General features: G+C 38.2%; 2 protein-coding genes across 10 annotated transcripts; one reads left to right on the forward strand and one right to left on the reverse strand.

The window, feature by feature from the left end:
- The first annotated feature begins 28,377 nt into the window (after nt 1-28,377).
- On the forward strand, nt 28,378-39,669 carry LOC6535247 (glutamine--fructose-6-phosphate aminotransferase [isomerizing] 2). 8 transcript variants are annotated; one of them, XM_002095867.4, is made up of 9 exons: nt 28,378-28,513; nt 33,019-33,063; nt 35,104-35,301; nt 35,349-35,804; nt 36,063-36,089; nt 36,284-36,307; nt 37,540-37,697; nt 38,213-39,052; nt 39,112-39,669. In XM_002095867.4, the coding sequence occupies exons 2-9, from the start codon at nt 33,057-33,059 to the stop codon at nt 39,484-39,486; spliced, it is 2,085 nt and encodes a 694-aa protein (XP_002095903.1). In that variant the 5' UTR covers nt 28,378-28,513; nt 33,019-33,056; the 3' UTR covers nt 39,487-39,669. The 8 variants fall into 8 exon arrangements, with proteins under 8 accessions (XP_002095903.1, XP_015046986.1, XP_039231445.1 ...); XM_015191500.3 differs by having other exon boundaries at nt 37,576-37,697; XM_039375511.2 differs by lacking the exon at nt 36,284-36,307.
- Nucleotides 39,670-46,356: 6,687 nt separating this feature from the next.
- On the reverse strand, nt 46,357-47,660 carry LOC6535248. 2 transcript variants are annotated; one of them, XM_015191507.3, is made up of 3 exons: nt 47,341-47,660; nt 47,058-47,281; nt 46,780-46,990 (listed from the first exon to the last, which is right to left on the reverse strand). In XM_015191507.3, the coding sequence occupies exons 1-3, from the start codon at nt 47,438-47,440 to the stop codon at nt 46,916-46,918; spliced, it is 399 nt and encodes a 132-aa protein (XP_015046993.1). In that variant the 5' UTR covers nt 47,441-47,660; the 3' UTR covers nt 46,780-46,915. The 2 variants fall into 2 exon arrangements, with proteins under 2 accessions (XP_002095904.2, XP_015046993.1); XM_002095868.4 differs by having other exon boundaries at nt 46,357-47,281; nt 47,341-47,657.
- Nucleotides 47,661-71,358: the final 23,698 nt, after the last annotated feature.

The raw sequence follows: 71,358 nt of genomic DNA on the forward strand, positions 1-71,358 counted from the left end.
GCCGATTTTTCGACGAAAATTCAAATTTTTCATTGAAAGTAAACCAGTTTTAATAATAAAATTTGAATAGTATATACTTCATCTTAAATGAATCAAAAGATTTTAGTTGTTTTGATGCATCTCTGAAATTTTGGCAGCCCTTCTAAGTCATATGTTTAATTGCATGCGTGCGAAACTAAAAAGCGCAGGAAAAATTTGGTTGACTTACGAGCGGGCCAAAATTTTTGTGGTTTAACCAATTTTCACAAAAATTATGGAAAAGAAGGACCAAGAGGTATGTAGAATATTTGTTTTAAAAAAATTTCGTTCATGTTTGTTTATGTGTTTTTTGTGTGCTTTTATTTGTGTTGTCCAAAAGTAGAAAAGAGCTAACCTGCTAACCCGTCTTTTGTGGAGTATAACTAATTTTGTGCCAATTTGTGCCAAAAAGTAATTATGTGTCATTATAGTGCAAAGTGTATATAAACTAATTATATCCGTTACTCGTAGAGTAAAAGGGTATACTAGATTCGTTGAAAAATATGTAACAGGCAGAAGGAAGCGATTCCGACTATATAGTGTATATATATTCTTGATCAGGATCAGTAGCCGAGTCGATCTGGCCATGTCCGTCTGTCCGTCCGTCTGTCCGTCCGTCTGTCGGTCCGTATGAACGTCGAGATCTCAGGAACTACAAAAGCTAGAAAGTTGAGATTAAAGTGTGGCGTCGCAGTTTTGGGCGGTTTGTGGGCTTTAGAGTGGGCGTGGCAACCTGAATCGACAAACTTGCGCTGCGTCTATGTCCCTGGAGTCTGTATACTTAATCTCAACTTTCTAGCTTTTGTAGTTCCTGAGATCTCGACGTTCATACGGACGGACAGACGGACGGACAGACGGACATGGCCAAATCGACTCGGCTATTGATCCTGATCAAGAATATATATACTTTATATGGTCGGAAACGCTTCCTTCTGCCTGTTACATACTTTTCAACGAATCTAGTATACCCTTTTACTCTACGAGTAACGGGTATAACAATCGTAGCGCATCTTCCGTTTCGAGTTGGATTTATGATGAACTGAAAGAATTCGACTTAAGCACATAGAAAATGGTTGAAATCAACACCAAAGTGAGAAGCTTTAACCTTTTCATTCAAAAGAATTTGGCAATTGGAATAGAAATATGGCCAGATTTAAGACAAAGCATACCAAATGGCTTTCGTTCAACATGGTTATAACAGTAAGTTCATGTATCCATGGTTTCCAATATCGGCAACGGTCCATAATGTGTTAATGCACGGCTACCAAATAATAGAAGCATCAATCTTTCCTCAGAGGCTCGCAACAAATACTATAAGAGTGACAGGAGGTTACATGCTCGAAAGAGTACACGGCAGAACAACATGGCAAACGTTTTTCACAGAGCAATGGATTCCTCAGAATCTCTTGTGTCGAGCATCTATCTAACAAAAAGATTAGGCCAGCAAAATAGACTACCGCTGCCAGCAGACGTAATCGAACTTTTGAAATTACCAAACATGCTAAATTTTGTTGACATGAACAATAATAACAATGTTCTCGATTATAATGCTAAGAATAGTAATAGTGATTCAGATTTTGACTCTGAAAATTCGTTTTCAATAGATCTTTTAAATTTAATTTTCGTCGAAAAATCGGCTCGCTGGCCCAATGTGCATCGTGTAATTGTATTTTTATACCCGTTACTCGTAGAGTAAAAGGGTATACTAGATTCGTTAAAAAGTATGTAACAGGCAGAAGGAAGCGTTTCCGACCATATCGGCTATTGATCCTGGTCAAGAATATATATACTTTATATGGTCGGAAACTCTGAGATCTCGACGTTCATACGGACGGACAGACGGACATGGCCAGATCGACTCGGCTATTGATCCTGATCAATAATATATATACTTTTAATGTATATACTATATACTGTATATAGTATATACTATATAATGTATATACTCCTTCTGCCTGTTACATACTTTTCAACAAATCTAGTATACCCTTTTACTCTACGAGTAACGGGTATAATAATCTGACGTGCCAACGTTTGCTTCTCAGTAAAATTTTGTATCTGCCGATTATACTATCGATCAGATCAACGCCTCCCATATAGCTATTACATTGCGCTAGTGCGAATGGACGATTTCTATATATTTTGATTTTTTGCTTTGTTGTATCTACGTGCAGTGTCATTGGGAACTATGCCCGCATAGTTGGATGTCAATGTAACAATTTTGTTGTCAACCCATGTTGTTACAGATATATCCACTCCACCTACGTCAGCAACATATTCTGTAGATGCACCGCGAGGATTTTTCTTTAGGCTCATGTTTTCGGTGATTTTAAAACTTGGAATTCTGTTCCTCCTTATGGTGCCCAATGCCAGAATTCTGCCGTCTGCCAAGTACTTTAAAAAAGGCAATGAGTTGAAATAGTTGTCAAAGTAAAGGCGGGAACTGCTCTAACCAATCTGACAACAATATTTAATGCTGCGCCTTAATCTGGCTCGTTACGGAGTACAACATTTTCTTTGCCATTGTCTATCTCAAACTTATAACAGAAACCGGAAATTCCACTCAGGACATAAATATTATATCCCCATCCTTCAAGGAGCTTCGAGCTTTTGTTAAGCAAATCTGCTCATCTACACATAGGAACTGCTCCTTTGGCACTTTAGAAAATCTATTATTTAGTTCATTTACAAAAGGTCGTATTTTGAAAAGCCTATCGTGGCGTGGATCGGACTGTGGCAGATTATTGTCATTGTTATTGAAGTGAATGTAGCGTTTAATTGTTTCAAATGATTTTTGAGACATAATTTGGACGACTGGTATCCCAATGTTTGCGGACGAGTATTGGGTGCTGTTTGGAAGACGTGAAATTGACATAAATAATGTTATTCCAACGAACTGAGTTTGGGTCCTTTTGTCAAATGTAAATGTTTGTTTCATTGGAAATGTGATCAAATATTTCATTTGAAAAGAGATATGAAAAAAACTGTATGGGCTGTGAAAGCTCCATCAGTTCTGAAGTTAAAGCAGTGATTGCAAGGAGGTGCAGTTGGTTCTCATTGATTGATATTCACAGCAAGTTCCTTGTCTAAAGATGTGTTTAGACATGATAAGTAGACAAACTATAAATATGTTCTATTTATAGGCTGCAATAAACATGGCAGGGGACAACATAAGTGGCAACTACAGATAAGTACGATTGCAGTGGTCTATTGCCGAAGTGTTAAGAGATATGATCACGCGGGAGTTGATTAGCGCGGTCATAGGTCACAAATATAGATTTAAGATAAATCTCAGCTGCATTGACCAACGCAGACTGCAGCGATGTAAGAATGAATAAAAGGCGATGCCCTCGCAGTAGCGAGTCAGTTAGATTCAAACACCCGAATTGAACTCATTAAGTGTACGCATTAGTTTATAGTGTGAACATTCCTTTTCATTTCGTTCTTATATTCAGAAAACCCAAAATCATTAGCATCATTTTTTGAATGATGTGAATCAATTGTGCTTTCATATTGGTCTTCATTATCGTCGTCGTCTGTGTTATTCAAATCTTCTTCATGTGAAGAGAAATCGCTTTCCTCATCAGCAGAAAAGTCGAGATCATCCTCGCTATCAACACTGTTGAAAAAGCTAGCGATTTGTGACGGGGTTAAACCTTTTCCAGACATTTTAGCTAAATAAGAAACGCAGGAGACAAGGTTATGTTGCACAACTGCATCAAATATTGAGAAGAAAAATTCTACTCATTAACGTACTTTGATGTAGATGTACAACATAACAAAACTCGCGATAAACAAGAAAAATACAATCAGAATCATAGTAACTCGATAAAACAAGAAAACTAAAGATAATTACCTCTGAAATACACACGTTTTTTTTTAATTAAGTAACCTTCACTTGAGTGAAATTTAAATTTCAAACTTTGCCGTAAAGTGAGCTTTTAACAAAATTGGATGGAAAAATGAGAACAAACTTGGTAAAACACACTGTGAAGTGTGACCAAGTCACAAAATAAAAAAAAAATGCTTGTTGTTGAGCTACATCACCGGAAGTGGTGTATTCGACGACGCACAAACAGCAAACTTACCGACATTTTTATCCAGCTTTTTTTATTTTCTTTAAGTTTAAGCATTATTTAATCAAATAAAAAAAAGTTTGTTAAAATATCATGTGTAGTTTTTTTGCAATCCATCCTTGAATAAGAGGCCCAAAATTTGAGCGCGAGGGTAGACGACCCCCTTAAGTGCTGCTAAAATCTGCACCTAAAAAAGATTCGAAGCAATCCCATTAGGGATGTCGTGATATTAAAAAAATATCGTATCGATGATATTTTTTTTATCAAAACAAAATGATGATAATATTTAAAATATCACAAAAAAATATCGATATATATGATATTTCTGATATTTTTTTTTCAAATAAAATTTTATTTCCCCTCAATAAAAATATAAAAGTTTCTTATTAACTTAATTTTCATATTTAATTTCATATTTTCATTTAATCTTAATATATCATAACTTAAATTAATGTATTTCTAACACAGATCATAATAATAATAATACGGATATAATACAGATAATAATAAATTCTCAGTGAAATTTTGAGCTTCTGAAATTTGAACATACGCACACATACATACACCTTATGACATACCTTCTTTTTCGCACATTTTACGAAAACATCTTTATGTTTATTTTTAAGGTGCGAGGACATGTTTGAAGTGTTTCCACAGGTTTTTATTATTCTTTCGATTAATTTGCGTTTTGCAGTCCCGTTTTTTATTTCTATATAATTTGATTTGATATTTATTTTATCACGTGCTCGTATGGTTGGTATCGCGTCGAAATCAAAGTGAGCAAAGAGAAAATATCAAAAAATATCCAAAAAAAATATTGCAATACCGATATTTGGGCAAATAAAATATCACGATATAAATATATCATTTTCAGAAAAAAATATCGATATATTGATATTTTGATATATTATCAACAACCCTAAATCCGATCAATCCGTTGTGCGGGCTGTCCTATTTGGAATTGCTAGAGATTTCGTTTTGTCTGAACTGGTTTCTCATGTTACGCATGTTACTCTCTCAAAAGAGGCCCTCTCTAAAATAGAGGTTGAAAGAGAGCTGCCTGCGAGCGGCAGATCCCTCGAAAATTATCATTGGATTGCGAAAGAAGTGAATGACAAATAAAACCATATAATTACTAAAGTGACAGTTACATTTGTAATTTTTGGCCTTGGAGAAAATTAATTATAGTTCAAAAGCATATTTAAAATTATGGCCTTCGCGCCCTACGATATTCGAACTCCTTCTTCAGACCTAGTTGATAACAATCAGCTGATCAAGGTTGCCATCTGATTCTCCTAAACGATTATAAAAAACTTTCAATTCCGACCCAAGCCGCGTGTGTCCCAAAAAAATTAATTTTCTTCTCCGCCGATTCACCAGAACACAAGTGCATAGAAACTTTAGAAAAATCTCACGGCATCCGCGACCTAATCACCTAATTTAGCTAACAGGCGCACACCCGCCAATCTCGAGCTAAAAGTACGGTAAATATTTCGAGACAGACAGCATCGCGAAATTATTACGGCTGGCTTCCCCGGCATTGCCTTACATACAAGCCTAAGGATAAACTTCAACTATCAGTCATGCTCCGGTAATTGTAAGATTTTTCCGATTTCGATTTGGGCCAAATCGTACGTTTTCGTTTTTAGGTGCTCTGGTTTTCGCAAAATTTTTGCTTGAGAAAATCTTGAGTTGCCACCTTTTTCACAGTTTTAATTCCGATGTTCGCAATTACTTTTATACTGCACTTTGACCATTTAAGCAATTTAATTAATTAATTAATTCTTTTATATTTTATAAGTACTTTTATCTGTCTGTCCACGAACAGTATTGCAAACTTCGGGAAAGCTTTTGACGACGTACGTCCACCCCTTACCAAATCGTAAATTGTTGTTGCCGACGGCAACATTTTGTTTGTCAAATCTGAGTTGGGGTCAGAAATATATTTTTTATAAAACAACTAAGTGGCACAATGGTTTTGTTGGGATGTGGAATTAACATCAATAGACCACTGAGTTAAATATTTTTTCCTTTAGTAAATAAGATCTGATTTGATATAAAAAAAGGCATTTGCTTTTCATTTCGGCCAGACAAAAGTGCCCGTTCTACAAATCGAAAAATTCTTACGATTTCGAAAACCGGAGCACCAATTTTACGATTTCAAATCAAAATTTTAAAAATCTTACGAATTCGATTACCGGAGCATGCCTGTATATCAGTCAAGCATACGGCAGCTTTACCTGCCATTTTCATCAGCGGTAAATAGTTTCCGTATAGTAAAAACTGTCGGTCTTTTAAAAACACCATTTTTTACAGTCGTTCCTCAATAAAAAGGCCCCGTTCGTGCCTTACAAAAGGGCGAGCGAAAACCCTTTCGACCCAGCAGATATTTTTAGCGCGGTCAATTCAAGCTTTAACATCGTCGCTTGTTGTTGTTATCCTAACTGCGCTCTTCAAGGCGGCTGAGCAGCGCGAAGGGAAAATCAACGCCCACAACTGCGCCGAGAGAGGAATCCTCGCCAGGCCAGGATCGACAGATGCTGAAAAAAAATAAAAAAAAAATATGATAAACCCCTTTGCCATTTCACTAATATTTTATTTTTATTGATTCCTATAGGAAAGTGTTGGCGCTCTGTGAATGATCTGTCCGTGGTATACGGCCCAATCCAATTGCAATCGATATAAAGCATTTAAGCTCCGTCCGTGATATTCTTTTTTTGTTTTGATGCGCTGGATTGCAACTAAGCTTGCGCCTAAATGACTGTAATAATAATTTGATTAATACTGATCGTTAAGAAAGTTCTCATATGGAATCTCGCCTTTAGTTAATTGATAATGCGCATTCTCTTCTCTGTTCGCTGTTCATTACCAAATTAGTTTTGTTGTTGTTGTGCTGCGGTTATATTTTTCTATCTTAATAAAGATATCTGATGATCATTAACTAAGATAAGAATATGCTTAGGAACGATGCGCTTAGTAATTAACCATTCATATGTAAGGAAAATAGTAACAAAGGGAATTATGAGACCCAAAGAAGTCTAGACATTATAATCAAAATTAGATTATATAGTATATTAAAATCAACATCGTAAATTAATTCATATTAACCTTAATTTTGAATTAGTAATTACTAATGAAACAACACAAACGTAATCATGCCATACATCTGAAAAGTTATTGAATAAATAATTATTTACTTCATATCTTAATCCGCACAATGGGGATTCGCGACCTGGGGATTTGAACTATTTGATCAGCTACAATATGGGGTCTTTGTCAACAATTAAAGGTCAAAGGCATTGGTAGGGTGGGTAGCGACTTCGTGTGTGTCAAACATTATCTAAGACGCCAAAAAAATAATCCTGATGTTCCACTTATTTCCCTCTCGCTTTAATTTTAGTCTTTTGGTTTTAGTGTTTGCTCTGATTTGTTTCTAGGGCAAAATTTGTATTTTCGCCATGATCGGACCTTATTGGCTTATTAGTTTCAGACAGGGACTCTATAAATATTCTTAATGTAATGTCAGGAGCAGATACAGCAATAACCCTCCATCCCGGAAGAGCTAAAAATAACAAGGGGTCCCGCTCTGCTGTACACTCTGCTAGCCTGAGAGGTTTAGTTTACTACGCTTTGACTGGTGTTAATACTTTTGTTTAGTGTAGGCAACTATTACACATTGGGCTACAAAATCAGAAGAATAAAAAAAAAGAGGATACATATTTAAAAAAAAAAATATGGAACTAAATATTATGGACATTACGGTAGTGCAATTAAAGCTTTAGCTGGAACTACTGAATTTGCCGACGAAGGGCACCAAAGTAGAGCTATTTACTAGGCTGAAAAAAGTGCCGAAATACGCGCCGGAAGATATTGAAGTAACGGGAAATATTCAGTCGGACGAGGAAGATGACGAGTTAGAAGCTGAAATGGAAAACTTGAAGGAATTGCGCGTAGAATTTGTAAAGGCGCAAATAACGCTAGATGATTTAAGTCGTCAGATTGCCGACATTGGAAATAGACAAAATTCAGAAGTTCACGGTTCTGAGAATCCAGACGGTAGAGGCGAAAACGATGGCATAGACGTGGGTAGAGGTAATGGCAGAGAGCTGCAGAGAGGAAGGCAGTGATGGCAGAGTCAGCGGCAGAGAGGATGAGATAAAATCGGCTGTTTTGTGTGGCCGGCGTTCAGCAGAGATGCTAACTGATTTCGGCTGTAAGGATTCTGTGAAACGGTGGATCGAGCAGTGTGACAATATTTCGATACTGTACAATTTGTGGGAAATAGCGGCGTATTTTGCTACCCAGCAAACTTGAAACAAACGCAGATGCTGGAAGATTTACAACTCCGATAGAGGATTTGCTGGATAGGCTAGCGTTCGGAGATATCGAGTCGAAGTCGGCATTGCGAAAAAAACTGAAGCACGCACTTGGTTGCCGAGCGAGAAATTCGCTATATATTTCGAAGAAAGGTGTGGGCTAGCGTGGGATGTCGCGAGACGAGTAAATTCATGGACTTGTGGAGGACATTCCGTTGCCAAGTCTGCGCACGCAGGAAAAACTTCAATGTTTTGAAAGTCCTGGAAGGATCCTTAGAGCTTTCGCAGAGTTAACGCTTTCACAAAAGGCGTTAATGATGACGAACTTACCTGCAGCAAAGGCGGGTGCCGGAAGCAGCGTGGCTCGTTTCCTCAATTGTAATGGAAAGAGGCACTGAATGAGAGAGTGCACCAAATCGAAAAGGACTTGTGCTACTGATGTGGCGCGGAGGATCACAGGATTGCAGAGTGCCAGTAAAATAAGAGGAAGACGGAAAATAATTATGTAAAATTGTATATAATTTTTTGAAATAAAGTTAAGGGAGGAAAATTCAGGAAGAAGCATCTATAACAAAAATATAGCTGAAATTATAGGAGGGAGTTTATATACTAGGTTAGATAATAATATTTTAGGTATAAGTTTATATGATAATAGTTTAATTACAATCTTAGGGGATATTTGTTAGGGTACAGGTTTGGGAGGGAAATGCTTAGGCACATGTTTAGGTGAAAATTTCTTAGGTAAAAATTCAGGAATGAATGGAATAGGTACAAGTTTAAAAGAAAATGGTTTAGGTACAAGTTAAAAACAAGAGAGAACGCTATAGTCGAGTTCCCCGACTATCTGATACCCGTTACTCAGCTAGTGGATGTGCGAAGAAGAAATTTCAACACTGACAGTTTTTGGCGGGTTGTGGGCGTTAGAGTGGGCGTGGCAAAAAGTTTTTTGGCAAATCGATAGAAATTTACAAGACCAATACAAAAATGAAAAAATATCAAAACATTTTTCAAAAGTGTGGGCGTGGCAGTTTTGGGCGGTTTGTGGGCGTTAGAGTGGGCGTGGCAACATGAATCGACAAACTTGCGCTGCGTCTATGTCTCTGGAGTCTGTATGCTTAATCTCAACTTTCTAGCTTTTGTAGTTCCTGAGATCTCGACGTTCATACGGACAGACGGACAGACGTACAGACGGACAGACAGACGGAGGGACAGACGGACATGGCCAGATCGACTCGGCTACTGATCCTGATCAAGAATATATATACTTTATTTATATGGTCGGAAACGCTTCCTTCTGCCTGTTACATACTTTTCAACGAATCTAGTATACCCTTTTACTCTACGAGTAACGGGTATAAAAATAGCCCCATAGCCATCGGCACTAGCATAAGTGTGAAGCTCGATAGCAAATTGTGGGTCGAAAATAGTGAGAACACTTCTTGCCGTATATGCTCATGCTCCAATTCCCACACAAATAATTTGCTTTTTGAAGTTAGGGCGTAAAGAGGTTTCACCAGTTGTGAAAACTTTGGTACAAATTGGCGAAAATACGTCAAATAAATATTCTTGATTGAGTGATTGAGCGCGGAAGTGGCAAATTAACAAGGGCTTGAACTTTTCTAGGGTTTGGTCAAATTTTTAAGTCCGAATGGCATATTCAAATATTCGAATTGGCCTCCTGAGGTAACGAACGCTGTGCGCTCAATTGAATTCGGGTGAATTGGGATCTGGTGAAACCCGCTTGCCATGTCTATACAACTGAAAAACCTGTCCCCACTCAGCCTAGAAAGCTGATCTGAAATTAACGGCAATGGATATTTCTCAGAGACTGTATTTGCATTAAGCTCCCGGTGTGTACCATTGTTTTTCGAACAAGCAACACAGGGCTTGCAAAGGGGGAGTAACTAGGTCTTGTTTGATTCTAACAGCTGTTGACTTAGATGCCGAACTTTTTCTTTTTCCTTTACACTCAACCTATACGGGCGCCTTTGAACCGTCTTATTTTGGTCGATCAAGCGAATTTCTAGCTGTCCTGTAGTCACACGGCTTTGAGGTATTACTCTTCCAATATTGATAACAATTGGTCTCTATCAGATCCATGCACGGCGGTGTCAGCCTTATCCAAATCAGGATTGCATTCAGAAAAGGTAATATAGATTTTTCGTTAATTATAGTTATATCTCGACCAATCTAATCGTCTAACACTACATGGAAAAATATTTAAAATGAACGTTCACAAATCACAACATTTGCCAGTATCTGTAAAGTGCTTTAAACAGTATTATTAGCAATACCTTTTAAAATGACTACGTTGGTTATTCTAGTTCCATTCTCTAGTCTCTGCGAGGCGGCTTCCTTGATAAGTGAGCATTCAGCTCCGGAATCGAAACAAATTTGGAAAGACTCACCAGATTACAATAAAGTTCCAACGGGCTTAAGAACGGTACAGATGTTGACTTCTTTTACAATGTTGCTTTTGTTAGATGACATACTCCCTTGACGATCAGGAAACACTGTAGATACAAAGACATTAGAATAACAAGATGCGTAGCGCCATACGATTTTTTTGATCACGATTTTTTCGTGGTGGCTCCAGGCTCTCTCGAAATTTTGTTCAAGAGCCAGAGAGCGGAGAGCTCTAGAGCCAACAGCTCTCTTGTACGCATACAGCGACAGCTGACCACTGTATTGGTGCACACGTATGCACATGCATTGTAAAAATGACAAAATATGCCCTTCATTTTAGAAGTTCATAGACTTTAAATCTATATTTTTATACCCGTTACTCGTAGAGTAAAAGGGTATACTAGATTCGTTGAAAAGTATGTAACAGGCAGAAGGAAGCGTTTCCGACCATATAAAGTATATATATTCTTGATCAGGATCAATAGCCGAGTCGATCTGGCCATGTCCGTCTGTCCATCCGTCTGTCCGTCTGTCCGTCCGTATGAACGTCGAGATCTCAGGAACTACTAAAGCTAGAAAGTTGAGATTAAGCATACAAACTCCAGGGACATAGAAGCAGCGCAAGTTTGTCGATTCATGTTGCCACGCCCACTCTAAAGCCCACAAACCGCCCAAAACTCCCACGCCCACACTTTTGAAAAATGTTTTGAAATTTTTTCATTTTTGTATTAGTCTTGTAATTTTCTATCTATTTACCAAAAATCTTTTTGCCACGCCCACTCTAACGCCCACAAACCGCCCAAAACTGCCACGCCCACACTTTTGAAAAATGTTTTGAAATTTTTTCACTTTTGTATTAGTCTTGTAATTTTCTATCGATTTACCAAAAAACTTTTTGCCACGCCCACTCTAACGCCCTCAAACCGCCCAAAGCTGATACGCCAACACTTTTAAAAAATGTTTTGATATTTTTTCATTTTTATATTGGTCTTGTGAATTTCTATCGATTTGCCAAGAAACGTTCTGCCACGCCCACTATAACGCCTACAAACCGCCGCGAGTTTAAGACTCTCCTTTTCCCTTCCACTAGCTGAGTAACGGGTATCAGATAGTCGGGGAACTCGACTATAGCGTTCTCTCTTGTTTTTTATAAATTGCCACCACTTAAAAACTCTAGTTTTGCATTGCCTTAACATAACAATTATTTAAATTCAACATAGAAATAATAATAGCACAATCTATGTACCTAATAATGCATAATAATTTTCAAATATGATTTTATATTAGAATAGTTTTCATATTTTAAATGTAATTTCTTTTTTTTTTTAATTCTTTGTTTTAAATTACAGTAGTTTTAATAATTTACTTTGTATACGTTTTTATTATTTACTATAGTTAATTAGTCAAATTACTAGTATAAAAATACCAATTTTCAGTATTTAAAATGCAAATAAGATTCACTTAAATTATTTTTTTATATTTTATTTTGATATTTTTAAAAAAGCGCGCAATTATGGGTGGTAAGAAATGCTCTACGAGTAACGGGTATAAAAATCTTCTTTCAAACCATAAGAGTTAGAGAATCGAAATTGACCAAAACATTAATCAAATTTGTTTCTAGATGAAAATTGATTTCGGCCCTAAAATCGTCTTCTAGCATAAGCACGCACACATGCACACGATCTCCTTTATTGTGTTTACTCATACAAGCAAGACAATTCTATTTTTATACCCGTTACTCGTAGAGTAAAAGGGTATACTAGATTCGTTGAAAAGTATGTAACAGGCAGAAGGAAGCGTTTCCGACCATATAGTATATATATTCTTGATCAGGATCAATAGTCGAGTCGATCTGGCCATGTCCGTCCGTCTGTCCGTCTGTCTGTCCGTATGAACGTCGAGATCTCAGGAACTACAAAAGCTAGAAAGTTGAGATTAGGCATACAGACTCCAGGGACATAGACGCAGCGCAAGTTTGTCGAATCATGCTGCCACGCCCACTCTAACGCCCACAAACCGCCCAAAACTGCGACGCCCACACTTTTGAAAAATGTTTTAATATTTTTTCATTTTTGTATTAGTCTTGTAAATTTCTATCTATTCGCAAAAAAACTTTTTGCCACGCCCACTCTAACGCCCACAAACCGCCCAAAACTGCCACGCCCACACTTTTGAAAAATGTTTTAATATTTTTTCATTTTTGTATTGGTCTTGAAAATTTCTATCGATTTGCAAAAAAACTTTTTGCCACGCCCACTCTAACGCCCACAAACCGCCCAAAGCTGCCACGCCCACACTTTTGAAAAATGTTTTGATATTTTTTCATTATTGTATTAGTCTTGTAAATTTCTATCTATTCGCCAAAAAACTTTTGGCCACGCCCACTCTAACGCCCACAAAGCGCCAAAAACTGTCCTTCGCACTTACACTAGCTGAGTAACGGGTATCAGATAGTCGGGAAACTCGACTATAGCGTTCTCTCTTGTTAGATTTTAACGCTCTCGATTTTAGGCGAGCGAAAAGAGAGCAATTTTGGTCGTCACCAAAAAAGTGGCTGCATAGTGCAAAACCAATGTATGGCCGTTACGCATCTGGTTATTATAATGTCTTTGGTCATATCGACTCGGCTATTGGTCCTGATCATAAATATATATATACTTTATATGGTCGGAAACGCTTCCTTCTGCCTGTTACATACTTTTCAACGAATCTAGTATACCCTTTTACTCTACGAGTGGTTTCTACGATTGATGTCCAAATTGAAGGACCATGCTCAAATTTGGTTGCACTCTTCGGAACGTTTGCGGACTTTGCCGGTTCATTAACTTATGTTTCAACTTGGAGAAGCTATCCACGGCACGGAGAGCAAAATAATAACGCGACGAAAGTTTCAAGAGCGCAAATGGAAACCGTCAGGAGATTTTTCTACATACTTCGAAGAAAAAACGTTGTTGGCTACACAGATTCGGATAGAAGATGAGGAACTAATCGATAACATCATTGAAGGGATTCCCGACTCCCTTCTGCGACAACACACATGCATTGTTTTAACTCGTTTGCGCAGATGTTGCAGGCATTTGCCAAGGTCTCGCTACGTAAACCGCTACTTTCTTCAGCTGGACGTGCCAAAATTTCGTTCGAGAAGGGACCTGTAGATATTGTCATAATGATAGTTCAAATGATAGATATTGTCAAAATGATTGTTTAAATTTGAAAATTTTATTGCAAATGATAGGTATTGTCAAAATTATGTTTCAAATTATAGAAATTATAGAAATTATTGTTTAAATGACAGAAATTTGGAAAATTTTGTTGCAAATGATAGACATTGGGATAATTATTGTTCAAATGATAGAAATTCTGAAAGTGTTGTTTTAAAAGATGGAAATTCCGAAAATTATGGTTTAAATGATGACGTCGCTAGTGCTGAAAATTCTGAAAATATTTGTTCAATTAATAGAAATCGTGAAAACGAAAGCAAAGAGAGTAGTCCTTATGACGAATTAGAAATACTATCAATTGAATATCCCGATCCAATAGGATACAGCCAGTTAAACATTAACGAGAAGTGTGAATTGAATTAAAAAAACAAATTAATAGACATATTTGATAAATTTTATGTGAATGCAAAACGTCCAGAAGTCCCAGCAGTAAAATGCGAAATGAAACTTAATTTTGACAACACGAAACCATTCAACTTCCCTCCAAGGCGATTATCATATACAGAAAAAAGTCAAGTTCAAAATTTAACAGACGATTACCTAAAAGACGGGATTATACGTGCAAGCGAGTCAGAATATGCATCACCAATTGTTCTAGTTAAGAATGTGCGTTGACTATCGAACTCTCAACAAAAACATGCTTAAAGACAACTACCCTACTCCGTTGATAGATGACCTTATTGAAAAACTTTCTGAAAAAGTCCTTTTTTCCAAACTAGATCTCAGAAACGGGTTCTTGCACGTGCATATACACGAGGACTCAGTCAAGTACACCGCGTTCACTACGCCAATGGGACAGTACGAATGGCTCAGAATGCCGTTCGGCTTACGTAACGCTCCTGCAGTTTTTCAAAGATTTGTGAATAGAATTTTTGCAGACTTAGTAAAAGAGGACAAGGTCCTCATTTACATGGATTATATTTTGATAGCAACAAAGGATAGTAAAAGTCATATAGAAATATTAACGGAAGTATTCAGGAGATTAGTAAATAACATGTTGGAATTAAGGATAGACAAATGTGAATTCCTTCAAAGTGAAGTAAAATATTTAGGATACGTAGTATCAGGAGAGGGTATTAAACCAGACTCAAAAGGCATGCAAGCAGTTAAAGATTTTCCGGTACCAACAAAAACGCAGGAAGTTCAGAGCTTTCTTGGATTATGCTCCTATTTTAGACGATTTGTAAAAGATTTTTCTACAAAAGCAAAGCCCCTATACAATCTTGTACGAAAAGATAGAAAATTCGATTTTGGCGCGACAGAGTTAGAGTGTTTTGAAACATTGAAAAGAAATCTACTAAAAGCCCCTAATTTAGCATTATACAGTCCCACAGACCCAACGAAATTACATTGCGACGCTAGCGCTTTAGGATTCGGTTCTATTCTTATGCAGAAAAAGAATGACAATAAGTTTCATCTGGTATTTTACTTTTCTAAACGAACGACTGATGTTGAAGCAAAATACCACAGTAGTCACAGATTGTAGTGCTTTTACCTTAGTTTAAATAAAAAAGAATTAAGTCCAAGAATAGCCAGGTGGACGCTGTTTCTACAAGAGTATGATTACATCTTAGAACATAGGGCCGGTAAGAGCATGCAGCACGTAGATGCGCTCAGTAGAAATACAAACATACTAACGATTGATTGTAACTCATTTGAGGAAAATCTAATTATTTGTCAAAGCAGAGACGAGAAGATCAAAACTATAGCTAAGCAGCTGCAACAGTCAGAACTAAAAGATTATGAAATGCGTAATGGTATAGTTTATCGAAAGAAGGATAAGGAAGTTATTTTATTTTATGTACCGAGCGAAATGGAAAGCCACGTTTTGTTTAATTATCATGATCAATTAGGACACGTTGGCATAGACAAAATGGTAGAAGTGATTTCAAAAAGATATTGGTTTCCCAAAGTTAGAGAGAAATGCACGATACATATTAGCAATTGTCTGAAGTGCACAGCTTTTTCTGAGAAGTCTGGAAAAGAAAAGGGATTCCTTCACAACATTCCCAAAGTAAATATTCCATTTGACGTAGTACACATAGACTATTATGGTCCTGTCGATAAAAGTAGGTCGAACAAACACATATTAGTGATTATAGACGAATTTACAAAGTTTGTAAGACTATATCCTGCAAAGACAACAAAATCAAAGGAAGCAATAGTAGCAATAAAGGACTATTTTAGGGCTTACAGTAGGCCAAAATGTATTATTTCGGACCGAGGGACATGTTTTACCTCTGGGGAATTTCAAGATTTCTTAAAAGAAAATGAAATAAAACTTTAGAATGGGCGTGGCAAAAAGTTTTTTTGCAAATCGATAGAAATTTACAAGACCAATGCAAAAATGAAAAAATATTAAAACATTTTTCAAAAATGTGGGCGTGGCAGTTTTGGGCGGTTTGTGGGCGTTAGAGTGGGCGTAGCAACCTGAATCGACAAACTTGCGCTGCTTCTATGTCCCTGGAGTTTGTATGCTTAATCTCAACTTTCTAGCTTTTGTAGTTCCTGAGATCTCTACGTTCATACGGACAGACAGACGGACAGACGGACGGACAGACGGACATGGTCATATCGACTCGGCTATTGGTCCTGATCAAGAATATATATACTTTATATGGTCGGAAACGCTTCCTTCTGCCTGTTACATACTTTTCAACGAATATAGTATACCCTTTTACTCTACGAGTAACGGGTATAATGATTACCTTCTACGTAGTTTCTTTAGCAGGGGATCTCTATTTAGGAATAGATTTTTGGAAGCACTTTCGGCTGCTACCCGAAACTTTCTGTGGCAACAACCAAGTTGTGGCAGCCTTAGAAGAGCCTTCGGCTCGAGAGCTTACTCAAAGCCAGAAAAAAACGCTGCTTCAGGTTGTACAACTTATCCCGTTGTATGCGATAAAAGGATTAGGAAGGACCCAATTGATCACCCACTCCATTGATGTTGCTCGAGCAAAGCCAGTAAAACAAAGACACTTCGCCGCGCTAGCCTCCCCAAATTCGGATACCCTTAAAAATAGATGGAGATTTGTTTGGACCAAGGAAGCTCAGGAAGCCTTTGAGGGGCTAAAGAAAAAAAAGTACACTGCCCCAGTCTTACACAGCCCGAATTTTGACGCACCTTTTTCCATTCATTGCGATGCAAGCAATACAGGAGTTGGTGGAGTCCTAATGCAGCAAGACTCGGAAGGAAACAAGGTTCCGATCTCCTTTACGTCTCGGAAGCTGAACAATCAAATTAAACGGTGGCTGAAAAAAAGTGTTTGGCAGCAGTGTTGGCAGTAAAAAAATTTAGGGCATATGTAGAGGGTCAAGAATTTAGCATAATCACGGACCACGCAGTCAGAACGTGGTGCCAGACGCCCTGTCAAGGACCTTTACAGACGACCTATCCGCTTTCGAAGTAGCAAGTTTAGTGGATATTGAGGCCAAAGCATTCAGGGGAATAGAGTACGAGAATTTAAAGTCAGCTGTCTCTTTAGGAACACCAAGATTGTTGGATGTCAGGATCAGCAACGGGTACTTGTATCGCCGCGCGGAACGCGCTGCAGACGAAAAGGTTGGAGATGAGTCTTGCTGGAAACTTTGGCTTCCCAAAGATTTAGTTCCCGACTTGCTAAGAAGAGCTCATGAAGATCCCATGGCAGCCCACTGCGGAGTAGCTAAAATGTTGAAAAAACTAAGAAGATATCTTTATTGGCCAAATTTAGCAGCAGATGTCAAGCAATTTGTCAACAAGTGTGAGGTGTGTAAAATTACTAAACACCCCAGTCAGATCTTAAGGCCACCCTTAGGAAATACTGGTCATTCAGACAGGATTTTTTAAAGACTTTATGTCGATTTTTTAGAACCATATCCGCGTAGCACAAAAGGGAATATAGGATTGTTCATAGTCGTTGATCATGCTTCGAAATTCCCATTTCTTAAAGCAGTAAAGAAGTTCACAACGGAGGCTATCCTTCCCTTCCTGGAAAAGGAAATCTTCCACTGTTTTGGCGTTTCGGAAACCATGATTTCCGACAATGGGGTACAATTTAAATCAGTGGCTTTCAATTCCCTTTTAGAGAAATATGGCGTGGCGCATTCTTATACTGCTATTTAGGCACCGCAACCCAACGCTTCGGAATAGGTCAACAGATCCGTTTTAGCTGCTGTTAAATCTTACATAGACCCCAACCCAAAGAACGGGCATAGTAGGCTCAGTGTTGCGCGTTGAGATCGAGTTGAGATCAGCCATAAAAACAACTCCATACAGACTGGTGTTTGGGCAACACATGATAGTAGACGGGAAGTCGTATAGAGTTATTAGAGAACTAGGACTGCTGGAAGATAGAACGGTGCAGTTTGATAAGGACGACTCGAGGGATATAATCATGCGTACTGTCCAGGAGGCGATGGACTTCCAAAGGCAAAGGAACGAGCGGTCCTACAATTTGAGAAGCCGAGAGATATCGTATAGACCTGGACAGGAAGTGTACGGACGGAAGTTCCAGCAAAGCAATTTTTGCAAAGGGTTTAGCTCAAAACTGGCTCCGGTCTTTATAAAATCAAGAGTTCGGAAGAAGCTAGGGGCGGCGTATTACGAGATCGAGGATCTCCAGGGGAAAGTTGTAGGCAAATACCATGCTAAAGACCTACGGCAATAGCAAGTATCCGCCGGAAGTATCGGCAACGCGCGCCGACTTTAATTCATTCAATTCAAACGGCACATTCTGAAACGAATGAAGTGAAGACCGAGTAAAGTGAATGGGTGATTCGAAATTCGAATGTCTTGTCTGCGTATGTGTGTGTGTGTGTGAGTTTCAATAAAAGATGCTAAATGGGTGTTTTAATATTATTGTTTATTATTACTTAACTGATAATACATTATATTCTTATCTTATAAATATATATATATTTTTTCTTTAATTTTCAATGTTATTGTGTAAACGATTTTATTATTTTTTTTTACTATTCTTTTTTAAATATTTATATTTGACAACACAATTTATATATTCGTATTAGACAAATGCTACAATATTATTAAATAAGACGCACACGCACATAATAATACACAAACACAGAAAACTTAGACTTACCTCCGCGCTGTCCGAACTCATTTTACACAATGACAACATAAAGTATTCAGAGTACTCTGAATTTCTATTGAAAATTCATTGGCTTCATTTAGTTTTCGCGCGCATTCATTGACTTCATTTCGCTCGGGTGCCCAAAACTCCGAACGCATACGAAGTGAACGCAAAGAGATCCCGACAACTGAATGGTATGTATTCTGAATACATACTAAAACGAATGAGTACTCTAAATGCAAACAAATAGAATGGTGTTATGCAGCCCTCTAAATCGTAAGGTAGCTTGTCTTCGATCTCGGCCTAAAAGTAGGCACATATTTAGACCGTTCTTAAGGTCGTGGAAATTGTTAATTAGGTCGTCATGTAGAACATTTCTCCAACTGCATTTTTGGAGTTCAGACTCGGGGTCCCGACCCGAAGCGCTAGCCACTGGGCATTAGTTGAGTTTAAGCCAGCGAGCAAGAAAGTGCGTCCGGTTTGTCCAAAAAGAAAACACAGTGATCTCTCAAAATCAAAAAAAAAAAGAGAAATTTACAATTCAACTAAAATCCGCAAATTTCGATCCAGACGCAGAATACCCAGTGAATTAGCAGTGAACAATTTATATTTCGTTAATATTAGTGCCAACCCGTAGAGGGTAAGTTTTGTGCGTGTGTTGTGGTTAGAAATTTTTTTGTTAAGAGCCTTAAATTACAGGTGGCACCTAGGAATAATTTATTTCAAAATTTAACCAGTGAGGCCACTGAGACCAGTGAGGGATGCACACATTGCCCGACCAGGAGGTATTTTTCCTGGATTTTATCAGCAGCGCCACCGTTAAGTGCAAAAATTTAATTGAATTTACCAGCTTTACTTTATCTACATTTTATACATATTCTACACCTTTTTCTTAAACCGCTTTACACCTTAACGACTGCTTGTTAAGCAGAGCGGCAACCAGCCAAGCAGATCAGTAAAGTTATTCCGATCGGAAAATAAATTCCGCCTTATGTTAGGAAATTAATTTAAGTTATTTTGTAAGAGAAATAGAATTCATATAGGGCAATTCCTTTCTTTTCTTTCCTTCTCCCTTTATTCCATTTTCCTTCCTCTTCCCACATAAGCAAAGGCCCGCCTAAACTGGCGTGAGAAAATAGAAGTAAAAAGAAGAAAGAGTACCGCAGTAGGAGAGCGGCTCAAAAGAGCAGATCAAAAAGAAATAGCTCTCTTAGAATGAAAAGGCGGTGTAAGCTGATTTCTATTTCACAGGCAACCACTTGAAGCGCTTCATCGGGGGAAATCCAGAGTGAGTAATATAAATGTTTTTATTTAAATGAGAAAGCAGCTGCCGGAAGAAAAATCAAATAATTAGCTACTACGGCGCTACTTTTTTTCGTAACCCATTGTTTATCAATTTTAAACTCGAAAAAAAAGAAATCTAAAATTGAAATTAAAATTGCTCATGTATAAAATTACCCTTGTCCTAATCTTCGTTTTCCCAAACTCTTAAAAGAATAAAAACTAGAAAAAATTAAATTAAATTATCTACCCTACCCATAATGCCCTGCCTAGCGTAAATAGTCCTTTTTTTTTAAACAAATAAAAACTTTACATTTTTACATATCTGTTGCGATAATATCTACATGAACGCCACCGTCCAAAAATTCAGTCTAAACCTGTTCCAAGCTAAATTTTGTCAAGTTTTAAGTTTATTTTATGTTAAAAATTAAAGTTTATAATGTTTAAATCCGAGTAATTCTCTCTAGGGGTGCCAAGCGTCGTCGGAAGGTGTATATCGTGTAAAATGTAGCATACTTGTAGGGATCACCGATTATGTCAATGGGTTAGTGGTGGTCAAGGTAGGGTGGGCGTCGACAGCTTAACAGCTGCTGTCGTACGAGTGTGCTATGTCCTTGTTTGTCCTTAGTCCTGTCGTCCGTTAGTCCTTTAGTAGTTTTTTTGTGGAGATCATTTCAAAAGCACGCGATATAGATAAGAGTGTAATACGAGGCGAGCAAGCAGTCGCGATGCCAAATATTCCCCCCCTTTACTCTACCGAGAATTGGTAGCCGGAACCAGCGCGTGCAACTGCAATTTACTATCTGCTCGGTTATGCTATACTCGTAGTTCGCTACACCTAACAGCAGAAGCTTGACTTGACCGACGCACAGCAGTTTGTAAAAGAGATGGTTGAGACACATACCAGCTGCAAATGTCAACGATAAAACTGGGTGAGATTGTAGGAAATATACAGTATTGATGGCGGTCAAGTTTTGAGACTTCGAATTTTTACTGACCGACTATCTGTCTTAAAACTTAAATCTGTCTCATTTGCGAAGCTGGCATTACTGGCCAGTAATCAAGGTTTTATCCGAACATGTATACAACACCTGACACATTTGCTTACTGCTTCGCTTTAAGTTTTCCTCCCACAATAGGCTAAAACTGGGATCAAACCATCCTATAATGACCATAGTAACTGGGTTATTCTTTGGCGCGTGGATTGGATAGCGGTCCTTGAAATTCAATGAAGAGTTCTTCATGTGTTTTTTAACTATTATCTAACACAGAAGTCGTAGCGACCTAAAAGTAGACCACCGAAAGCCGCAGCCAGCGTATGACCGCTGCAATGAATGGACCGGCAATTTAAACTACCAAGCACAGTGCAACCAAATTACGATTTACGAACCGAAATTTATCGTCTTAAGCAGAACAGATGGAGACACATTTGAAAAAGTTTTCCCATTCGTGATTAAAAACGTCATAGAATTCACATGCGGTAGCGAATTGGTGTATTGGCAAAAAAGTCGACCTGGGACATTACTAGTCAAAACTAAAGGCCTGTACCAACCTTTTTCCATAATTTCACAGTAAATGCATCAGAACGCAACAGGATGAACGCATCCAGGAAGAAGAAACCCTACAGAAACTGACTCCTTAAAAAGTTATCAGGGTGGAAAATTGGCTACGAGAGTGCTAAGGCTCGACTTTACATCCCTTAACCCCTTAAATGCAGTTATTGCCACCGACTAAGGCAGATCACAAAAGCGTGTAAGAGTCCAGAACTTTGCTCGAACTGCTCTTCACCTTAAAACAGCAGCACAACCACATACCAGTAGAAAAATCATGTCGTTTTCTCAAAAAAAAAAAAAATATAAAAGTCTGAGCGAGTGGATTTTAAAGAAGCCACCAAAATGTACCACACCCGCCATACCCATCAACCCACATCATACGCTAAAATATATTAAACAAGCAGCCAAATGGAGAACACTGCAATTTCGCACCAACTCCCGATTAAACGCGAATAGAATCGAAGCCTATATTCAAAAAATCAACAAAAAAGACCCATCAGAATCAACCCACGACATGAGAAGTCAACAAGAGAGAACGCTATAGTCGAGTTCCCCGACTATCTGATACCCGTTACTCAGCTAGTGGAAGTGCGAAGGAGGTCTTCAACACTGACAGTTTTTGGCGGTTTGTGAGCGTTAGAGTGGGCGTGGCAAAAAGTGTTTTGGCAAATCGATAGAAATTTACAAGTTTTATACAAAAATGAAAAAATATCAAAACATTTTTCAAAAGTGTGGGCGTGGCAGCTTTTGGCGGTTTGTGGGCGTTAGAGTGGGCGTGGCAAAAAGTTTTTTGACAAATCGATACAAATTTACAACACCAATACAAAAATGAAAAAATATTAAAACATTTTTCAAAAGTGTGGGCGTGGCAGATTTGGGCGGTTTGTGGGCGTGGCAGCATGATTCGACAAACTTGCGCTGCGTCTATGTCCCTGGAGTCTGTATGCTTAGTCTCAACTTTCTAGTTTTTGTAGTTCCTGAGATCTCGACGTTCATACGGACAGACAGACGGACAGACAGACGGACAGACGGACGGACAGACGGACAGACGGACGGACAGACGGACATGGCCAAATCGACTCGGCTATTGATCCTGATCATGAATATATATACTTTATATGGTCGGAAACGCTTCCTTCTGCCTGTTACATACTTTTCAACGAATCTAGTATACCCTTTTACTCTACGAGTAACGGGTATAACAAGAGAGAACGCTATAGTCGAGTTCCCCGACTATCTGATACCCGTTACTCAGCTAGTGGAAGGGAGGAGAGTCTTAAACACAGTTTTTGGCGGTTTGTAGGCGTTATAGTGGGCGTGGCAGAAAGCTTTTTGGCAAATCAATAGAAATTTACAAGACTAATACAAAAATGAAAATTTATCAAAACATTTTTCAAAAGTGTGGGCGTAGCAGCTTTGGGCGGTTTGTGGCAACATGAATCGACAAACTTGCTCTGTGTCTATGTCTCTGGAGTCTGTATGCTTAATCTCAACTTTCTAGCTTTTGTAGTTCCTGAGATCACAGCGTTCATACGGACAGACAGACGGACATGGTCATATCGACTCGGCTATTGGTCCTGATCAAGAATATACATATATACTTTATATGGTCGGAAACCCTTCCTTTTGCCTGTTACATACTTTTCAACGAATCTAGTATACCAAATTACTCTACGAATAACGGGTATAATAAATCTGTAATGTCTTAGCCCTTTAAAGCCAAAGATAAAACCGAAAAGACCTATATAATTAAAACCTTCCAAATCCGAAACCTAATCTTTAAACCTAAACCGTCAACACCACCTTTAAGGTAAGTTTTCTCAAAAATGTCTTACCGTAATTCAATTGGAATCTAAAAAGATATGTAAATAACTATAGCACACTCCTTATCCTTATCAAAAAATACTCCGCACATTATTTCCCCTTCACATACATTTCCCCACCAAAATTATTACTAACCAGACACTGCAAATCACATTTAATATACAACAAACACCCTGTTTTATTAGTGAAGACTACTAATACATGAGGGAAAATAACTCAAAGATTCATTGACAATACGCACCTTATTATTCAATTCTCCCACACACTTTTATACACACAATACTTACACATCGACCTCACACTCTGCTCTGCAATCTTAGTTCCCACTCATAGTGGGAAATACTAAACGACGAATAAACAAGTCGACCAACTACGAAAACAAAAACAGCTTGCCTGGAAAAAACTGAACCGAATAATTACCGTAGAAAACATTATCGACTATAGACGGAAAAACACGTTCAAATTAAACAAGAGAGAACGCTATAGTCGAGTTCCCCGACTATCTGATACCCGTTACTCAGCTAGTGGAACGGAGAAGGAGAGTCTTAAACACAGTTTTTGGCGGTTTGTGGGCGTTAGAGTGGGCGTGGCAAAACGTTTTTCTGCAAATCGATAGAAATTTACAAGACCAAAATAAAAAAATGAAAAAATATCAAAACATTTTTCAAAAGTGTGGGCGTAGCAGTTTTGGGCGGTTTGTGGGCGTAAGAGTGGGCTTGGCAACATGAATCGACAAACTTGCGCTGCGTCTATGTCTCTGGAGTCTGTATGCTTAATCTCAACTTTCTAGCTTTTGTAGTTCCTGAGATCTCGACGTTCATACGGACGGACAGACGGACATGGCCAGATCGACTCGGCTATTGATCCTGATTAAGAATATATATACTTTATATGGTCGGAAACGCTTCTCTCTGGCTGTTAGATAATTTTCAACGAATCTAGTATACGGTAACGGGTAAAATAGAATAAAAGTAGAATTTTAAATTATAAACATTTTAGTCGTAAAAAAACAGTTAATTCATTCATTATCTTATTGCTGAAACTTGGTAGCTGTACAATGTTGTCGTTACACTCAAATAATATGCTTAAATATTTTTAACATACATGTAAAAGTTATTAGATTCCAAATGATCTGCACTATCAAAGAAAATGGAGACAAAAATAAATGTATTGGTCTTTTTCGCTTTTAAAATAATATGCACAATCAAGATTGTATTCTTATGTATATTTCTCACTTATCGTAAATTTGATAAGCAGTAACATTGCACCCCACATTCCTACTTCCACGCCGACACTTAAAAACTTGTTTACTCTTTCTTGTTTTCCGTTTGGATGTCTGACGTGGTTCAAAGACCCAAAAAAAGGTATGTATAACTGAAAATATTTAAGAATTGCAGTTGTTACGCCAGTGCAGTGTTCCGTGTTCATTTATTGTAGTAATGGTTAAGTGGTAATTTGTCAGACTCATGCTGAAATGTAAAAGGCCGCTTCAAATGCAAGGCAAACCAACCTAGTTAGAGTTCTGGTACCAAACAGTATTTTCGTCGTGAGCTCTTTATATTGAATATTTTTCTTGGAATTTTACCGAATTCGTACGATATTATTAGGAGCTTTACCGCATTGTGTTTTCTGTCCATCCTTGAGGTGCTTCGGAAACCGCTTTGGCTAATTCAGTAATCTGACTACTAACTGGACCCAGGACTGGTTTCCAGACTGACCCTAGCGCTTCACTTTTCCTTTCGTATGGAAGTCAAGGTCACATAATTACGACTGAAGCGGTATCTAGCTGGAGAATTGGATAACAGCATCGCCAAACTCGAAACTGGTTTTATTTGGACCACTTACATGCAAGCTAGAAGCTAATGGAGTGGGTTAGGAAAAGAAATCATTAATTTCGTTTCATTATTTATATTATACTATTGCCTCTATAAAACCGGCAACAGAGGCAACGGCGCGTCGGTTTCGAACCGGTTTGCATTTAGCAACTTTTGATGCGGGACAGTCGGTGTACGGACTTTTTCACCTGCGTTCAGCTGGAGGAACCATTGTTTGTCTGCAGTATGTTCGCTTTATTATTTTTAACACCCAATCCGATATTCAGGATTTATGTTAAATGATTCGTAATTTCATTTTGTAAATTATACAGGATCCAGCGCAACATTTTTACCAATATACTTAGCCCATAAGTAATGGAAGCAAAAATACGCCATAAGCTATGAGCAACGCTCTATAAAATCAGGGCAAAGCTTTATAAATGCTAGGCAAGGTTCAATAAAAACTTTATTAAATTTTAGTTAAGGATGCTTTTAGATAATGTGTAATGGATTTGTTACAACAAATTTCCAGGTGCTAGGGAAATGTTATCTAAAAAACAATAGACAACGCCATAGAGAAATTTCAACATTTTTCTGCCTTATCGATAAAAACTAAAAAAAAAGAAAATAAAAAATATTCAAAAGATTCAGCGTGAAAGTGTTATGGCGGTTAGTGGGCATTAGATGGTTTTTGAAAAACCGATGGAAATTGAACAGACGAATATTAAAATAAAACAAGAGAGAACGCTATAGTCGAGTTCCCCGACTATCTGATACCCGTCACTCAGCTAGTGGAAGTGCGAAGGAGAGTCTTCAGCACTGACAGTTTTTGACGGTTTGTGGGCGTTAGAGTGGGCGTGGCAAAAACTTTTTTGGCAAATCGATAGAAATTTACAAGGCCACAACAAACATGAAAAAATACCAAATTATTTTTCAAAAGTGTGGGCGTGGCCGTTTTGGGCGGTTTGTGGGCGTTAGAGTGGGCGTGGCAACATAATTCGACAAACTTTCGCTGCTTCAATGTCTCTAAAGTCTTTATGCCTAATCTCAACTTCCTAGCTTTTGTAGTTCCTGAGATATCGACGTTCATACGGACGGACAGAAGGACATGGCCAGATCGACTCGGCTATTGATCCTGATCAAGAATATATATATTTTTTATGGTCGGAAATGCTTCTTTCTGCCTGTTACATACTTATCAACGTATCTAGTATACCCTTTTACTCCACGAGTAACGGGTATAAATATATCAACACATTTTTCAAAAGTGTGAGCGTGACATATTTGGGAGGCTTGTGTGTGTTGGAGTGGGCGTGGCAAAAACCTTTTTGGTATACTGAAAAAATAAGCCAAAAAATAAAAAATTTTTCAATAATTTGGGCGCGGAGGTTTGTGGGTGTAGCCACATTAAGAACCAAACTTGCGCTGCGTCTTTGCCTCTGGTATCTGCACGCCTAATGTCAACTTTCTAGCTTTTATAGTTCCTGAAATCTCGTCGACCATGGATCACCGACATGGCCAGATCGACTTGGCTACTGCGCCTTTTTCCTACCTGTTACATACCTTTTAGCAAATCTACTCTCTACTATCTACTCTCTTACTCTACGCATGTAAACACAAAGTGTTTTAATTGGACTTGCAGTGCGTCTTTTTCTCTGGAATTAGCTTAGTCAATATTTCTTTTAAAACTGTGAGCATATGTAACATTTAAGCATTCAAATACATATTTTAAATAAATTTGACTGATTTTATCTCATGAAGATACAAAGCTTCATTCGCATAATACACATATCAAATAACTTTTGAGGATATTTATTTACGTGTATAAAGCTCAAGCACTTGTGAGCAAAAAATGTTTTATTGGTTTACTATGTAAAACTAATATTTTGCCGGAAAAAAAACGAAAGAAATTTACAAGACTAACAAATATGTAAAAATATAAAAAGATTTTTCAAAAGTGTGGGCGTGGCAGTTTTGGGCAGTTTGTGGGCGTAAGAGTGGGCGTGGCAAAATGAATCGACAAACTTTTGCTGCGTCCTTGTCACCTGAGTCTGGATGCTGAATCTCAACATTCTAGATCTCGACGTTCATACGGACGGACAGACGGACAGACAGACGTACGAACAGACGGACATGGCCAGATCGACTCGGCTATTGATCCTGATCAAGAATATATATACTTTATATGGTCGGAAATGCTTCCTTCTGCCTGTTACATGCTTTTCAACGAATCTAGTATACCCTTTTACTCTACGAGTAACGGGTATAAAAATGTAGATTATTGTAAATATTGGCCTATTTCTCAATTTCTTCCCACAAATTTCATTCAATTTATAAATGTGGAAACATTTATGAAACTTAATAAAAACTTTAACCTTAACAAATAACTCGTTCTTAACGGCATAAGGCAGGCGCTATTAATATAGCTTCCATTTTTCTATAACATTTTTTGGCACATTCTTGCCGGACTTCGGACCAAGCTACATATCTTCACGTGGCGTATGCGCGACTTACCAATTTTACCAGGGTACAGTGGGCTCTTGACGAACCCAACCTTGCTAAAGTTTCTAATTTAAGAGCGCAGTTGGCTCTCAAAGAGCACCTAAGCCGTCGCTTTATCGCCCAAAGAGTCGGTAACCACCTGTGCACACCTTGGCTTGTGTGCGTGCTACGGGAAGTTGGCCAGACTTTTTGACATTAACGATCGTTGCGGATCGGGCTGTCGGTGGACCCAGCGGGGCAGGGGAGCAACGACGGTGCTCCGCGAGCTATAAAAGAGGCACATTTAGTGCGCGCTGTTTTTTGAAGTAAACTCAGTGTTATTTAAACAGCGTAGTTGGCCAGTGTGAGAGCTGTCTGTGCCTGTTCGAGACCAAACCCAGCAACAACCAGCTAGACAGCGACGACCCGGTACTGCAGCCCAGCGAATTAGGTAAATCAAGTGAGTCCGGGTCAAGAGAAGAAACCGGAAAGTCGGGATCCGCAGAATATGCTACTTTCAAAAAGACTGAACAGCTGTGTTGGGCATTAGACATTTACAAGAAACATTTCAGTTCTAAAACCCTGTTTCGCGATGTTGTGCGCATTTCAGTGCGGTTTCGTCAATGCCAGCGCAGCAAACTTTAATTGAATTAAATTGAATAACAAACCTGCTCAAAACTCGAATCAGCAGCCAAAAGTCGATGGTGCGTCTTACATAAAATACCTGTTCGCCCCTCATGCATTTTGGATGTAAGCAGCCCTACATAAGAGTCTTCGAAAATTAACTAGTGAGCTTCGCTTTAAAAAGTACATACAGCTGTGTAACCAGATAAAATGTGCTGCCTACGCCACCAGCATAAGCATATCTGGTGTGTTTTCCCCACAGTGAAAACCACTTACTTATACTTTAATCTTGTGAGAAAACGGATTAAGTTTTCGAACGATATATTTTGCCACACTGCTCAATCAATACCGCAGATGCACATATGCACCGCAAGGTTATACATATATATAGTGTCTTTGCTTGACGGGCCAAAAGTAGGGAGGTGATAACAGTTTGCATGTTATAAATTTGAAGATATTATTTCCGCGAATTGACATGATAAAGTAGTTTACGTTCACTTGGGTAATATTTTTATGACATTTATGTTTGTATTTAAGTTTTCCCTTTTATTTGTTCAGTAAATCATTATTTACAACAACGTACATCCTTTTTGTAAACCGGCTACTTACAGGGCATAGGGGTATACTAAATTCATATTTAATTTAATTTCAACTATGAAAGCAAATAAAATGCCTCTTTGTTCATAATGATGTTTTATAAGGCAAGTGAGATCATTATGGTCGATTTCCTTGAATATCCCGTAACCCGTTACTTAGCTGAGTATTTCAAAATTTTGTTGGCTTAGCTTTTTAAGTTGGCAAAGAAAATAGTAAAACTAAAAATGAACAAGAGAGAACGCTATAGTCGAGTTCCCCGACTATCTGATACCCGTTACTCAGTTAGTGAAAGTGCGAAGGAGGTCTTCAACACTGACAGTTTTTGGCGGTTTGTGTGCGTTAGAGTGGGCGTGGCAAAAAGTTTTTTGGTAAATAGATAAAAAATTACAAGACTAATACAAAAATGAAAAAATTTCAAAACATTTTTCAAAAGTGTGGGCGTGGCAGTTTTGGGCGGTTTGTGGGCGTTAGAGTGGGCGTGGCAACATCAATCGACAAACTTGCGCTGCTTCTATGTCCCAGGAGTTTGTATGCTTAATCTCAACTTTCTAGCTTTCGTAGTTCCTGAGATCTCGACGTTCATACGGACGGACAGACGGACAGACGGACATGGCCAGATCGACTCGGCTATTGATCCTGATCAAGAATATATATACTTTATATGGTCGGAAACGCTTCCTTCTGCCTGTTACATACTTTACAACGAATCTAGTATACCCTTTTACTCTACGAGTAACGGGTATAATGAAGAAATATCAAAACATTTTTCAAAAGTGTGGCCGTGGCAGCTTTGGACGGTTTGTGGGCGTTAGAGTGTGCGTGGCAAAAAGTTTTTTGACAAATCGATAGAAATTTACATCAATACAAAAATGAAAAAATATCAAAACATTTTTCAAAAGTGTGGGCGTGGCAGTTTTGGGCGGTTTGTGGGCGTTAGAGTGGGCGTGGCAGCATGATTCGATAAACTTGCGCTGCGTCTATGTCCCTGGAGTCTGTATGCTTAATCTCAACTTTCTAGCGTTTGTAGTTCCTGAGATCTCGACGTTCATACGGACAGACAGTCGGACGGACAGACGGACGGACAGACGGACATGGTCAAATCGACTCGGCTATTGATCCTGATCAAGAATATATATACTTTATATGGTCGAAAACGCTTCCTTCTGCCTGTTACATACTTTTCAACGTATCTAGTATACCCTTTTACTCTACGAGTAACGGGTATAAAAACAATTTTTTTTTAAATGAGCGTACAAATTGATAATTGACAATAGACAACTCATAAAATAAACAAGACAGAAGTTCCTAGACCATCAGATTCCCTTTACTCAGATAATGACGTGCGAACGACAAAGTTCACCATTCTTTTGACATAGCCATGAAAATTGGAAAAAAAATTTAATATGTATAAATAAATGACTAAAGGATGGGCGTGTCTGTAAGCGTTGGGGTAGACGTGGCCAAAATAGAATATCGATAGAAATTGGAAACATTAATAATAAAATGAAACAGTGGAAGTACTACCATTAAACTGTACGAGTAAAGGGTACAAACAAATTTTTCAAAGTGTTGGCGTGACAGTTTTGGTCGGCTTGTGGCAGTGGAAACAAATTTGCGCAGCGTAGGCGTCAGAATCTGTATATCTGATCTCAGTCTCTTGTTCGGGAGGACAGAAGTAGACGGCTAGATCGGTTAGGCTTGTGAGCCTGAACAACAATATATATACCTTTTGGAAGGAATTGCTACCTTCTACCTGTTCGTAGAAGGTGTGTTAAAAACACACCTAATATTTCCTTTTATTTTACGAGTACTCGGTATCTTGTAGACATTGAATTGTGCCATATATGAATATAATCCTGTAGCTGATATATAATATATATATGTATATATACATATATTTATATGTATATACTAGATAATTTTGCATCCACTTTACCGCTTTAAGAAACACAAACTTTTTGAATCGGTTTTGGTCAATGCCAACTCTGTGCAAGCCGACATTGTAGAATCGCACATTTTTATACCCGTACTCGGAAAATAAAAGGTTATATGATCTGGTTGAAAATATATATGAAAATGTTTAAATTATATTGAAACGAACTAAGTCCCGTCAGTTGACTTAGGACAACGCTAAGAATAAAAATCTTGGATAAATAGTTTCCACGTCATTACTTCTTTGATCTCAGCTTAAGACTAAGCTTTTGTGACTAAAATCTTACTTGTACTGTTTATATTATTTTGGGAACAAGGTCACTCGCTTGGAATATTGATTGTACACCATAATTTCAAATTTAGGGTGCCGCTTAGGGAGAGCGACATCGCTCTCTGGATGGTTTACATTGCGTGCACACTTTGCATATTCTTATATCTTCAAACAGTACTAGGTATGTGAATTGTCACTTCCCTCCCCTTTAAAGGGTTGCCTTTGTTTGCGCTGGTATTATAGGGTCCAGTACAGGCAGTTGTTTACTGATTATTATACTAGATTGGTTGAAAAGTATGTAACAGGCAGAAGGAAGCGTTTTCAACCATATAAAGTGTATATATATTCTTGGTCAGGATTAAAAGCCGAGTCGATCTGGCAATGTGCCTCTGTCCGTATGAACGTCGAGATTAAGCATGCAGACTCCAAAGACGCAGCGCAAGTTTGTTGCCCCCTACAAAAACTTCCACGCCCAAACTTTAAAAAAAGGTATTGACATTTTTTCATTTGTTTTTTAGTATTGTTAGTTTCTATCGATCTGCAGAAAAACTTTGCCACGCCCACCCTAACGCCCACAAACCGCCCAAAAAATGCCACGCCCACACTTTTGAAAAATATTTTCGATATTTTTTCTCATATTTGTTAGTCTTGTAAATTTCTCTCGATTTTCCAAAAATCTCTTTGCCACGCCCACTCTAACGCCTACAAACCGCAAAAATCTGTCAGTTTTGAAATTTCCCCACCAGCTGAGTAACGGGTATCAGATAGCCGGGTAACTCGACTATTGTGTTCTCTCTTGTTTCATTTATTGTCTTTCACTTATCGTCTTTAGACGTCTGCTACACAATTCTTCAGCAGTTTTATTTTACTTGTCCATTGTTTTAATTTTTTCAAGTGTAGCGAATTCAGAATAAATGTCAATGCTACTGATGTAATGTTTTCCTTCAGATGAATAAATATCTACTACAAACTTTTCTCGGCAATGTTCAGGGTTAGGTGTGATTTTAAAAGGCACTGGGTTCTGTTTTAGCCAAATTGTATGTTGCATTCCTTTATTATATTCTCAATATTAACCAATGCGAGCTGGACATCCCTCTGTCTGTGCATCTGTATTGACTTGAAAGTGAAAGATGAGATTAAGAATGCAGATTATAGTAATGCCTACGTTGTGCTAGTTAGTTTCCAAAACGTTACCACGCCACCCTAACGCCCACACACCGCCAAAAATCGACCATGTCGGCGATCTTGAAAAAAAAATCAACTTTCTATGTTTTATTGTTCTCGAGATCTTAGCGTTCATACCGATGGACGGACAGCCGGACATGGCTAACTAGACTCGGTTGTTGATCAAGAATATCAAGAATATACTATACTTCATATTGCAACCGCTTCAATCTGCCTGTTACATACTTTTCAACGAATCTTAAACTTTTGATCTCCAACAGCTAAACAACTCCTTACCATACGAGTAACGGGTATAAAAACATTTTATTTATAAAATAAATATTGTTTATTGGCTTATCTTCTTACAGATATTTAATAACATCTATATTTTCAAACATCTATAAAAATGTGTGGTAAGTATTAGCATTGAAATATTTTTAAATAAAAGCTTTGAATCGTATTACATATATATTAAAAAAGAAGGATAATTGATAAAGTTGCAAATAAAATTGAATTTTGAAAAATTTTTAGAAGAAAAGTAGTTATATAAAAACAAGAGTCGAGTTCCCCGACTATCTGATACCAGTTACTCAGCTATTGGAAATGCGAAGAGAAGTCTTTAACACTGACAGATTTTGGCGGTTTGTGGGCAGGGCAAAAAGTTTTTTTGCAAATCGATCAAAATTTACAAGACCAATACAAAAATAAAAAAGTATGAAAACATTTTTCAAAAGTGTGGGCGCGTCAGTTTTGGGCGGTTTGTATCCTGATCAAGAATATATATACTTTATATGGTCGGAAACGCTTTCTTCTGCCTGTTACGAATCAACGAATATAGTATACCCTTTTACTCTACGAGTAACGGGTATAATGAAAAAATCAACCAAATTGAGCGGTTAGTAGGCAATAGAAAAGGCGTGGCCAAAATTTGTTGCGTATTCTGATATAAATTGGTAAGATTAATGAGATTAATGATTTCAAAAGTATTTTCGTGTCAGTTATAAAAGATTTGTGGGCGTATCAGTGGGCGTGACAGCATCAACAAACAAACTTGTGCTGCGTCTATGTTATTTTTCATTTTTTTGTTAGTTCTGAAAATTTATATCGATTTGCAAAACAAAACTTTTTGCCACGCCCACTGTAACGACTACAAACCACCGCCATGTCAACACTTTTGAAAAATGGTTTGATATTTTCGGGTGTCAGTGTGGAATATTCTCCTTCGCACTTCCACTATCTGAGTAACGAATATCAGATAGTCGGGGAGCTCGACTATAGCGTTCTCTCTTGTCTTAATTGTGTGCGTGCTTTCTTTTTGCAGTTTGTATGGGTTAATGTATAGCTTTAAATGGTGTGGTTTAAAATTTTTTTGGCCAAGACATATTTTAACATAAACAAAAATATAAATGTTTTTCAATACTTTGGAATTGCACTTAGTTCAGCTATACCCCTATAATTATTTGTGTCAGCGAAATTCGTTTTCTTTCAAATATTAGATAAAATGGAGTAACTAAGAAATATAGCTTTTGAGAATACTCCGATGGATAAGAAGATGACGCATAAAATACAAAGTACTTAATAAAACCGTTCAAATAAGATAGCAATGATAGATCCGACTATGAGAGTGAGGAAATTTTGAACACAAGCCTGTAAGCGAAATCAACATTTAAATTGGCTAAGCCAGAGATCAATGAGACCATGAATAAACTTATTGTTTAAAATATTGTGATAGTGAAAAGAAAATTTTATGAGATATGGTTTCTGTTGTGGCATGTAGCTCAGATTTTCGGCGTCATTACTTCGTTACAAAAGGTGTAATCAGCAGCTGGGCTTTGCAACCGGTGTTAGTTAAAATACTTATTAATTTTCGCTTTTTAAAGATTGATTCCGATGGCGCACAAAGATTAATACATCAAATCGGTCAGTCTTATAAAGCCGTCACAAAAACATTGATATGCCAGCATTAAGGGCAGTTCTAATCCAGGTATATAGCAGCACTGTGCACTTTATCAGCACAACAGTAATAGTAGGCTGTCGAGTTGTGATTTTACCATTGAAAAAGGCATCGATTTGGGCAGCCAACATCCATGGTTCAGGGTAATTTATATGATTATATGAGCGTCGGTAGTCGGATCAAATTAAATGTAAAAAAAAATTTATAATTTTATCAATAAGTGAAGCGCGACAAACAAGAATCGAGTAATTGCTATACAACAACACTATTGGTTCTGCGGCAAACTCATGCACAAGAATAAAGCAAACACAATAAAGATATATGTTACCGACAAAAAACTCGACAAAACTAAGCCAATGAGGCTTACATTGAGAAATCCGGATGTAAAGGTTAATCAAAATAAAATTGGTTTTTCAAATACAAAAAAGTATTTATTTTTTCAGTACGCCTTACAAGAATAACATATTATATTAATTTGTTTTCCTATTTATAACAACAGGAATATTTGCGTACTTGAATTATCTGACACCCAAGTCCCGCCAGGAGGTGCTAGACCTTCTGGTCACGGGCTTGAAGAGATTGGAATACCGCGGCTACGACTCTACTGGAGTGGCAATTGACTCACCGGATAATAAAAACATCGTGATGGTCAAGCGAACGGGAAAGGTCAAAGTGCTTGAAGAAGCGATTCAAGAGCGTAAGTTCCGTAAAAAACTGTAAACAAAAATAAACATTTTTTTGCAGACTTCAGCGGAGGAGAATACAGCAAACCCGTTCTGACCCATGTCGGCATTGCCCACACCCGCTGGGCCACCCATGGTGTTCCTTGCGAGAGGAACTCCCACCCACACCGATCGGACGACGGAAATGGTTTCGTCGTAGTACATAATGGCATCATCACCAACTACAATGATGTAAAGACCTTTCTCGCGAAACGAGGTTACGAGTTCGAGTCGGACACGGATACAGAAGTATTTGCCAAGCTAGTACACCACCTGTGGAAAACCCATCCCACCTACTCGTTCCGCGAGCTGGTCGAGCAAGCCATCCTTCAAGTGGAGGGCGCCTTTGCTATTGCCGTAAAGTCCAAGTACTTTCCCGGAGAGTGTGTGGCGTCGCGGCGTAGTTCGCCTTTGCTAGTGGGAATCAAGACAAAAACACGCCTAGCTACTGATCACATTCCTATTCTTTATGGAAAAGGTAAGCGTATGGCTTACCATAGGTAAAACCTATGGTTTCTCGACTATCACAGTCTTTCCACAGTCAGATTCTTCACCAGTCATTCCCTTCTCTTCTTTCTTTTTGTTATTAACTACGTCGTCTATACGTCTATACGTCGTTTTTGACCGATTGCTTTCTATAATAACCACCATTCTTCTGTTGCCACTCCACTCTGACGGTCCTTCTCTTCCTGCCTGCTGCACCTGTGTTGAACTCGGCGTCGATGTCGTACCGTAGATGAGAAGAAGCTCAGCCCCGATCAAGGTAGTCCACCTGACCAACCCATATGCTTTTCAAATCGATAACATGTGGCTGGAGCTTTGTGCACACTAACCAAAAATTTATAATGATTCTTCACCTTTCTTTGACTAATACATTTAAGCCTTGCGTCTGAACATAGTTTCAAAAATAATTAACGTAACACTTACACTTTGTTTCATCTGCCTACATTTTTATAGATGCCGACTCTGGAAAACCTCAAGGTATTTACAACTTAATATCTCTTAATATCAATTTAAAACGATACTTTCTTCCTTGGTTTGGACGGTTAATCGTGATAAGGAGCAACTCACTGTTCTCACACCTGAAATTTCCATTTGGTTTAAATGAAAAATTACTTCGATTTCATTTTTAACATAAATTGATACACTCTAAAACCAGAAAAGCCCTTTTATACAATATCAGCTTAAAAACAAGAGAGAACGCTATAGTCGAGTTCCCCGACTATCTGATACCCGTTACTCAGCTAGTGGAAGTGCGAAGAAGAGTCTTAAACACTGACAGTATTTGGTCAGTGGGCGTGGCAAAAAGTTTTCCAGCAAATCGATAGAAATTTACAAGTCCAATACAAAAATGAAAAAATATCAAAACATTTTTCAAAAGTGTGGGCGTGGCAGTTTTGGGCGGTTTGTGGGCGTGGCAAAAAGTTTTTTGGCAAATCGATAGAAATTTACAAGACCAATACAAAAATGAAAAAATATCAAAACATTTTTCAAAATTGTGGGCTGTGGCAGTTTTAGGCGGTTTGTGGGCGTTAGAGTGGGCGTGGCAACATGAATCGACAAACTTGCGCTGCGTCTATTACTCTGGAGTCTGTATGTTTAATCTCAACTTTTTAGCTGTTGTAGTTCTTGAGATTTCAGCGTTCATACGGACGGACAAACAGACAGACAGACGGACGGACAGACGGACATGGCCAGATCGACTCGAGTATTGATCCTGATCAAGAATATATATACTTTATATGGTCGGAAACGCTTCCTTCTGCCTGTTACATATGTAACAAATACAAATATGTATTCAAAATTGTACACATTGTGGGCCGAGAAACCTTTTTAGGTCAATTTATTGGGTTCGACGAAAAAAATGCATTAAAATTAAAAGTAATATTTTAGACGTTTATCACCATTCCTGCTGTTATAGTTTTCTAGAACTTCATATATATATTTAATAACACATCAGAGTACAATTTATATTCAAAGTAATTTTTTTATTTAATTTCCTATTATACCCATTAACTCCACTCTCAAATACGCACCTGCTATCGCTTACAACGGATGTCATTGCATTTTTTTTTCTGTTCCTATCGCCACGGTGAAACTATAAATGTGCACCTAATGCTATCAACGCCACCTAAAACCGACCCTCTATTTTCGACTGTACATTCAACGAAATATGAATGCCACACAACCAAAATGCAAAATTAACGAGCTAGATATTCGCCCACATGGACAATCCCGTGAACTGCCAGTGCTACCCCGCTCGGAAAGCACTTCTGAGTTCATGCCCTTGGAAGAGAAGGAAGTTGAGTACTTCTTCGCGTCGGATGCCTCAGCCGTCATAGAGCACACTAACAGGGTCATCTATTTGGAGGTAAGATAGTTCAATCTATCTATTATTAAGCAATAACATATTAGGTTTCAAACTATGCGTATTTTTAACAAAAACTGTTCCATTATTTTTTTTTTAGGTGAAGTTCAATCTTTTTCAGTTTTTACTTTCACATTTTCATTTCTTTCCTTACCCCGGGGCACTATTAATTGTACATGCTAAATCTCAATTTTAAGATCAAAGTTGCTATTTATCCTGAAAGAATATATACACTTTATATGGCCGGAAAAGCTTCCTTCTAAATCTTTACTTTTTTTTTAAGTAACGGGTATAAAAATCAGTTAAAAATTGGTTTAGTGACTATGTACGCGCAACCGTACAATTGCAATTCACTAGCATACGCAACCTAAATCACAACTTACCAATTTTCTTAGTGTCCGAGAGCTGGACGTTCGTTTAAGAATATATAGTTTCGAAAAGCTCGAAATAGCTTTGTTTTACCTATTACACACTATTGAAGATATGTAGTATATTCTTTGACTATTTTTTGGTGGTAGGACGACGATGTTGCTGCTGTTCGGGATGGTACATTGAGTATCCATCGCCTGAAGAAGAGCCTGGATGATCCGCATGCTCGTGAAATCACTACCCTAAAGATGGAAATTCAACAGATCATGAAGGGAAACTATGACTATTTTATGCAAAAGGAGATTTTTGAGCAGCCCGACTCCGTGGTGAATACAATGCGCGGTCGCGTCCGCTTCGATGGGAACGCCATAGTGCTCGGCGGAATTAAGGACTACATTCCTGAAATCAAACGCTGTCGACGCCTGATGTTGATAGGATGTGGCACATCCTACCACAGCGCTGTTGCCACTAGACAGCTTTTAGAAGAGCTCACGGAGCTCCCCGTGATGGTTGAGCTTGCTTCCGATTTCTTAGACCGGAACACGCCTATTTTCAGAGACGACGTCTGCTTCTTCATATCGCAGTCTGGAGAGACTGCCGACACCCTAATGGCCTTGCGCTACTGTAAGCAGCGGGGAGCTCTGATTGTGGGAATTACGAATACCGTAGGTAGCAGCATCTGTCGCGAATCGCATTGTGGAGTGCACATAAACGCTGGGCCAGAGATAGGCGTAGCCTCGACCAAGGCCTACACCTCCCAGTTCATTTCTTTGGTGATGTTCGCTCTAGTTATGTCCGAGGATCGGCTGTCACTGCAGCAGCGACGGCTTGAAATTCTGCAGGCGTTGTCCAATCTCGCGGATCAAATCCGAGCCGTTCTGCAGCTGGACTCCAAGGTTCAAGAACTGGCCAAAGACCTTTACCAACACAAGTCACTTCTGATAATGGGTAGAGGCTACAACTTTGCCACCTGCCTGGAAGGTGCATTGGTAAGAAACTTTTGTTTTAATACTTCCCTATTTCTAAGGCTTTATTTTACTCTTTTCAGAAAGTCAAGGAGTTGACTTACATGCACAGCGAGGGCATCATGGCCGGTGAATTGAAGCACGGCCCACTGGCTCTTGTAGACGACTCCATGCCCGTGCTGATGATTGTCTTGCGGGACCCCGTTTACGTAAAGTGCATGAACGCCTTACAACAGGTAACATCCCGCAAGGGCTGCCCGATTATTATCTGCGAGGAGGGAGACGAGGAGACCAAGGCTTTCTCCTCTCGCCATCTAGAGATTCCTCGCACCGTCGACTGCCTGCAAGGAATTCTCACCGTTATACCAATGCAACTGCTGTCTTATCATATTGCCGTTCTCCGCGGATGCGACGTTGACTGTCCCAGAAACCTGGCAAAGTCCGTCACAGTTGAGTAAACACTTAGATATTTGGAACCACATTAAGTCGAGTTCCGACTTTGTACCTATACATGATATTCTCCACATTTTGTTGTGAAAATTTACAAAACAATGCATATCTTCAAAATACCATTATTATAAAATATATTCACTTTATCCAGACTAAATTTTCGTTGAATAAAATGTATTTTGTTTACAAAATAGTAGCTTTAAAATGTATTTGATAAACTGTTTTTATGCCCTTTGCCAGAAGTCTCATAATAAACCAAAAGATAACGCTTTAGTCGAGTTATCCGACTATCTGATACCCTTTACTCAGCTAGTGGAAGTGCGAAGGAGACTCTTCAACACTAACAGTTTTCGGCGTTTTGTAGGCGTAAGAGTAGGCGTAGCAAAAACGTTTTTTGGCAAATCGATAAATATTTACAAGATAAACAAAACTGTGAAAGAATATCACAACATTTTTTAAAAGTGCGTGGCAGTTTTGGGCGGTTTGTTGGCGTTAGAGTGGGCATGGGCAACAAGTTTTTTGGCAAATTGAGAGAAATTTATTCTACCAGTAACGGGTATAAAAACAAAAGAAATACCTGTTATTTAGCTAGTGGGAATCATGTCTTATTTAAAAGGTTAAGTAGGTTACTCATAGAGTAAAAGGATAAACATACTAGATTTGTTGAAAAATGTGTGACACGTAGAAGTTATACTTATGTGTATATATATATATATATGTATATTTGTATATATATTCTAGATCAGAATCACCAGCCGAGTCTATCTTACCACGTCCGACTGTCCGTACTTTTGACGGAATCTGTCACGCCCACAATTTTTACTCAAATTTTTGATTTACAAAAATATGACAAATTTCTACAAATATGACACAAAATATTTTTAATTTCTGGAGGAACACGACTTTAGTGTTCTGTCTTGTTGTGGTTCGATCCCTTTTGTATAATATATTACTTGCAATATAATAAAATGTAAACAGAAAGAATAAACACGAACTAGGTTGTCGCAAGTGTCTGATTTTGTATGTTGCAAACTTCTTTTTTTTTCGCTCGAGTCCCATGACCACACCTCCCGCCGATTTGAAATCGTAAAATTGGTTCTCCGGTTTTCGAAATCGTAAGAATTTTTCGATTTGTAAAACGGGCACTATTATCTGGTCAAAATGAAAAGCAAATGCCTTTTCTCATATTAAATTAGATCTTTTTTACTAAGGGAAAAAAGTAGTTTACTCAGTGGTCTATTGATGTTTATTCCTCATCAGCACAAAATCATTCTGCCACTTAGTTATTTTATAAAAAAATAATTTCTGACTACACCTCATATTTGACAAACAAAATGTTGTCGTCGGCAACAACAATTTACGATTTGGTAAGGGGTCGATAAGTACGTTGCCAAAAGCTATCGCGAAGGTTGCCATACTGTTCGTGGAAAGCATCAGGCAGATAAAAGCTCTTATAAAATATAAAAGAATTCATTAATTAATTTAAAAGAGGGCTTCTTGGCTTCAAAGCAATTTGAAAAGGCATTTTTCACGTTGTTTGATTTTGACAAATAAAATAAAACAGGCGTTTGAGCAGCAAGAAGCGATGAGAAACGAAACATTACGAAATCAAAACGATAGCAAATATTTTGCAAAAACCAGAGCACCCAAAAACGAAATCGTACAATTTGGCCCAAATCGAAATCGAAAAAACATGAATACATCAGATGATGTTTGACCAGTGCAGACAAACCGTCATTTCTAGCAATCCCTGATTTGACTTACACATTAAAAATTAGATTCGTTAAAAAGTATGTAATAGACTAAAAACAAGCGTTTCTGGTCATATTAATTATATATATTCTTAATCAGGATCAATAGCCGAGTCGAGCTGGCCATTTCCGCCTGTCCGAATGAACGCCTTGATCTCAGGAACTATAACAGCCATAGTGTTGAGATAAAGCATATAGTTTCCACAGACATAGACGCAGCGCAAGTTTCTAAATGTTGCCACGACCAATCATACGCCCACAAACCGCCCAAAATTGTCAGTGTTGAATTAGCTGAGTAACGGGTATCAGGTAGTCGAAGAACCCTACTATAGCGTTATTTAACAGTATTATAATTATACCCGTTACTCGTAGAGTAAAAGGGTATACTAGATTCGTTGAAAAGTATGTAACAGGCAGAAGGAAGCGTTTCCGACCATATAAAGTATATATATTCTTGATCAGGATCAATGGCCGAGTCGATCTGGCCATGTCCGTCTGTCCGTCCGTATGAACGTCGAGATCTCAGGAACTACAAAAGCTAGAAAGTTGAGATTAAGCATAAAAACTCCAGGGACATAGAAGCAGCGCAAGTTTGTCGATTTATGTTGCCACTCCCACTCTAACGCCCACAAACCGTCCAAAACTGCCACGCCCACACTTTTAAAAATGTTTTGAAATTTTTTCATTTTTGTATTAGTCTTGTAATTTTTTATCTATTTACCAAAAAACTTTTTGCCACGCCCACTCTAACGCCCACAAACTGCCCAAAACTGCCACGCCCACACTTTTAAAAAATGTTTTGAAATTTTTTCATTTTTGTATTAGTCTTGTAATTTTCTATCGATTTACCAAAAAAACTTTTTGCCACGCCCACTATAACGCCTACAAACCGCCAAAAACTGTGTTTAAGACTCTCCTTCTCCCTTCCACTAGATGAGTAACGGGTATCAGATAGTCGGGGAACTCGACTATAGCGTTCTCTCTTGTTTTATATTTAATACTACGAAAAAGTGTACACGCAAAAGTATGCTTACATCTCTTTGAAGTGACATGGAATGCAAGATTATGCAATTACCGTTAAGTGGTTCTGCACTATTCTTCCGTCCATTCTCTAAGTATTGCACAATTGAAATGGAAATTGGCCTTTAAACTCAGGAGAATTGCAAATTGGAACAAAAAGGCAAAACAAATTTCTGTTGATGATCGAAAGATCCATCTTAGATGGAAAATCGTATTGGGGAATTTGTGCCATAGTTGGATGTGCCCACTCCTTTATCCAAAAACTTATAAACAATAATAACTCAACTGCCAGTATCTTGTCAAAGGCTCGTTCTGGCCGTTCGTATTTACAATCCAGCCGCGAACAGTAGTCTATTATTAATTCTATTTGACTTAATCCCACGACGACAGCTTATCGTTTTTCTAAACGATACTGTTGATACTGTACGCCGTGTTATAAGAAGGCAGACTATCATTACGAGTTGCCCCAAAAAAAACCTCTGATTATGTTTATGAGTGATGTTGAAAAGAGTTTATATCTAAGCCCGAAAACTTTTTATGATGTAGGGGTGTATGGCACACTGCATTGAGTAAAAAGCTTTGGCTGCTGTATTAATTTTTCAAATTCTTCCGCATACTTATGCGAGTGAGTGTACACAAGTGGTATCATAAGGGCATCATCATATCATAACGACACCGAAGAAGTCCAAAGGGTTTTCTGTTTATCCTCCTTTTGAGTGCTGCGTTTGAACTTTTTTAGTGTGGGCGTGACAGATTCGGCCGCCGTTAGAGAGCACGGTGTAAATAGTTATACCCGTTACTCGTAGAGTAAAAGGGTATACTAGATTCGTTGAAAAGTATGTAACAGGCAGAAGGAAGCGTTTCCGACTATATAAAGTATATATATTCTTAGTCAAGAACAATAGCCGAGTCTATCTGGCCATGTCCGTTTCTCCGTCCGTCTGTCCGTCCGTATGAACGTCGAGATCTCAGGAACTACAGAAGCTGGAAAGTTGAGATTAAGCATACTGACTGCAGAGATATAGACGCAGCGCAAGTTTGTCGATTCATGTTGCCACGCACACACTAACGCCCACAAACCGCTCAAAACTGCCACGCCCACACTTTTAAAAAATAATTTGGATATTTTTTCATTTTTGTATTAGTCTTGTAAATTTCTATCGATTTGCCAAACAACTTTTTGCCACGCCCACTCTAACGCCCACGAACCGCACAAAGCTGCCACGCCCAAACTTTTGAAAAATGTTTTGATATTTTTTCATTTTTGTATTGGTCTTGTTATTTTCTATCGATTTGGAAAAAAACTTTTTGTCACGCCGACTCTAACGCGCACAATCCGCCAAAAACCGTCAGTGTTGAAGACTCTCCTTCGCACTTCCATTAGCTGAGTAACGTGATACTGATCTAATATACATATATACACATTATATGGTCGAAAACGCTTTCTTTTACCTTTTACATACTTTTCAACGAATCAAGTATACCCTTTTACTCTATGAGAAACGGGTACATTATTAATAAAATCTGTCCTTACAACATCAAAACGGATCATTAACTAAAGGTTTCCAAATACAAACATTTCCTGAAGAAACTTTAAAAAAGTTTGCTAAAACAAGTTTCACTGTCAATAAAACTTTCTTTTAATATGAGCGCTCAAAAATATTTATGTCAATCACTAATGATGTTTGACAGAGGAAAGATTATAGCAAATACGTTAAAGATGCTCTTGTCCCGTTAAGTAATATCAATCGGCCCGAAGATTACTGAGTGGAAGAATATAGGTATTATTATTAAGCGCATGGTCATGGTGCATAGCCAGGCCAATGTTTGTGTTTAAATTCACGAATTTATTAACGCCCACAAGCCGCACAAAACTTTCACGCCCACACTTTTGAAAAATGTTTTGATATTTTTTCATTTTTTTATAAGTATTGTAAATTTTTCGATCTGCAAAAAAACTTTGGGCAACGCCTACCGTAACGCCCACAAACCAACCAATACTGCCACGCCCACACTTTTGAAAAATCGTATTATTGTTTTTGCACATTTTTGTTAGGCTTGTAAATTTCTCTCTCAAAAAAAATTTTTTTGCCACGCCCACTCCAACGCCCACAAGCCGCCAAAAACTGTCAGTGTTGGCGTGGGAACATGAATCGACAAACTTGCGCTGCGTCTGTCTCTGAAGTTTGTATGCCTAATCTCAACTTTCTAGCTTTTGTAGTTCCTGAGATCTCAGCGTTCATACGGACGGACAGACAGACGGACGGACAGACGGACATGGCCAGATCGACTCGACTATTGATCCTGATCAAGAATATATATACTTTATATGGTCGGAAACGCTTCCTTCTGCCTGTTACATACGAATCTAGTATACCCGTCGGAAGTCTTACGCTGAACAAGCGCAAGTATATACATGCAAAAATTGTTAGTGACATTCAATTTGGACCATTTTAGTGAAGCAGGACAATTTATCGTTTGCAAACGCAATATAAACTATAAAAACAAAATTCTTTGTGACTCTTAACGTGGATGGCAACATAGCGACCGTGACAAGTGCTCACACAATGCACTCACATGTAATGCACTCTATGTAACACATGGATGACAATACTACAAATTTAACAGCTGAATTAAACATAACTATCTTATTAAATGCAATCGTGAAAGAATAAGAATCAACCATATAAAATTAGACCATATCTTGGCACAATCAGTAGTAGATTGTCTTAAAACAGGTTCGTCCATACCATTTAAGTACTACGGCAAGGCAGAAAGTCTACAGAGCTATTAAATAGACAAGAAAAACGTAAAACAGCCAACATACATAAAAAAGGTTAAGCAATTAAGCAAAGCCCTAAAAGGATATTTTATGAACGATACTGAGATGTATCAAATAAGTTCAGTACAGCACAGGGCCGTCAAATCAATGACCAACAAGAAAGAATGCTATAGTCGACTATCCGATATCCGTTACTCAGCAAGTGGAAGTGCGAACGACCACTTGTCCAATTTTTCTAGCATATTGTTAGGAATAGGGGAATACAAAATAAAATGAAAAAAATTAAAAAAGAGAGAGCGCTATAGTCGAGTTCGCCGACTATCAGATACCCGTTGCAAATAAAAACAAGAGAGAACGCTATAGTCGAGTTCCCCGACTATCTGATACCCGTTACTCAGCTGGTGGAAGTGCAAAAAAGAAGTTTCCATACTGACAGTTTTTGGCGGTTTGTGGGCGTTAGAGTCGGCGTGACAAAAAGTTTTTTTCCAAATCGATAAAAATCAAAAGACTAATACAAAAATGAAAAAATATATAAACATTTTTCAAAAGTGTGGGCGTGGCAGCTTTGGGCGGTTTGTGGGCGTTAGAGTGGGCGTGGCAAAAAGGTTTTGGCAAATCGATAGAAATTTACAAGACCAATACAATAATGAAAAAATATCAAATTATTTTTCAAAACTGTAGGCGTGGCAGTTTTGGGCGGTTTGAGAGCGTTAGAGTGGGCGTGGCAACATGAATCAACAAACTTGCGCTGCTTCTATGTCTCTGGAGTCTGTATGCCTTATCTCAATATTCTAGCTTCTACGAGTAACGGGTATAAATATCTTTGTTAAACCCCAAAGATACACGTTAATGTTAAAACGTATCCCATTAAAATATTGTACTGGAATATTATATTGGAATATTCATATACTTTTCAAAAACTTAAAAATACATTTTTATTAAAAAGATCATAGGAATGTGACGCGCAACACGCGAAACTTGTCGAAATAGTCTCTCAGATATAAAGCTATATGCATGAAACATTTTTTTTTAAATTTTAATCGATTTGCCAAAAAACGTCCTCCCTAACGACCACAAAAAGTCCAAAACTATTACGCCACTTGGAAAAAATTAAGATTTTGTTAATTTTTTATTTCTCGTTCCCACTTCCACTAGCTGAGTAACGGGTATCTGATAGCGGGGAACTTTACTATAGCACTCTCTCGTGTTCTTTTTTGTAATGGATAAATGCTGTTATTTTATAAAATTTAAACTAACTACATAAAATTAGGACTGGCAATATTATCCCCAACATTAGCAACATTAGCAAATAAACAATGCGTTAATAGCTACGAACTTGCCGTATAATGTATGTATACAAAAAATCTATAAACCTAAAAATCTTTAACATACGTAGATCTGAGATTTTGATTGTTAAGCCCAAACATACAAAATTGATTGCCTTGAACGAAAAAACTATTTGTAGATGTGTCAAGAAACACGCGCTAATATCTGCCTGTAAATCTGAAAACAGCAGTTAATGAAACATTAAATATTTGCCTTGTAGCCCACCTAATTCTTTAAAAACCGGTTTCTATGCCAATAATCCCAATGACTAGTCAGACAACAATCGCACACAATCTGTTGTGATAATGAACAACGAGCGACAAGATACTGCGTTATTTATAGCTAGATTAACTTATAAAACAGTTCTTCTTATTCATCGCAACTTTGTTACTTAATTGACGAAGTTTACTCATTTGCGAATATTGCTAGGACGACGATATTTAAGTTGGCAAGAAATGGGTTTTCACTAAACTAATGGATGGGTAGTGGGAGTGCGATAGGAGTAGCCAGAAGTTGCTGTCGTCGAGATGGGTCGATGTGTTACCGATGTGGTGGTCGCTATTGTGATTCCTGCAGCGGTACTGGCTGGTAGCTCGGGATGTATAGTGGGGATCGGCGTTTCGACAGAACCTTCTGTTGTTGTCGAGTAAAAAAGTTGAGTAGTCCTACTAGATTCATCCGGAGCAAAGTCTGTGTTTACCTCGGTGGTATGGTGTGTCACGGGCTGTTCGGTGGTGCTAGTGGCGCTTGTGGGACCGAAAAACTTTACAGACTTATTGAAACCAATACGGAAGCTCCCGGAAGAAGATTTGGCCTGTAGCACGCTGTTTAACAGTTGAATTTTTGAAGATATAAGGTTGGAGATGAGCTGGGTGGTGTCAGGCGATGCTCCCACTGTATTCTGGTAACTGCCACTGGAGTAACCTGAAGAGAAACCAGTAACACTTAAGTTTGTAATTTATCCCAAACGACAAATAATATACCTCCGCTGGGAGCAAAAACCTTAATAAGGACAGGTTTTCCTTCTGCCATGATGGCCCCACTGAACGCGATAAGAACACAAATCGATATAGTTCTCAGCATGCTGTTGGCGACTACTTTTTGACTAGTAGCCACAAATCTGCGTTCGCTTTTATAGCGTTCTTTGAAAGAGTTAGTTGTTATTGTTGCCTTTTGATGGCTCCAGCTGAATGATATTTGTACGACAAGCACTTCGCTATATGTTAGACCTCAAGTGGTTAGCATATGAACATACCGGTGCGTCTAGATGAGGCCACCGCTGCTATAAGGTGGTAAGTATTGCTAATGCTTTTAGTTTTTTGTCTGAAACAACAATCAAACAGCTATATTGGGTTTTATAACATTTAACTTGAAACTTATTTTCAATTTTATTCACTAGTTTTCTATGGATGTTATTTGAGGATTTTTTTTCAAGTTTTCTTATTATTACATAAATAAACTACATAACTTTACTAAGTAATAATTGAAATTGAAAAAAAACGCAAACGCCTAAATGGAAATAATCAGCTTGACACCTTTGTGGAGTAAATGGAAATACTAGATTTGTTGAAAAGTATGTAACAGGTAGAAGAAATCGTTTCAGACTCTATAAAGTATATATCCTCTTGATCAGGGTCACGTGTCGGGTCTGACCATAACATAGAAAAAAATTTAAAACAAGAGAGAACTCAATAGTCGAATGCTGCGCTTCCACATAGTCGTCCGCTAGACTAATAGTGACGCTGACATTAAAGGCTAACTATTGTCAGGGTTTGCAAATTCATTCCAGAACCATACGACACCCCGATATTTTTTCACATTTTTGTTAGTCTTGTAAATTTTTTTTTTGATTTGCCAAAAATCTTTTTGTCACGCCCACTCTAACGCCCAAAAAGGTCAGTGTTGTCAACGGTCAGTAACGGGTATCCGATAGTCGCGGAACTCGACTGTAGCGTTTTATCTTGTTTTTTTTTATTTTACTATTTTTTTATAAATGGAACAGCCAGTGTTACTGTTTGATTTATTTATTGGTTAATTTCAGATTATGTCGACACCCATGCGTATGTAGGTTTTTACTGAGAGGCAAAATGTGACTAAATCTAAGCTTTAAATCGTCAGATGATTATGCTAGCTTAATACAGTAAGAAGATAGAAATTATGGAAATGTACTGGGCAAGCTCGCGCCGTGGTGGGATGCTTGCATTGCTGATAAGCGAACAAAGATAAAGAAAGATAAAGGGTGCCTTATTCGGTCGATGCTTCAGAAGCTTTGACGGATAAAGTTCTCCAGAAGCACAAACAGCAGGATTGTCTTCCGTGCGAACATGGTTCCAGCAGTTGCGGGGAAAGTCGTTCAGGATCCTAGCCGTTCGGTTGCAGACGTAGGTGTTCCAACGTCGTCGGGAAGCTAAATGCCATTGTAGCACAATTTCTGAATCTGTCCAGCAGAATTGTTAGGTACGTTTTGACAAAAATAAGCAATCAAGAGAGAAGTAAGGCAGCATTTAGCTCCAATCGTGGAATCGATACGGGCTTGATGGGGCCACCCGAGTTTTGGCGGCAACAAGGGTGACTCGAAAACTACATCCAACTAGGCGTGTGTGGATGCATTGGCGAATATACCGTGGGACTTGGCATTTTTTAAGTGCTGTCAAAACCTCTACCAAGGCTCTCCAGCGCGTGCGTAGAGTTTCAGAAATCGGGTCGTCACATTGGACCTTGTCCACCTTTCTTGGAAGATGAGATTGAGCAGAACTGTGACCGGTTTTACCAGTCCAAGCGGATTATAAATTCTTGATAATTGCGACCAGACTTCTCGTTTCGTGAGAGAAATGGTTGCATCGAAGTCCTTTAGATTGATATACAGGACGTTTTTTCCTGGATTTCATTGGATTCCAAAAATTTTGACTGGAGGAGCTGGATGGGCCTAAAACATCTATCTTCTTCAGGCAATGATTTCAGATGACTCCAACTATTGGAACTCCATTTGCGTAGTTTGAATTTGCCTTTATCCAAGAGTCCGATAAGCTCGTCCTTTAGAATCTTAAGGTCCTCAAAGGTGTGTCACCCTGTTGGAATATCGTCCACATAGGCATCGCGTTCATTCTCAGTCTTGCGCCAACCAATGCGCTAATTGGTGTGCGGCTTGAAGATTTTAATTTCGCAAAACATCTTCTCGATATCTGAATAATAACCTGCAAAAATCCAACCAAAAACAGTATTGAGAGCGATAGGAAAGTCGTTACCAAAGTATTTCCGTTCTCCCGTGTATAGAGACCAGGCTGATTCGATCCAACGATGACATCAATTGCTCGTGATGTGCAGAACGAAGGAAGCTCGTAGATTTGCTTCCACGTAGAAGATGAGGTGTCAATACCTTGGGCTGGGAGTGATTACTTCGTCGACTTGAGTATAATCGAGACCAATTCGATAGTTTAGCCCGAATAAAGAGAACGCAGCTTGATATGTGCGCGTCCGCGGGTAAAGCCCGCACTGTTGGCGGCAAGACCGAGAATAGAAATTCGTGCGTGCGTTCGACGCACGCCTATTCGCTGAACAAATGTTTACGATGCCAAGGTTATTGTAGATCCAGTGTCCAAGAGCAGCCTGCAAGTTGTAGTATTGTCCCAGGCGTCAGCAAGGATGGTTGGCAACAGAGTCAGAGAACTTGCCACCGGAATATTGTCCAGGGTATGATGCGTGAAGTTGTTTTCTGCAGGACACTCGCTACCCAAGTGATGACCGCCACGAGCTAGCGGTTAATTGTGGAAAATGTAGATCCCGCGCGTGAGACTGATGGTCGATCACGGCTGTCACCACTCGGTGTCAACGTAGTTTCCAGGTTGAATTGGCTGCGCCGAGCCATGAACCAAAGTATGATGCTTGCGGCGCACAGTGGCGCATTAGATACAAATGCTATACTAAATTCAAATTTTTGATGAAACAGATCGTTGCGATATTGCATTCGACAGGTAGTTCAAAAGGGTTAAATCCAAAAAATAATTCAAATCGGTTCAGTATTTTAGAAGTTACACGTGTTCAAAGTTAAACCTTTTTTGGGTTGCAAAAAAAGCAGGTAATTTTTGTAGAAAATTCAACTTTGTTGGAGTATATAAATCGATTCCCTACCATTCCCTGGGTTTGGAGTATGAGGTGTTGTTCTTGAATATGTTCTTAATCAGAATCAAAAGAAATCGGGTCCCCCCACGTCCCACCCCGAGTTTCCCAGGCAAAAGATACTTTCAACTCTGCGTAAAAAACGCGCGGCTTAGTGCAAATTCTGCTACAAGCGCAGTCGCTGTGCAGTACGAAATTGTATGGCGGGCATACATTTTTTCCTGTATTGGCGGCTTGTTTTTCAATCCCTGACTTTGTAATGATTTTAAATGAATGTACAATGATTAACTATTCTTCAAAAATATTAAATTAAGTATAATTGAATGATCATTTTTAGTTATTTGTAAAAAAAAAAGGTAAAAATAGATAAAAAATTTAAAAATAGTACCATATAAGCATTTTCAGAGAAAAAAAAGAAAAGTATTTGTCGAATTTGGATACAAATTGAGAAAACTGCCTCAAAAAAAAATAATTTTTGAGTATAAAATCTACTATTTATCACACCGTATTGTATGACCACTTAATCGAAAGGTATTAAAATGACCTTTCATTTAAAAAAAAAAAATAAAAATTATGAAAATACCTCAACTGGTTCAAGAGTCATGATTTTTGTAACCCAAAAGTCCGACAAGTATGTCGCGAGGTACAGTTGCCCACCATATGAGCTGGACTAAATTGAAACAAAGCTTCCTTGCTTTGCGGAATTCCCGTCGAGATGCAATGTCGACTGCTTTGAACTGAGGACATTTAAATGTTGGTGGTTCTGTCGGCACGATGTGCACTTTGGCTTCTTCCGTCGTGGATGGGCGCCTACCTATATTTGAATTTATAGCACTCGGAAAGGTCATAAAACTTTTTAAGAATGACCGAATAATTTGCGATTGTTTGTTATATCGCTCGTCCAGCCGATCTCATGCTTTCCGATAGTTATACCCGTTACTCGTAGAGTAAAAGGGTATACTAGATTCGTTGTACGAGTACATTGGCAAAAGTTATCTGTAATAGTATTGAAAATATCGTGTGTTGAACATTACACACTGCCAAAAACACATACTGTTCGAATTAATAGTGGTTAGGGCTTGTAAATTATTTTAAAGGGGAAAGTCGGCAGCTGAATTATCGTGAGCTGCAATAAAAACCTATCCTAAAATTAAGGGCGAATTGCATGTATTTAATACCAAAACTTTTCTAAATCGTCGCGTGCTTTGCCTGAAAACTAAAGATTTTCGGACATAAATAAAAGCAAAAAAAAATCGAATGAATTGAAAGTCTCTATTGTTATTGTTTTGCATTTCACTTTATTCTCAAAGAGCACAATAGATACATATGTTCTCCGTTTTCTTCGAACTTTCGAACTTTCTAAATGGAGGATGGGATGCAAAGCCTCCCTAACATTTTTTCTGGTAAGTACAAGTAATCTTGAAATTTTATGTATATCAATACATAAATAATAAAAGAATAATGTGATTTATAATGTATAATAACTTAAGGTTATATTTTTATTCTCTAATACCTTTTCTTTCAGTCTTAATGCGTAATTTATAGAAGTGAGACCAACTACGATGAGAAATTCTGGAGAAACGGCAAACAATTTAAGTAATATCTTTCTGTAAGTTTTCTTTCGTATTCGCACAATTTCCTCTAACAATAACACAAATATAAATTAATAAAATATATATTAGGAGTAAGTTTTATTTTTAAGTAAACCCTATGATTAACCCTATGAGGGAGTCCAGCCTGGGATTGCTACAGATTCCGTTTTGTCCGCACTGGTTTCTCAACCGGTGATTCCACCCGTCCCGAATTATTTACCACCACAAAGAAATATTGAGTCCGGACTACCGGCTCAAGTTGGCACTTCAGAAATACAACCTGCAGTGCTAAAACCATTCTCGGTGGTTCCACTAAAGAAACAAATTTTTGTTTCTCGGCTTTCCACTGATCAAACATCATCTGATGTACTGTCTTATATACAAGACAAACCAAAAGGCGACCACATAAAAGTGGAAAAATTTAACTTTTCATATGCTAGGGAACTCATCTTTCAAGATAACTGTCCCAAATGAGCTATTCTCAACCATATGTTCTGGTGATTTTTGGCCGGAAAGTATGATTGTGAAAGAGTTTGAAGCTAAGATTAAAAATAGAAAAAAGGCCCCGTGGGAATTAAACTTCCCACAAGTGGCCAGATCACTGCCCCATCCTCCTCTACTACTTCTACTTCTTTATCTTCAAAAAACTAAAATCTAGTCTCACTATCTGTTATCAAAATGTAAGAGGCTTGTGTAGTAAGGTAACTAATTTGTATTCTAATAGCCTTTCCTTTGCATCCGAAATTATTGTCTTTACAGAGACTTGGTTAAAACCGGAGATACTTAACTCCGAAGTTTTCCCACTAATGTACACAGTATACAGGCATGATCGTCCCCTAGGCGGGGAGGGGGAGTCCTAATTGCTGTTAGGTCTACCCTCACGTCAGAGGAGGTACTTTTTGATGAGTTCCGTAACTTAGAATGTATGTAGTGTATACTAGATTCGTTGAAAAGTATGTAACAGGCAGAAGGAAGGGTTTCCGACCATATAAAGTATATATATTCTTGATCAGGACCAATAGCCGAGTCGATATGACCATGTCCGTCTGTCCGTCTGTCTGTCCGTCCGTATGAACGCTGTGATCTCAGGAACTACAAAAGCTAGAAAGTTGAGACTAAGCATACAGACTCCAGAGACATAGACGCAGCGCAAGTTTGTCGATTCATGTTGCCACGCCCACAAACCGCCCAAAACTGCCACGCCCACACTTTTGAAAAATGTTTTGATATTTTTTCATTTTTGTATTAGTCTTGTAAATTTCTATCGATTTGTCAAAAAACTTTTTGCCACGCCCACTCTAACGCCCCCAAACCGCCCAAAGCTGCAACGCCCACACTTTTGAAAAATGTTTTGAAATTTTTTCATTTTTGTATTGGTCTTGTAAATTTCTATCGATTTGCCAAAAAACTTTTTGCCACGCCCACTCTAACGCCCACAAACCGCCCAAAGCTGCTACTCCCATACTTTTGAAAAATGTTTTGATATGTTTTCATTTTTTTTTTAGTCTTGTAAAATTCTATCGATTTGCCAAAAAACTTTTTGCCACGCCCACTCTAACGCCCTCAAACCGCCCAAAGCTGCTACGCCCACACTTTTGAAAAATGTTTTGATATTATTTCATTTTTGTATTAGTCTCGTAAATTTCTATCGATTTGCCAAAAAACTTTCTGCCACGCCCACAATAACGCCTACAAACGGCCAAGAACTGCGTTTAAGACTCTCCTTCTCTCTTCCACTAGCTGAGTAACGGGTATCAGATAGTCGGGGAACTCGACTATAGCGTTCTTTCTTGTTTTTTTTTTTACGCGCGAGTCCCACGGCTACACCTCCCGCCCAACCGACCGAGGGGCCGTGTATCGTACGGCTCGAATCGCGGGAAGATAGACGCAATATAGAAGACAGTAAAGAACGAGGAAATATATATATATACTAGTAAGATCTTAGAATTTGTTAAATACGTTGGTATAGATCGCTTTAAGTACGGCAGAGAGCCAGAATTAGAGAAAATAGGATAGAATCTATTATAGTCAGAACATAATACTCCGTAGGGATCATGCAACTCATAATTAGATCTACATTGATTTATAATTAACGGTACGTAATTTCTAGTAAATCTGCTTGGAACAGTGAAGTTTAGCCGACCAACCAAGTCGGGACTATCAACTTCACCACGAATAAGGTTAAAAATAAAGACTGTTCCAAGCATCGTTCTACGGTTAGCTAAGGAGGGTAAGTTAATTAGCATAAGCCTACTTGAATAAGGAGGTAATCTAAGGTTTGCATCCCAATTAAGGCGCCGTAAGGCAAAAAATAAGATGTTCTTTTGAACCGATTCAATTCGGTCCGAGTTAACTTCATATTGTGGTCTCCAAACAGGTGATCGAGGATCGGACGGACTAGAGAAATAAATAAGGTTTTGGTCATGTAAGGATCATCAAATTCCTTTGACCACCGTTTTATAAAACCAAGCACACCTCTGGCATTATTGACAATAGACGAAATATGGTCTTAAAATTTAAGTTTAGGGTCCAGAAGAACACCAAGATCATCAGCATGTGTTATTCTGTCCAAAGAGCACCCACTTAAAGTGTAAGTTGCGTGCATTGAGTTGGCACGATAAAAGGTCATAACTTTACACTTAGAGCCATTTAAGTTTAATACGTTATCACGGCACCAGGTTTGAAAGCAATCTAGATCGGATTGTAAGTCCAAATGGCGGGAAATGTCCTTATATTGCAAGCATAATTTTACATCATCAGCGTACATTAGTACACGCGAATGATTTATTATTAAGGGAAGGTCGTTAATAAATAAGTTAAAAAGGAACGGACCTAGGTGGCTCTCTTGCGGGACGCCGGATGTGACTCGGAGAATACAAGAAAGAGAATTTTTAAAGGGGACCCGTTGCGTCCTGCCATTCAGATAACTTAGAATCCAATTTAGGAGATCAACAGGGAAACCTAATAAATCAAGTTTTTTTTATTAAAAGTGAATGATTAACAGAGTCGAATTCTTTACTAAAATCCGTATAAATGACATCTGTTTGAAGATTATTTTTGAAGCCCTGTACTACGAAGGAGGTTAGCTCCAGAAGGTTAGTAGTTGTTGATCTGCGTTTCATGAACCCATGCTGACATGGTGATATAATTGACCTACAAAGGTGCTGCAAATGAGAAGTGATAACGTATTCAAATAGCTTAGGGATAGCAGACAATTTGTAGATTCCTCTGTAATTGCTTGCATCCGATTTTCTACCTTTTTTATGGAGAGGGATCACAAAGGACTCCTTCCATATTTGGGGGAACTGTGTAGATTCCAGAGATAAGTTGAACAATTTCAGTAGAGGTTTGCACAAGGCTTCCGCACGGAATCTAAGCACACAGCCAGGAATTCCGTCGGGACCTGGCGAATAAACAGGCTTAACTCGCTGAAGATCATAAAGCAGTGAGCTTTCGATTAGAGTGGGACAGAATATTAAATTTGACTTTGATACCGCGTAAGAGTAAGGCCGTTCGGAATGAGGTTACGTAGAATGTGTGGTTTGAAAAAACATGGCAAATAGATCGGCTATTGCCTGATCCGATGTTACCGAAGTATTTTCAAAAAATAGCGAAGAAGGGTAACTGGTTGTTTTGCGCTAAGTGTTAACGAAATTATAAAACTGTTTGGGATCCTCAGCTAACTGGAACTTACAACGGTTTAAATAATTCTTATAACACTGAGCATTAGGCACGGTAAAATTTATCCGAGCACTTACATATTTAGAAAATATAGATTGAGAACCGGTATTTTTAAATTTTATATAAAGTCTGGACTAAACATTTCTTAGATGTGTCAACTCTTTATAAAACCAAGGAGGTTTGTTAGAGGTAGACGGATAGTACATCGGAACACAAGAGTTAAAAAATGATTTAATTGCATTATAAAAACAAGAGAGAACGCTATAGTCGAGTTCCCCGACTATCTGATACCCGTTACTCAGCTAGTGGAAGGAAGAAGGAGAGTCTTAAACACAGTTTTTGGCGGTTTGTAGGCGTTATAGTGGGCGTGGCAGAAAGTTTTTTGGCAAATCGCTAGAAATTTACAAGACCAATACAAAAATGAAAAAATATCAAAACATTTTTCAAAAGTGTGGGCGTGGCAGTTTTGGGCCGTTTGTGGGCGTTAGAGTGGGCGTGGCAGCATGATTCGACAAACTTGCGCTGCTTCTGGAGTCTGTATGCTTAATCTCAACTTTCTAGCTTTTGTAGTTCCTGAGATCTCGACGTTTATACGGACGGACAGACGGACGGACAGACGGACATGGCCAGATCGACTCGGCTATTGATCCTGATCAAGAATATATATACTTTATATGGTCGGAAACACTTCCTTCTGCCTGTTACATACTTTTCAACAAATCTAGTATACCCTTTTACTCTACGAGTAACGGGTATAAATATTTACGGTATCGGCCATTATTGCAAGAATAAAGATCGGACCAATTAAAGCCAGATATAAAAAGATTTAGCCCCCGAAAGTTTGCCGTACGAAAACAATGAATTCGTTTGGTTGACTTACTTATTACGGTACCTGTGTCGATTGTCACCTCGAAAGTTGGATGGTATGGATCTTCTGGTGCTACTCTAGTCAGAAACACACTTTCAGGACTTGTAACAAAGCATAGATCCAATAAACGACCAAGACAATTTCGAATATAATTAACTTATTAGTCTTGTAAATTTCTATCAATTTGCCAAAAACCTTTTTGCCACGCCCACTCTAACGCCCACAAACCCCCAAAAACTGTCAGTGTTGAAATTTCATCTTCGCACTAGCTGAGTAACGGGTATCAGATAGTCGGGGAACTCGACTATAGCGTTCTCTCTTGGTAATCTTCGCTTCGAACTCTTTCTTTCCGGCCAAAAATCGCCAGAACATATGGTCGAGAATAGCTCAGTAGAGACAGTTATCTTGAAAGATGAGTTACCTAGCGTAAGAAAAGTTAAATTTTTCCACTTTTATGTTGTCGGCTTTTGTTTTGTCTTGTATGTAAGACAATACATCAGTTGATGTTTGATCAGGGGAAAGCTGAGAAACGAAAATTTGTTTCTTTAGTGGAACCACCGAGAGGGGTTTGGCACTGCAGGTTGTATTTCTGAAGTGCCAACTTGAGCCGGTAGTCCGGACTCAATATTCCTTTGTGGTGGTAAACTATTAGGGACGGGTGGAATCACCGGTTGAGAAACCAGTGCGGACAAAACGGAATCTGTAGCAATCCCAAGCTTGACTCCCTCCACAATGGATTGATCGGATTGCTCCGAATCTTTTTTAGCTGCCGATCTAAGCAACATTTGAGGGTTGGCTGCGATCGTCAACTGTGGAGTCATGTTGATCACTTGCTGGAGGTTGCTAGGCATTCCCCTTAGGCAGCCTACCATCAGCGGCTTTCTTGCGCTTTGGAGATTCCTCTAATAGCTTGAGGCTATTAAATTGTGAGTCTAGCGCGGAAAGAAGATCATCAGCTCGACGAAAACTATCTCTAGCCACGCCAAAACTGCTAATCAGTCCTTTGAAGCCACCTTTAGTTTGGCGCATAAAGAGTTTCATTTCATTTGCAACCCCTAGGCAAGTATCACAACAGTATTTTAGATTTGGGCCTTTTGCTAGGTCATCACTTGTTCGGCCGTTGAAGCCAGCGCACTTAGTGTACACCAATCTATCACATAGCCAACAGGTCATTTTTGACTGCTCAGGCTTTATTACCTGACGGCATGTGTTATGGAAGCAGACAACATTGGATTCCATATTTAATTGGGTTTGGACCACTGTACCAAAAGACAAAATCAAAACAAGAGAGAACGCTATAGTCGAGTTCCCCGACTATCTGATACCCGTTACTCAGCTGATGTAAGTGCGAAGGCCAGTTTTTGGCGGTTTGTGGGCGTTAGAGTGGGCGTGGCAAAAAGTTTTTTTGCAAATCGATAGAAATTTACAAGACCAATACAAAAATTAAAAAATATCCTGATCAAGAATATATATACTTTATATGGTCGGAAACGCTTCCTTCTGCCTGTTACATACTTTTCAACGAATCTAGTATACCCTTTTACTCTACGAGTAACGGGTATAAATATACCGCAAGAGCGCAGTCTGCACTTTAGGATTTTGTGTGGGAGAGCGGGTACACCGTGCAGTTAAGTACAAACACAACACCAAACAGCACAACGGACAACGCACAATAGGGAGAGTAAGCAAAACGCAAAGACAGAAAGAGAACAGATTGTATTTAATTTATTAAAATAAGCATCATTTATTATAATAATCACAAAAGATTCACTTGCAAAGCGAACGGAACTTTAACTAGTACTGATTACGAAATTGAATTATTTTAAATGTATTAAAATCCACCGCTGGTTTTGGCAAAACAAAAATAAATTCGGAGCGCAGAAAAAAACACGACCGTTCGCCTTGAAGGTAGAAGAATTTTTTGGCAGAATTGGGGCAAAACATTGGATAAAAACCATCATGGATCAACATGTGTATGTAGATATTTTGGAGACCGTGATGCTACCCATTGCTGAATACGATATGCCGCTAAAATGGGTTTTCCAGCAAGACAACGACCCCAAGCAACCAGCAGGAAAGCCAAGGAGTGGTTCCAAAATAATTTAGTTCATGTTCTGGAGTGGCCTGCGCAGTCGCCAGACCTCAATCCCATTGAAAATCTTTGGTCGGATATTAAAAAGGCAGTTGCAACTTTTAAGCCAACTAACAACGAAAACATTTGGACCGTGATTAAGGAGTCCTGGAGCAAAATATCCCCAAAACGCTGCCAGGACCTGGTTGACTCAATGTCAAAACGTAGCGCAGCTGTTATTGCTAATAAAGGATACACTACACAATATAAAATTGGTGGGATGGGCGTAGTTTTAATAAGCAATCACTTGTTAATCACTTGTTGTGAATTTGTTACCTTTAAGTTCATATTTTAAGTTTAAAGCATTCTTTATGAAGTAATGCTATTATTTTTATACCCGTTACTCGTAGAGTAAAAGGGTATACTAGATTCGTTGAAAAGTATGTAACAGGCAGAAGGAAGCGTTTCCGACCATATAAAGTATATATATTCTTGATCAGAATCAATAGCCAAGTCGATTTGGCCATGTCCGTCTGTCCGTCCGTCTGTCCGTCTGTCTGTCCGTATGAACGTCGAGATCTCAGGAACTACAAAAGCTAGAAAGTTGAGACTAAGCATACTGACTACAGGGACATAGACGCCGCGCAAGTTTGTCGAATCATGCTGCCACGCCCACTCTAACGCCCACAAACCGCCCAAAACTGCCACGCCCACAAACCGCCCAAAACTGCCACGCCCACACTTTTGAAAAATGTTTTAATATTTTTTCATTTTTGTATTAGTGTTGTAAATTTGTATCGATTTGTCAAAAAACTTTTTGCCACGCTCACTCTAACGCCCACAAACCGCCCAAAGCTGCCACGCCCACACTTTTGAAAAATGTTTTGATATTTTTTCATTTTTGTATTAGTCTTGTAAATTTTTATCGATTTGCCAAAACACTTTTTGCCACGCCCACAATAACGCCTACAAACGGCCAAGAACTGCTACGCCCACACTTTTGAAAAATGTTTTGATATTTTTTCATTTTTGTATTAGTCTTGTAAATTTCTATCGATTTGCTAAAAAGCTTTCTGCCACGCCCACTATAACGCCTACAAACCGCCAAAAACTGTGTTTAAGACTCTCCTTCTCCCTTCCACTAGCTAAGTAACGGGTATCAGATAGTCGGGGACCTCGACTATAGCGTTCTCTCTTGTTATACCCGTTACTCGTAGAGTAAAAGGGTATACTAGATTCGTTGAAAAGTATGTAACAGGCAGAAGGAAGCGTTTCCGACCATATAAAGTATATATATTCTTGATCAGGATCAATAGCCGAGTCGATTTGGCCATGTCCGTCTGTCCGTCCGTCTGTCTGTCCGTATGAACGTCGAGATCTCAGGAACTACAAAAGCTAGAAAGTTGAGATTAGGCATACAGACTCCAGGGACATAGACGCAGCGCAAGTGGGCGTTAGAGTGGGCGTGGCAAAAAGTGTTTTGGCAAATCGATAAAAATTTACAAGACCAATACAAAAATGAAAAAATTTCAAAACATTTTTCAAAAGTGTGGGCGTTGCAGCTTTGGGCGGTTTGTGGGCGTTAGAGTGGGCGTGGCAAAAAGTTTTTTGGCAAATCGATAGAAATTTACAAGACCAATACAAAAATGAAAAAATTTCAAAACATTTTTCAAAAGTGTGGGCGTTGCAGCTTTGGGCGGTTTGGGGGCGTTAGAGTGGGCGTGGCAAAAAGTTTTTTGACAAATCGATAGAAATTTACAAGACTAATACAAAAATGAAAAAATATCAAAACATTTTTCAAAAGTGTGGGCGTGGCAGTTTTGGGCGGTTTGTGGGCGTGGCAACATGAATCGACAAACTTGCGCTGCGTCTATGTCTCTGGAGTCTGTATGCTTAGTCTCAACTTTCTAGCTTTTGTAGTTCCTGAGATCACAGCGTTCATACGGACGGACAGACAGACGGACAGACGGACATGGTCATATCGACTCGGCTATTGGTCCTGATCAAGAATATATATACTTTATATGGTCGGAAACCCTTCCTTCTGCCTGTTACATACTTTTCAACGAATCTAGTATACACTACATACATTCTAAGTTACGGAACTCATCAAAAAGTACCTCCTCTGACGTGAGGGTAGACCTAACAGCAATTAGGACTCCCCCTCCCCGCCTAGGGGACGATCATGCCTGTATACTGTGTACATTAGTGGGAAAACTTCGGAGTTAAGTATCTCCGGTTTTAACCAAGTCTCTGTAAAGACAATAATATCGGATGCAAAGGAAAGGCTATTAGAATACAAATTAGTTACCTTACTACACAAGCCTCTTACATTTTGATAACAGATAGTGAGACTAGATTTTAGTTTTTTGAAGATAAAGAAGTAGAAGTAGTAGAGGAGGATGGGGCAGTGATCTGGCCACTTGTGGGAAGTTTAATTCCCACGGGGCCTTTTTTCTATTTTTAATCTTAGCTTCAAACTCTTTCACAATCATACTTTCCGGCCAAAAATCACCAGAACATATGGTTGAGAATAGCTCATTTGGGACAGTTATCTTGAAAGATGAGTTCCCTAGCATATGAAAAGTTAAATTTTTCCACTTTTATGTGGTCGCCTTTTGGTTTGTCTTGTATATAAGACAGTACATCAGATGATGTTTGATCAGTGGAAAGCCGAGAAACAAAAATTTGTTTCTTTAGTGGAACCACCGAGAATGGTTTTAGCACTGCAGGTTGTATTTCTGAAGTGCCAACTTGAGCCGGTAGTCCGGACTCAATATTTCTTTGTGGTGGTAAACAATTCGGGACGGGTGGAATCACCGGTTGAGAAACCAGTGCGGACAAAACGGAATCTGTAGCAATCCCAGGCTGGACTCCCTCATAGGGTTAATCATAGGGTTTACTTAAAAATAAAACTTACTCCTAATATATATTTTATTAATTTATATTTGTGTTATTGTTAGAGGAAATTGTGCGAATACGAAAGAAAACTTACAGAAAGATATTACTTAAATTGTTTGCCGTTTCTCCAGAATTTCTCATCGTAGTTGGTCTCACTTCTATAAATTACGCATTAAGACTGAAAGAAAAGGTATTAGAGAATAAAACAAGAGAGAACGCTATAGTCGAGTTCCCCGACTATCTGATACCCGTTACTCAGCTAGTGTAAGTGCGAAGGACAGTTTTTGGCGGCTTGTGGGCGTTAGAGTGGGCGTGGCCAAAAGTTTTTTGGCGAATAGATAGAAATTTACAAGACTAATACAAAAATGAAAAAATATCAAAACATTTTTCAAAAGTGTGGGCGTGGCAGCTTTGGGCGGTTTGTGGGCGTTAGAGTGGGCGTGGCAAAAAGTTTTTTTGCAAATCGATAGAAATTTTCAAGACCAATACAAAAATGAAAAAATATTAAAACATTTTTCAAAAGTGTGGGCGTGGCAGTTTTGAGCGCTTTGTGGGCGTTAGAGTGGGCGTGGCAAAAAGTTTTTTGGCAAATCGATAGAAATTTACAAGACCAATACAAAAATGAAAAAATATTAAAACATTTTTCAAAAATGTGGCCGTCGCAGTTTTGGGCGGTTTGTGGGCGTTAGAGTGGGCGTGGCAACATGAATCGACAAACTTGCGCTGCGTCTATGTCCCTGGAGTCTGTATGCCTAATCTCAACTTTCTAGCTTTTGTAGTTCCTGAGATCTCGACGTTCATACGGACAGACGGACAGACGGACAGACGGACAGACGGACGGACAGACGGACATGGCCAAATCGACTCCGCTATTGATCCTGATCAAGAATATATATACTTTATATGGTCGGAAACGCTTCCTTCTGCCTGTTACATACTTTTCAACGAATCTAGTATACCCTTTTACTCTACGAGTAACGGGTATAAATATAACCTTAAGTTATTATACATTATAAATCACATTATTCTTTTATTATTTATGTATTGATATACATAAAATTTCAAGATTACTTGTACTTACCAGAAAAAATGTTAGGGAGGCTTTGCATCCCATCCTCCATTTAGAAAGTTCGAAAGTTCGAAGAAAACGGAGAACATATGTATCTATTGTGCTCTTTGAGAATAAAGTGAAATGCAAAACAATAACAATAGAGACTTTCAATTCATTCGATTTTTTTTTTGCTTTTATTTATGTCCGAAAATCTTTAGTTTTCAGGCAAAGCACGCGACGATTTAGAAAAGTTTTGGTATTAAATACATGCAATTCGCCCTTAATTTTAGGATAGGTTTTTATTGCAGCTCACGATAATTCAGCTGCCGACTTTCCCCTTTAAAATAATTTACAAGCCCTAACCACTATTAATTCGAACAGTATGTGTTTTTGGCAGTGTGTAATGTTCAACACACGATATTTTCAATACTATTACAGATAACTTTTGCCAATGTACGAGGGTCGTTTGATAAGTCCGTGACTTTTTGAATAAAATATATTTTTTTCGTCAAAGAAGCGTTTTATTTCTCAACATAAACTCCTTTTAGCTCTATACATTTAGTCCAGCGTTTTTCCAATTTTTTTATTCCTTCCAAATAATAGGTTTTCTCAAGGCCCTCAAAATAGTCGTTTGTTTCTGTGATGACCTCTTCATTTGACCCGAATCTCTTACCGCCGAGCCATTTCTTCATGTTTGGAAACAAAAAATAGTCACAGGGGGCTAAATCTGGAGAATATGCTGGATGGGGTAGCAGTTCGTAGCCCAATTTATGAAATTTTGCCATGCTGACTACACACGTGTGCACCCGTGCATTGTCCTGATGGAACAGCACTTTTTTTTTCGCCAAATGCGGTCGTTTCTGCTTCAAATCAATATCGAATCTGTCCAAAAGCTCTGAATAATATTCGCCGGTGATCGTTTTACCCTTTTCAAGGTAATCGATGTGAATGATACCTTGTGCATCCCAAAAAACTGTGGCCATGACCTTGTTGGCCGACAGACCCACCTTGGCCTTCTTTGGTGCACGTTCACCCGGAGAAACCCACTGTCTTGATTGTTCTTTGGTCTCTGGTGTGGTGTGGTGGATCCATGTTTCGTCTACGGTAACGAAACGGCGCAAAAATTCGTTTGGATTGCGGTTGAACATCGCCAAACACTCCTTTGAAATGGTCACACGGTTGCGCTTATGGTCGTGTGTGAGCAATCGCGGCACCCATCGCGCGGAAAGCTTTTTCATGTCCAAATATTCATGTAAAATGTGATGTACCCGTTCAGTTGAGATGCCTACAGCCTCAGCTACCTCACGCACTTTCATTCTCCGATCATCCAATATCATTCCATGGATTTTGTCGACGATTTCTGGCATGACGACCTCTTTTGGGCGACCTGAACGTTCGGCATCACTTGTACTGGTACGACCACAACGGAACTCAGTAAACCATTTCTTAACCATTGAAATTGATGGTGCAGAGTCCCCATAATATTTATCAAGTCTTTCCTTGGTTTCGGTGATGGATTTTTTACGCAAAAAATAATGCTTAATTAGCACACGAAATTCACTTTTTTCCATTTTCGTTAAAATTCACGAGATCGTCTGCTTTCAATGCCTATAAAACGCAAACCAAAAAACGCAGCTTTCTCAAAATTTTACAGTCAGCTGTTAATCGATAACTGCTGACAGGAGCAGTGTTGTATTTAGAGCAGGTGCGCGGCAAATACAAAAAGTCACGGACTTATCAAACGACCCTCGTATTTTGTCTAAAAGGGAATTTTGTTCTCTTTACGATGACAAAAAAATTCTTGTACTTCCAACAACAACATGACTTATTCATTCAAACGGTAGACTTAAGAGATACGAAAAAAATGACCACTATTAATTCGAACGCTGCGTAATATAACAAATTAATTAATATTAAAATTGTGTAACATCGCCCCTGGCCTGTATTACACATTTAACACGTTTTGGCATTGATTTTAATAAATTTTCGCAATGTTCCCGGGAAATCAAGTCCCACATCTCTTGCAACTTAAATTAAAGGTCAGAAATGCTCCTTTGTGGCTCGTTTCGAAGCTTGCTTTTCATTAGCCACTAAATATTTTCTAAGGGGCTTAGATCTGGACTATTTGATGGCCAATCTAAAACCTCCATTTGCTTATATTTCAGTCAATTTTTGGTTATTTTGGCTGTGTGCGATGATGCTCAGTCCTGCTGAAAAGTGAATTCACCACAATCTGCCAGATTTGGTATTGATGGCAGCAAACTTTCTTCCAAAATATTAATATATTTTCCAGCATTAACCTTCCTTTCAATACAGTGCAGCTTCCCTAATCCTTTGGCAGACATATGTACATCCCCATACCATAGTGCTTGCAGGAAACTTTACAGTCCTTTTAAGGCAGTCTTTATGGTATCTTTCTGTCTTTGTACGGACGATTCGTTTCCTCATATCGCCGAAACTAACATCAAATTTAGCTTCATCGCTAAATATGATAGTGTCTCATTGCCGTTGAGTCCAAGACATCCTTTCCCAAGCCCATTGCAAACGCTTTTTTTTTTGAAGAAGCGTAAGCAAGGGTTTTTTCCCTGGCCTACAAGTCAGATAAGATATTTGGTATTATACACAAGTCAGATAAGTTATTTGGTATGATACATAAATAAAAACAAAACATAATTTATAGAAACCATATTCAATATTTTTTAACTGCAGTCGCGTCCATTCTCTCTTGACAGTTTTTCCAATTTTCTTCGACCACTCTGAAGCCACATTTCTTAGGGATTGGCGACGATCAAACTTCAAAATTTTGGCCAGTTCTCTTTTGTCACGGGGTGTTATTGCTCAAGTTCGGCCTCTATTCGCGATATTATTTTTAATACTCCCAGTTTTCTTGAATAATTGGATCACCCCATGCACCGACGATTTTGACAAATTTAATTGTTTGCTTATTTCACTAATTGTCTTCCCAGATTTGAAATAATCTCTAATCAAAACTCTGATTTCGGTGCAAATAGGCTTACCACGTACCATCGTTGCTAAACTTTTACTGATCTGCAGTAATTTTAAATATTTTGCATTCTGCATTGTGTTATTATTCGCAGATTATGACTAGGTAGTGATTCCGTTACATTAGTTGCTTTTGCTTTGTTCTTCTTTTAAGATAACGGTAAGCTTGCGCAGCGTTCGAATTTATAGTGGTCAAATTTTTCTTATCTCTTAAGTCTACCGTTTGAATGAATTAGACATGTTGTTGTTGGAAGTACAAGAAATCACCGTAAAGAGAACAAAATTCTCTTTTAGACAAAATACATTGGCATAAGTTATCTGTAATAGTATTGAAAATATCGTGTGTTAAACATTGCACTCTGCCAAAAACACATACCATTCGAATTAATAGTGGTTTGGGGTCGTACTTGGCTTATCGCCCAACACGTGCATACGTAAGTGGAAGTATGTAGACAAGCTGAAAACAAGGCACCGGCACATGTGCACGAATCTCGAGGACTGAAAGAGGCCACGAGGCAAGACAACGACGTTTGTAATTCGTTATTGAGCACATTTTAATATGACTCATAATATGACTCATAATGCCATAAAACTAATGCATAATTTTACAACGCATCTGAGTAAGCAGTGCACTGGTATTAGGTTTCCTTCGCGTTTACAGCAGGAAGCTGAGCGCCCCAATGGGGTATCCTATGAAAACTGAGTAACACAGAGCTTTGTGTTTCATGGCTCATTGTGAAGTATCTTGTTGACTTATTTAGCCAAATTAACAGGGGAAAAATACGCGCAGGAACACGTGGCCTTATGGTCGGAACCAACATTTTTGAGCAGGCAACGAAAGGATGTCCATCTGTATTTTTGGTAAATTTCTTTAAGAAATTTATACCCTATAACTAAGCATGCAGACTCCAGTAATGTAGATATATACTGTGAAAATTTGTTTCAGAGCTCTAAGTCCACAATCCGCCCCACACTTTTAAAAATGTATTAACTTTTTTTCATTTCATTATTGTTCTTCGCAGTTTCTGCCAGAAAAATGTTGATTTTACTTGTTATCACTTCGGCTAGTTGAGTAAAGGGCATCTGATAGTTGGGAAACTCGACTATAGCGTTCTCTCTTGTTTTAACTTCTGATATCAAACAATGACTGCTCGGTTTGTTGGAGTTAGAAATAGAAATTTGCAAAACTAACCAAAAAAATTAAAAAATATCACAATATTTTTTAAAATTTTGGGCGAGGTTATGACGGTGCGTGGGCATTAAAGTGGGCGTGGCAACATGAGTAGAATATGTACATTTTTGTAATTTTACTAAAGATATTTTGTTAAGTCTGAAATAAATTTTAAAAATAAAAAAAATATGTTAAATATATTAAAAAAATGTTAAATGCATTCTTTGTTCTTTTAATTTACTTAAAAAGTATAAAACAATTTAAAACATACATACATATGATAAAACATGTCGCGTGCAACAGTGACTAAAATTCAACTAAAAAAAAACGACTTAACATTTTAAAGTCAACTCAAATACATCATTAGGATGAATTGATATATTATACATTAAAATTAATCCTCGAGTTTCGCTGAAATCAGTGCTTCAACTGGTTAGCGAAAAAGTGACTTCTGTCTGTGTCGCGTGCGTATAAATTAAATTTTTGTAATTATATATCTTGAAAACGAACAATTGTTCGAAATCGACCTTTACATCAATTATAGTGCTAACTAAGAGCAATACGTTTTAATACGTTTTTAAAATTAAATTTAAGTCTTGGTACATGTTTTTTTTAGTTTAAATGCGTGATAGATCGTATTTCTTGAACAGCCATTCCGCATGAAAGAATCCTGATACGGTGATAACCTACCCGTCGCCAGCCGCTTGCAAATGGCAATCGATAATGACCAACGACTTGAAGAAAATAAAAATTACCGTGGTCGGACCGTGGTCTGCCTGGAAAAATACGACTGTTGGAAATGTTCAGGTAAATATTATTATAAAGCTTATCCATTATATAAATAAACGCATAGACTTGAAGTGGGGATATGCTGCATTCCCTTTGTGCCCTCACTCTTTGCAGATAAGCTTGCATCGACTGGGTTAAAGTGGACCTTAATTTACAAATCCAATGACAAGTTTTATATAAAATAAATTTACATTTACTTACGCGGTTTGTGGGCGTTAGGGTGGGCGTGGCAACATATTTCAACAAACTTGCGGTGCAAATATGTCTCCGGAGTCTGCATGCTTAATCGTTCTAGCTAAATTTTACACCGTCATCGCCTTTCTGTTGTAAACTAATGTTTTTATTCCCGTTACTCGTAAAGTAAAAGGGTATACTAGAACGTCGAGATCTCAAAAACTATAAAAGCTAGAAAGTTAAGATTCAGCATGCAGACTCCAGTGACATAGACGCAGCGCAAGTTTGTCGATTAATGTCTCCACGCCCACTCTAACACCCTTACTTTTGAAAAATGTTTTGATATTGTTTAATTTTTCTATTAGTTTTGTAAATTTCTATCGATTTACCAAAACACTTTCTGCCACGCCCACTTTAACGCCCACAAACCGTCAAAAACTTTCACGCATACAATTTAAAAAAAATGTTAAATTATTATTTCATTTCAGTTTATTATACCCGTTACTCGTAGAGTAAAAGGGTATACTAGATTCGTTGAAAAGTATGTAACAGGCAGAAGGAAGCGTTTCCGACCATATAAAGTATATATATTCTTGATCAGGATCAATAGCCGAGTCGATTTGGCCATGTCCGTCTGTCCGTCCGTCTGTCCGTCTGTCCGTCTGTCTGTCCGTATGAACGTCGAGATCTCAGGACCTACAAAAGCTAGAAAGTTGAGATTAAGTATACAGACTCCAGGGACATAGACGCAGCGCAAGTTTGTCGAATCATGCTGCCACGCCCACTCTAACGCCCACAAACCGCCCAAAACTGTCACGCCCACACTTTTGAAAAATGTTTTAATATTTTTTCATTTTTGTATTGGTCTTGAAAATTTCTATCGATTTGAAAAAAAACTTTTTGCCACGCCCACTCTAACGCCCACAAACCGCCCAAAGCTGACACGCCCACACTTTTAAAAAATGTTTTGATATTTTTTCATTTTTGTATTAGTCTTGTAAATTTCTATCTATTTGCCAAAAAACTTTTGGCCACGCCCACTCTAACGCCCACAAACCGCCAAAAACTGTCCTTCGCACTTACACTAGCTGAGTAACGGGTATCAGATAGTCGGGGAACTCGACTATAGCGTTCTCTCTTGTTTTTTCCTAATTTCTACCGATATTCCAGAAAATGTTGAAAATTCTTCTTGTCACTTCCTTTTGCTTTTCCATATAAATTTTCCATTTTGACGTGAAAAAAGTGCATGTGTCCTGTAAATGCCCGTCGCTTCTGCGATTTAAATACAAAATATATATAGTCCCTACCACGGACTGACACTTAAGTAACGAAGACTATAAAATATGGTCCCCGCGATAACAAAAGAAATTAACTACGCGGCCACGTTGTCATTCGTCCCGTCGCACACGCACAGGCATACCTGACCGGCTACAAGGACAAGGACACGCCTCTGGCAAAGAAGTGCAGTTTAACTGAATAGAATTTAATATTTAAAGAGCTTTAATGAAATCGTTTTGCGTCGAGGCCGCTTTCAATTTGATTTCTGTTCCTCCGCAGCGCTCACCTGCTTACGTATAGCCCGCCAAATCGTTTCTGGAAGTTTTGCTAGAAAATGGAATTTTAAGAGATTCGTGCATCAAAATTTAAACCGAGCAGCTTATGGTGGAAAGTGTCCCCCTTTAAAGAGATATTAATCGGAAAACCAACTCATTCGAAGGACTAAAGGCATTGCTAATAGCATGCCAAAAATACACGCTTTTTAGGATGGGGTGTGGTGAGTTGGTTATTTGCGTTGAACTGGACGGTGTATAAGCGATTTTCATGAAATTTATGCTTCAATGAAACTCCAAGTTAGTTTTTTTTTATTTATTGGAGCGATAGCCAACAATTTAAAGAAATTATTCACAGTAGGCTAACTTCTTTCCTAAAGGCCAAAAATAAATTCGTTTACCCGTCATATTCAACCACCGAGTATCGAACTGGAATTAACGGTTACCCATCCCGGTAATTATCCACTCCGGTGCTTGCACCGAGCTGAATGTCTCTCTTATTTGGGCCATGCCGACGTTGTCACCCGGCGCCAGTTGGTCATTTTGTCTTCGATATACTTCTTCAAAAAGAATTCTTTCTCCTTTAAATCAGCCCGCTTTGCTGAACCAACAAGCCTATTACAGTCCTTTTGTTCTTAAGGCCGACGAAAAGGCTTCCTTGACACTATATTATATTTGCGCCTGTAAAGCACAGATAGGGTTCCTCTATCCAACATAGAGAATATATATCGTATATATTAGGTTTGTAAATATCGTATCCCCGTAATGACAAAGAGCACCAAGCACTGAACCAAGCCTATATACATATGTATACTCGAAAAAATTAAAATCTGCTGTGGTTGTCCGATCATAATGATACACCAATGATACGACAGGTGTTACACGATCACAACTTTGGTGGACCAGTTAAACGAAAACTGGGGCGCACGTATTGGAAAAATAAAAAATAAATTTAAAATGATTTATATAAAATATTCATAAAAATACAAAAATTTTCTCCGAAAGTGTAGGCATTTTGCGACGAATATAAGAGGGAGTAAGAGAGAATCCTTGTTATTTAAGGCTAATGTTGGATCTCGTCTAAATGTTTGTGTCTTTTTATACCCGTTACTCGTTGAGTTATTGACAAATGGAATAATGACTATCGCGGGATATACTGATAGTTGACAAAGTTTAGTGTCTAGGGTATTTGCGTTTACATACCTCACTTGCCCCACCTTTAGAAGATTCAATATCCTTGTTAAATTTATACGTAAATATGATGTAAGTGGCGAAGCTTTAAATTATAACTATTAATATTGTGAATACAATAATCGTATTGGTTCATATAAAGTTACATTCGTGCTAAATTATATAATTTTGTATACATAATATAATATATATTATAGTATATTTTATAGTATATAATATTATTTTGTATTTCTTATTTCTAATGTACATTGGCTTAATTATATTAAATTGTTTCTCAGTATCGCAATTGCAGATTGCACATTTCGCAATCTTGTTTAATTTATATTTTACTTAGAGAATATGTTGCATATGTGACTTAAATAATATGTTAAGCTCAATGTATTTAATACATTCATTTCGCTAATTGATTAGTAAAGATTTGAAAGATCCATTATTCAGTGATTATAAAATTTGGTTTAATATGTTTACTAATGAATTGGACAAATTTCTCAAGTAAAATCAATAATTTCTACAAAAATACGCAAAGCTCCTGTCTTTTTAAATGGATTAATTACCTTAGCTTTAGGTTTCATTTCCTTTTTATCTTTCTATATCAGTTATTCCACTTATGCTAGCTTTAATTTGAATATTAATATCCTCCTTTTCTGTCCAAATTTGTAACGATTCAGATATTCAGGGATTCTTGATATATTTTTATAGTTTTTGGTTTAGCTTTTTTCTATCCGTGTCTAATGAATGTCGATTCTAGTTTGATTTACGTTGGTCAATAAAATAATAGTCTATAACGTATATATCGCGCATATCTACACCCGTTACTCGTAGAGTATAAGGTTATACTAGATT

The sequence above is a fragment of the Drosophila yakuba genome, chromosome 3R (assembly GCF_016746365.2).
Source record: "Drosophila yakuba strain Tai18E2 chromosome 3R, Prin_Dyak_Tai18E2_2.1, whole genome shotgun sequence".
Classification (NCBI taxonomy): domain Eukaryota; kingdom Metazoa; phylum Arthropoda; class Insecta; order Diptera; family Drosophilidae; genus Drosophila; species Drosophila yakuba.

Excerpts from the sequence above, each read along its gene's own strand:
- LOC6535247 (XM_002095867.4), top strand. Across the intron at positions 36,090-36,283 it reads GAAGCTCAGCCCCGATCAAG|ATGCCGACTCTGGAAAACCT; the intron begins GTAGTCCACCTG and ends ACATTTTTATAG. Across the intron at positions 37,698-38,212 it reads ACAGGGTCATCTATTTGGAG|GACGACGATGTTGCTGCTGT; the intron begins GTAAGATAGTTC and ends TTTTGGTGGTAG.
- LOC6535248 (XM_002095868.4), bottom strand. The coding sequence starts at position 47,440 with ATGCTGAGAACTATATCGATTTGTGTTCTTATCGCGTTCAGTGGGGCC. Across the intron at positions 47,282-47,340 it reads GGTTTTTGCTCCCAGCGGAG|GTTACTCCAGTGGCAGTTAC; the intron begins GTATATTATTTG and ends GTTTCTCTTCAG.